The sequence below is a fragment of the Arachis hypogaea genome, chromosome 1, assembly GCF_003086295.3.
Source record: "Arachis hypogaea cultivar Tifrunner chromosome 1, arahy.Tifrunner.gnm2.J5K5, whole genome shotgun sequence".
Lineage (NCBI taxonomy): Eukaryota > Viridiplantae > Streptophyta > Magnoliopsida > Fabales > Fabaceae > Arachis > Arachis hypogaea.
Genome location: NC_092036.1, coordinates 587,171 through 657,516, shown reverse-complemented (window position 1 = coordinate 657,516; position 70,346 = coordinate 587,171). Strand labels below are relative to the sequence as shown.

Below are 70,346 nucleotides of genomic sequence, written 5' to 3'. Positions count from 1 at the left end.
CATTGGTGACATTGTAGGTAATAATTATTTGTCTCATGCATTGTAGGTAATAATATATATTGAAATTAAATTAAACAATACATATATTTATATATAAATAATATAATAACGGATTTGATGACTAAATTTTAATATGCACATAATATTTTTTCTTTGAATAATGCTCAAAAACTCTCTTAAAACAAAGAAATCCATACGATATTTTGTTATTATAAAAATAGCTTTGGCATACTTTTAATGTTTTTTAAAATAATAGTATTTAAATAATTAGTTTTAAATATGAGAAAATTTAAATAATTAATTAAACTTTTTTGCATTTGTCCCATATTTGAGTCAACATTAGTTAATTTTTTTTATATTATAAACCTTCTTTTTTTTTTTTACCAAAGATAAGAAATTTGAATCCGCGACCTCTTAAGTGAGGATAGAAAAACTATGTCATTTGAGTTATAATTTATAACTTGGTTTATAACCCTTCTCTCGGTGTATAAAAGAGTGATAAATGTATTATTTTCCCTTCTTTTTAAGCACATTTGTTATCATTATATAAGCTATTTTCCCCCAAAATATGATGCCTTGCTTTTAAGAAAAGAAAAATAAAACAATAAAATAAAAACTATTTTCAGGAGAGGAATTGGGACAACCAAATTATGCTGTCCCATTTTTGGCCCCAAATGCAACTGGGAAAGCTATACTTTACGGAGTGAATTATGCTTCAGGAGGAGGAGGAATTCTTAATGCAACTGGAAGAATATTTGTCAGTATTGGAAACTCCCTTAAATAATTTCTTAATAGTTCTATTCATTATATTTAGAAAGAAAAATGATTGTTGTATGTTTTATGCCATGTGCATAACTTTTTGCAGGTGAATAGGATAGGGCTTGATATTCAAGTAGATTACTTCAGCATAACAAGAAAGGAGATTGATAAATTGCTAGGTGAATCAAAAGCCAAAGAGTACATAATGAAGAAATCAATTTTCTCCATTACTATTGGAGCCAACGATTTCCTCAACAATTATCTTCTCCCAGTTCTCTCTATTGGGGCCAGAATTTCTCAAAGCCCAGATGGTTTCATAGATGACATGATTACTCATTTCAGGGCCCAACTTACTGTAAGCAACTTTATCAATAGGATTGGTTCAAGACCCAAAAAAAAAGGATTGGTTTGACCAGATTATCGATTTTTTTACTATTTATTCTTTTTTTAATTATATAATTATTTTGTTGATCTTTATAGTTTTGAAAATTTTTTAATTAGGTATTTATAATTTTTTTTTTCTAATGGAGTCATTGCATCAATTTTTTTAATTAGATTCTTATATTTTTTTCTTTTTATTTGAGTCTCTGTACTAATTTTTTTAATTAAGTCCCTATACAATTAAATTAGTTACTGTCAAGAGGGACTTAATTGAAAAAAAATTAGTACAAAAACCAAATTAAAAAAAAGTATAAAAACCTAATTAAAAATTTTGTAAAATTATAAAAATCACAGAATAATTAAATATTTTTTAATCGAATTACTGACAATCAATTTGTATCATAAATTAGACCAATTTAATGATTGAATTTTGGTTAAACTGATTGTATCAACTAGTTCGATCTAGTTCTTATAACCATGTTTAGAAGATATAAGTGAAACATAAATAAGGTATACTAAACGAAAATTGAGAAGCATAAATTAAAAATTAAATTTACTAAATGATAAAAAAAGTAGTAAAATATAAGTGAAGTATAAATGTACAAGAATGATGAATGTAGCTAGCAATTGACTAATCTTAACCATGTATATCATCCAGATGTAATTAGTTTCTAATCAACAGTTTAGATACTCTGAGTAATATATTATACCTTCAGTCTTCAAAGAAGTATTTATTAAAAATAAGGTGAATTTTACTTTCTTTTATCCTTAACATTTTTGAAATTCTGCAAAATTACTCATTAATATTTAATTAGAGTTAATTTTATTCCTAACATTACTTTTTTTGCAATTAATTTTCAGTCAATTTTTTTCAGTTTTATCCTACTAACCCCAAATTTCTCCGAGTCCTCACCATTGCCATCAGAAAGATATACTTTATAAAAAAAATATATGAGAAATATTAAGAATTTATCAATTTTTGTCATTTTTAGTTATTAACTTAATTTTTTTAGTCTAATCTAATAATTTAACAAAATATTTTATTCTATACTTTTAAATATTAATAATTTATTGATAGCCAAAAATAATAAATTCATATGACATCTAACATTTTTCAAAAAATATTTTACATGTGACTTATCATGAGTTAAGCCCTTATTTTTTTTTACCAAAGATAGGAGACTCAAATTCGAAATCTCTTAATTGAGTATGAAAAGACTATGCCATTTGAGTTATAATTCATTGACAGTTAAGCCTCCACTTTAATCCATAAAATTGATGAGTTGCACTGATTTGGTCTCTTATCAGTAAAGAAAACAATATTAAAGAAAGAAACTCTAAGGATTAGCATTTTTATTAAAATTTGACCAGTACTTAGTCAGCAAATAAAAAATAAATAATTTTCTACCATTAGATAAAATCTCACACTATTAAAAATACTATTAATAACTAATTAATAGTTATAAATCACAAAATCTGGTAGTTCTAGAACTCCTTTTAAAGAAAACAATATTAAACAACATTGTGTAGCTTAACCGGAGCTGTTAAAGTAAACAATATTAAAGAAAACGCGATGAAGTTCATGAAACTCAAATACTTTAATTATCTTCACAAACTTGTGTGTTTGATCTGCAGAGACTTTACGAATTGGATGCTCGGAAGTTTGTGATTGGGAACGTTGGTCCAATAGGGTGTATTCCATACCAGAAAACAATAAATCAGCTGAATGAAGATGAGTGCGTGGATTTGGCAAACAAGCTTGCGCTTCAGTACAATGCCCGATTGAAGGATTTGCTCGCTGAGCTCAACGATAACCTCCCCGGAGCCACCTTTGTCCTTGCAAATGTCTATGAGTTAGTCATGGAACTCATCAAAAATTATGACAAATATGGTAAATGATTATCCCTTCCTCTTTTTAGTCTTACTCTGTCTCCACTCTCCACACAATTAACAAGCCACAACACAGAATTTTTTTTCGAAGAGTGCTAGCAGTCAATAGTTTTTATGATTTTTTTTTTATTTTTTGGTCACTACAGCTTTTATAATTTACAGTAATCAATTAGTTATTATCTATGAAATACGGACACTTTACTAAATTGTCGTGTCTGTGTGTTGGACACATTTTGCCAAACACGCTTAAATACACCTAAATATCATCACGTGTCAGCATGTCCAGTCTTATTCTTAACATATATTTTTAAAATAAATTTAGATATAGTATATATTATTATTTATTAAAACAAAAAATATTTTAAATACTTGATATAATTAATATAAGACATTAAAAATAATTAAAAATGTTAATTTATATTTTAATATCAATAAAATATCAAAATATCATTACATTTATCATAAAATCACTCATCCCAAAAGTTTAACACCTTTTGAATCTAAAACTCTGATACCATATCATGATACCACTCATCTCAGAAGCTTATGCTGATAGAAAAAGGTAACACTAATAGTTATATCTCTAATACTCTTTAAACATCTATTATATACATTGTACAAATATTCCATTGACTCTCTATACTTTTCCATATTTTATATATATGCGTGTCCTCGCGTCATGTAAGATTTTAAAACTCGCGCGTCGGCCTATTTCATGTCTGTGTCAATATCCGTGCATCATAAGTTATTATTGGTATTTTAATAATATAAAATTACATCTAATAGTGTGAAATTCTTTTATTGATTAAATACTAATCAAATTTTAATAAAAATGCTACCTGCCTAAATTTATTTTTTCAGGATTCACAACAGCAAGCAGAGCATGTTGCGGAAACGGGGGCCAGTTTGCAGGGATAATCCCATGTGGACCCACTTCAAGTATGTGCACCGATAGGTACAAGCATGTCTTCTGGGATCCCTACCATCCAAGCGAGGCTGCAAACTTAATCCTCGCCAAGCAGCTTCTTGATGGAGACAACAGATACATTTCTCCTATCAATCTCAGGCAGCTCCGAGATCTTTGACCTTTCACTTTCTGTACCCAATATTTGTCTGCATTTTACATACAATACCATTATTAAACACCTATTTAATTTTTCTTCACTAAACTATCAAAAACATTCACAAAAGATTGAAATGCGAACGAAATTAATCGTAAATTATGGAAACTCATTTGATAATGATGTTAAATTTGTGTCCCTTTGTCAAAATTGACCAACCGTTTGACTTTTGCCCTGGTAATAAAATGGAAGATAACATGATACAAGCATCTGATAAGGTTTGGTCAATTTTTGTTGAATACACATAATCATATATAATTATCATATGAATTTCTATTTTTTATTTTTGTTTTCATCGTTCACGTTTTTATCTTTTTGCAAATATTTTTGGTAATTTAGTTTTCTGTGTTGTATTTGTTGTCTATGAAACTGTAGCCGTGAAGAAGCACCTTTTGTGGATTGGCTTCTTTTTATTAATTACTGTAAAAAATACATGTAGTTTCACGGTCGTCACTTGTTTAATTAGCAATTACATTTGTGTTTTGAGTATTAATTACATTGACATGGTGATAAATGATAAAGTAGTCCCAAGAAATTGGACCTTGCCCTTCACTGGGTACACAAAGAAAATAAAGTAGTTTTTGATTTGTACTCAACTTATAACTCATGATTCAAGCAGAAATAGTCATTCTTCCTTTAATTAAGCAGAGAGAAATAATGTTTTTACTATTTTTTATAATATTAAGATATTTTTTAATCTTTTATTCAATCATTTTTAATATTAAAACTAAAAAGTCCATTAGACCAATCTATATAAAGATAAGAAAAATTCTACTATAACTATAGATGATATGGCTATGGTAGTTATCGATTGACTAAGTAACAATGAAATGACATCAATAAATTATAACTCAAATAATATTAACTAGTTTAAGATATAAGTATGGTAAACACGCTCCTAAAAATAATGTATATAACATTTTTTTCTCGTTAAATGAGATCAGTAGATTTGTTTTATGGGTTTTGTTAAATAAACAATGATTTTTGTAAATAATATAAACAATAGACTCTAAAATTGACCAAATAAAATAAAAAATACTCCACTCTTAAATTATCTCCTAAACTTTAATATTAGAATTTACACATCTAGTCAACTGAATATACAATTATTGTTAATTGTGCATGAGTAAATCGAATAAAAAAAATAACCATTCAATTAAAAATAATGAACATAATCATCTAGATACCTATTGAATTGAACATCCGATATATCAATTATTCACCAATACTTTTCTTTGTTTTATATATGGTTACCAACAAAGAACAAATCAAAAAGAAAAGGAAAAAAAAGAAGCACAAACTAAGACTCCATTTAACTCTTTTGATATAGATTGAGTCTCACTATTCAAAATGTGTTTAATTTTTGGAATTTCTTAGTAATCCAAATGTGACTAATTATGTACGTATTATGTATATATATAATTATATTGTATTTTATGTAGTTTCGTAAATTTTATATTTATTTAATTTAAATAAAAAATCTGTAAAATCTAAAAAAAATTATTAAAAATAGGAATGGTAATATATTTTCTATTTATTTATTTGTCGAAAACACAATTTTAAGCTAAAACCCTTCCATGTCCAACAAAGAAAAAACCAGCAAAAACCCTTCCCCTCTCCACTCCAGGACCAACCATGCGCCACCTCTTCCGTTTCGCCGCCGTCGCTCGACGCGAGAACCTTGTCTTCCTCCTCCGCAGGTACAGGTCACCGAAGCCAGCCACGGCACCGTCACCGCCAACCCCTCCGAAGCCTCCAAAGAAGCCGCAGAAGTTCAGCTTCCACGGCATCACGTGGGAGGACCCATACAGCTGGATGTCGAACCTGAACGACAAGGTTGCGATGAGGCACATGGATGTTTGCATGGAGCAAGAGGAGAAGTACACCGAAGCCGTCATGTCCGACTCCGAGAAACTTCAGAACAAGCTGCAGTTCGAGATGGCTTCGCGAATTCCCTTCGACCTCTCCACTCCCCCTCTACGATGGGGCCCTTGGTTCGTAACCTAGTAACTTACATCAGTGTAAACCACCATTACCGTATTAGAAAGATTATGACTTAAATAATTTAGCTCCTAAAACAAGTAACCGAAATTTGACAAAAATAGCCCAAAATCTAAGCAGTAGAAAAGGCCATTTTGTCGAAGGTTGTTCATATTCGGATGATTATCCGTGTATTTCTTTCTTTTTGGGGACTAAATCGGTAGTTTATTCTTGTTTTGGTTTAATTTTGAGGAGTTGTTGCAGGTTGTACTATCGTCGTGTTGAGGAAGGCAAACAGTACCCTGTGCTGTGCAGAAGGTTGGCCAGCTTGAATGACGAGTTCATTTCGCATAAGTATCCTCCTGCTGGGTTTGATTTTGCCTCTGGCAAGAGAATTGAACAAAAGCTTATTGATTACAACCAAGAAGCAGAGAGATTTGGAGGTCATTTTATTATATTTAAACATACTATATGGATTTAGATAAGAAGTGCCGTAGTAATAGTGGAAACTATTTTGAATCTTTTTATACATTCGACGCATTGGAAGTATAAAATTTTTCCTTTTGGTAATCTTAGCTAGCTTTTTGGGACACTTGTTAGCGAGACCTATTTTATATGAAATGTGCTAAGGAGGACTGAATTTAGTGGAATGGGCTAGTTTCAACTGTCTCTGTTGGTGAAGTTACCATAATGCCATGCCATTCCTGTTGGAAACTAAAGAAAGATCAATGAATGAAAGGTGGCAGGGTTGTTGTAATTATAGAAAAAGAAGAAAAGAAATCATATTTCAGATAAGAGTGGGTTATGTATTAGATTATGAAAAGGGGTAGATGCTCTGTGCTAGTTAGAGAAAAGAAATGAATATATGATTCTCTTGCAACTTGCAAGTGAATAGATTTATTCTAGAATGCTTAAAATGGTTTTCCTTCTCTTTTATTATTTAGGTTTCGCTTATGAGGAATTGTCTGAAGTTTCGCCGAACCATCAGTTTATTGCTTACACCATGTATGATAAAGACAATGACTACTTTAAGTTGTCTGTGAGAAATTTGAACTCGGGTTCCTTGTGTAGTAAGCCTCAGGTAGATCGGGTTTCAAACTTGGCATGGGCCAAAGATGGTCAGGCATTGCTTTACGTTGTAACAGATCAGAAGAAAAGGCCATATCGGTGGGTGAACTGTGAATTTCTTGTTTAATTAGTGCCTTGGTTGCCTTAGTTATGCTATTTTATGGTTACGATTATTAGCTTTCGGATCCATGTATAGTATTCATTGATCCTATCTGCCTGCTTAACACCGTAGGATCTACTGCAGTCTGATTGGATCAACTGATGATGATGCTTTGCTTTTGGAAGAATCAGATGAAAATGTTCACATTAATATACGCAACACAAAAGACTTCAGATTTGTGACTGTAAATACATTCACTACCACTTCTTCAAAGGTAAAAGATCTCCTCTGTAAAACTTTGTCAAGTGAAGATCCTTCTTACTGTATGGGAATTTGTAACAATTTTTTAGGTCTTTCTGATAAATGCAGCTGATCCATTATCCGGCTTGAAACTAGTTTGGGAGTGCCCTTCTCTAGCTCATTGCATAATTGAGCATCACCAAGGTTACCTTTATTTATTTACAGATGCTCCAAGAGCTGGGCAATCAATTGATTATCATTATCTTCTCTGTAGTCCAGTGAATGATCCATCAAATCCAAGAAAATGGGAGGTAGTTTAGGACATTACCTTTTTCTCTTAATTAGTTGGTGGTTTCATGTTTATCACTGTTATGCTATTACACGATAATTTGGACGTGTTTATTTCAGACGTTGAGATATGCTATGTTTACAATAACTAGTTATGTTTTCTCATTTCACTTGCCTCTGAATATCAGACTTACCTTACATGTTATACCACTGCCTCATAAACTGCAGGAGGTATTTCTCAATGATGAAGATTTGATTGTTGAGGATGTTGATTTTAGTGACAAATACTTAGCACTGATTTTAAGGGAAGGTTGTAATTTTCGACTTTGTTCAGTTAAACTGCCATTGTCAACTGGGAAGGTAATCAAAGAGAATTTGCTATATCAGTCCCTTGATTATGAATTTTATCTTATTGAACTATTTGTACGGACAATCTTATTTTTGTCTTAGGGGGCAGTTAAACTCAGGAAGTTGGATATACGGTACTTGTCTCTTCCAAAACATGTTTGCCAAATTTCCCCTGGACCAAATTATGACTTCTACTCGTCGGTCATGCGGTTTATAATATCATCACCTGTGGTATGTAAATACAAGTACTACTAAGTTTTTGTCTTCTAGATAGTGTTGACTACATAGAACGTTTGCCGTCTTCCCTTCTCAAAAATTTCTGAAGATGTTGTCTCTTTATGTTTCTTTGATCTATTACCTTCATAACATATCTTTTCAAATGACTCTCAGTATTCATCAATCCCATTAAACATGAACTCAAGGAAAGTTTGAGAGCATGAACGGGAAACTGGTTTCGAACTAAGTTGTTTTGATTGATTTCGCTCAAGTATTCTGCAAGATATAATTGAAAATAAAACTGAGTGAATATGTGATGATGTATTTTGCCAGTGTGTCTGGTACCATTGGTTTTGGCTTTCTAATTATTTCTGAGCTACTTTCGTCCGTTCTATCTGATGCTTTGTTCCAATTTCTGGTGTGCTTGCTGTTGTTATATATGGCATGATTGCAAAATACTCCATTCATATATTACTTCCTCCGGAGAGATCATTCTTGTTCATTCTCTACTTGGAACAAAGTTCTATCCCAAAATTCCGTTAAGTTCACCAAGTTTCTTGCAGATGCCAGATGCTGTGGTTGATTATGAACTGACAACTGGTAGGTGGAACATTATTCAGCAGCAAAATATGCTTCATGAAAGAACACAAATACTTTATGGAGCAAATTCTGCAAGTGTCACCCTAGACAATGCAAATTCAAAATGTTCCGGTCCTGTGAATTCAAAGTTGGAAGATAGCCAGTCATGGAATGAATTGTCTGAATTTTACGCCTGTGAACAATTTGATGTCCCTTCAGCTGATGGGGTGAAGGTTCCTTTGACTATTGTTTTTTCTCGTAGTAATAAGCCAGAGGATAAAACACCTGGGATATTGCATGGACATGGAGCTTATGGTGAGTTACTTGATAAAAGGTGGCGCAGTGAACTAAAAAGCCTCCTAGATCGAGGTTGGGTTGTTGCATATGCTGATGTCAGGTAAGCAGTAAGCTACAAATGCTTTGGCCACTGTGTGCTCAATGCATTTTCGTATGGATACTATTCTTTTGTCGTACTCATGCGTGTAGTCTCTTATTTGTTTCCAAGTAACTGCAAATTGTTGCAATAATTTTTATCTTTTCAAGTCTCAAATCTCTGACCTATGAACATTTTGGCTGTTCTGTTTCAGAGGTGGCGGTGGTCATGGTAAAAAATGGCATCATGAAGGGAGACGTACAAAGAAACACAATTCAATCAATGATTATATTTCCTGTGCCAAGTTCCTCATTGAAACAGATATTGTGGAGGAAAATAAATTGGCAGGTTGGGGATATAGCGCCGGAGGACTCTTGGTTGCTTCTGCCATTAATCAACATCCAGATTTATTCCGTGCTGCAGTCTTAAAGGTTTCCAAGTATTTCTGAGCCTCTTTGGGATTTTACATTTTCTTGCTCTAGTTTAAAACATTAATTCAAATAATTTCTTATTCCTTGTTTGTGCTTTAGGTTCCATTTTTAGATCCTACCAACACTCTTCTGTATCCTGTCCTACCACTTATAGCGGCTGATTATGAAGAGTTTGGCTACCCTGGGGACCTTAACGATTTTCTTGCAATTCGAGACTACTCTCCATATGATAATATTCAAAAGGATGTTCTTTATCCAGCTGTGTTAGTAAACTCGTCTTTCAATACAAGGTTAGTTCTGATGCCTTTGCATCAGTTGGTATCCATGTTTCTTAATTGGTTGACTTGTGTTGAAGTGTTAAGACATAAGAGAGAAGATCCTTGTGATTAAAGTGGAACAATGAAATCAGATGTGTTTCCATGCTAGGCATTTCTCAAATGTTCCTCTCCTTGAAAAATATAATTTAAACAATGGAAGGATTCCACATATAGAACTTTTCTTGCACTGTCAAAAACTCACTGTACCCTTATTTCCTTAGATTATCTGCACATTTTTATTCTTTATTTGAATGTAGTAAAAAAGTCAGACAAACTGACCATACTAAACTAATGCACCTCTGATTTTGTGCTTCCGTGATCCAGATTTGGTGTATGGGAAGCTGCAAAATGGGTTGCACGAGTTCGTGATCATACTATATATGATCCGAAGCGGCCAATATTACTGAATTTGACCACGGATTTAGTGGAGGAAAACCGTTATTTGCAGTCTAAGGAGTCAGCATTAGAGGCTGCATTTCTTATCAAAATGATGGATTCTTAGATATGCCAACTGATATTAAAAAAGAGAAATGGCAAAATCAACCTCCAATGAGAAGTTCAGCTGGTGAAACATTTGCCTTCCAATTTCCAAATCCAATGGAGAAAGCGACTTTCATGCAACAATTTGAAAGTTTATTACCTGTAAATGTCACTGGTTTATTGTTTCATAACCAACATGTAATAATTCTTATATGTCTTGACGACAATGAATAATAGCATAGTTATCTCTTGTATCATTAATCCATGACTTTGGCCTTTTCATACTACAGATCCTATAGCTCTATGACTTGCTCGTTTTTGTTGTCTAGCTATTTACATGTCTTTTTCTTTTCTTTTTTTTTTCCGTATTGGTTATTTTCATATCTTTGATAATGATATCGGTGATTGGTGAATGGTGAATGACAATAGACATCTTTGAAAAGTTTGAAATATTAAATTATTGTAGGTCAAATACATTGCAGGGAACCTGATTTTGTCTATGGACCGCTTTCTTTCTACTACTTCAGTAGTGACACGCACAATTCTCTCTTGTGGATTATATAAGCTTAACTTTCTGTATGTATTTTGGCTTGTTGGTTCCGTTTGGTTACAACGATATGATAAAATCAGATATAAAAAATAAAAAGATAAAAATTAGTATTTTTATATTTTATTTGATAATAAATTAATTATAAGAAATAATAAATTATAAAAATTTAATTTATTTTTATTTTGTTCTATAAAAAATAAAAAAAGTATAATAATAAAAAATATACAATCTAAAAAACTACTAGAAAGATTTAATTATTAAAAATGATTAAATTTTAAAATATTTAAAGAGAAGCACCAAACTAAGTTGGGTTGGTCTAACAATTAGTCCATTAGTCCACTTAAATAAGTGTTGGGGAGTTCGAATCCCGTCTTGTGCATGCAACAATTATATAAAGAAAAAGAAATAGGTGAGGAAGTTGATATTATTCTTTTATCCTTGAGAAATGTTTTGATGATATGAATAATATAGTAAAAATAAATGGCATGTATTTTGATGATTGTGATTGACTAAGGTTTGATTTGTAGAAAATATAGAAATAGTAGCTATGAATTAATAACTAATATGTACTAACAATTGAAATGGAATTCTAACAGTCAAAAGATACGAAAAGGACATAAGTTTGAGGTAATAGAGATACAAATAAAGAGTTAGACTAAGATTACTAAAGTGAGCAGTATGAGTCTTGGTCCCTTGTTGATGCTAAGATATCTGATATCTGATGTGGCAAGATTTTAAGTATTTAAAATTGAAGATTCGGATGTTCTAGCTGGATCTGTAAGATTGAGCCAAATATAAGAGAATTATACATGATGATACAAATTGCAATAAGAAAACAATGTTGGTGAAATGTAGCATTCTGATCGACAATAAAGTCACAGCAATGTGAACTAAGAAATAAATTGCTTTTTATGAGGAAAACCTGATGTATATATAAATCATAAAAGATTTAAAGAATACCTAATGTTAAACGCATTGTTATATATTTCTAAAGACTTCAGGGTAAACAATATTCTCAATCTTGTCTGTGTTTTCATCATGAGCAATTAAAATTTTTAACCTTTTCTTATTTCTCACTCTTGAGATGGCAACATAAAGTTGGCCATGTATGAAAACAGGTTTTTTATGTAGTAATCTCACGTGTTCCAAGGACCGTCCTTGACTTTTGTTTATTGTCATTGCGTAAGAGAGCATCACAGAAAATTGTCTCTTTTGGAATCTAAATGATAACCTGACATCTAACAGTGTGAGTGTCATTCTCGGAATGAAGACCTTATCGACACAGTTGTTGGAATTTAACAATTGTGCCTCGATGACTTTATCTCCAAGTCTTGTAATTATCAACTGCATACCATCGCAAAGCCTTTATGAGTGATTAATGTTTTTAATAAGCATAACAGAACAACCAACCTTTAGCTTCAATTCATGATTTAGAAACCCTGAGCACCTAATTGTTGCTAAAAACCTTGGTGTGTGCATGGCTTCAATTGCATTGACACCTCCTTCAAAAACACATTTATTGGAACTCACATACATCTTGCATTCATTGTTATTCAATGCAGTCATGTAATCATTCAGCTCATCTACGACATAAATTGTAGGAACTAAAATCGTTCGGCCTTTCAAGTGGCTTTCATTAGCCATGTTAGCAATGTAATCAGAATATGTTGCTTGAACAATTCCTTGAATAAGATTATTATAATCAGTGATAAGAAATTCATGCGGTATTTTAATCATATTGCATCCATCAGATGTTCCTTCTGATTTTTCGTTTCCAACTTGTAGAATCCAATTAGCAAACTGTTTTAAATCTTCTACCTGAGTATCTGTAGTCATAGATTGCCATCGTATGTTTACATTGAGCCTTAATATTTCATAATGTTGCCATAGGTATGAGGAGTTTAAAGACGCATTTATGATGTCTTGTCGTTCTTTTTGGAATCACTGGCAAGATTTTCCTAAAATTCCCATCGAAGACAATTGTTTTACCTCCGAATGGAACTTGTAGGTTCTGATCATCGTTGAACCTCATCAAATCTCTCATTGTCTTATTCGATGCCTCGAAGCAAAATTTGCTCATCATAGGAGCTTCGTCCCTAATAATTAGCTTAGCCTTTACAATTAATTCTGCTAATGGACTTCCTTATTTGATGTTGCAAATAGAGAACTCATCTAGAGTTAATGGTATAGCAAAGCTAAAATGTGCAGTTTGACCTCCAGGTAACAACAGAGAGGCAATGCCGCTAGATGCAACAGTTAACACTATTTGTCCATTTGATCTTATTGCGAAAGCTAAAAATTTTCAAAGGAAAGTTTTTCCTGTACCTCCATAGCCATACAAAAAGAATACATGTCCATGTTGACTTTTTGTAGCATTGATGATCTTATCATAGACCTTCCTTTGCTCTACAGTTAATTTTGAGAGGCAGTCATTGTGTTGGCCTTCTAATACATCACGATCATAATTTAACTCATCAAAGATCATTTGTTTTGCAGTCTGAGGTAGTCGGTATCTCGTGATGGAAATAACATGGTAGGATAATCTCGCAGGTTTTTTCCATTATTGTTCAAGCTCAATATCAATCAAAGTTAGTTCCTTCAATTCTTCATCATTGAAAACCATATCTGAAATGTTGACAAAGTAAAGATATTATTTAGTATTGGAGATGAAAACATATGGTAGATAAAAGAAATAACAGGGAAACATGTTGCCAACATTTGAAACATGTCAAATTTAATTGAAAGGTTAGTCGTTACAATCTTTTTCTTACCATATAAGCCAAACATTACTCTATGATCATGCAAAATTCCATCACTTAATAGCATGGTTGTTTTTTCCCAGACAGCTTCGGGTCACACAATTGAATTAGATCACAATAGAGTCACAAACAACCTTCTCAAATAATGACCTGACCCCCAATGACTTGTTTCTTGAATGGTATCAATATATTCTCTATCGTCATCAAGCAAACCGTGTGCATACCATGCATCTCAAAATGATGAGTAGATAACGCCATTGTAAGTTCGGATATCTGCATAGCTTGTTGGTCCTTGTACAATATTAAGCAACAATCTTAAATAATATAGCTCACTGGATGATGGTGGAATGTAGATCATCCTTCCAATCACTTGATGAGTTTTCCTGGGTTGCCAAGCTCGAGGTGAGGATTTCCAAACAAGCTAGGAACGTTGACTCTTTAATAGTCACCTTTGCAACAGCTTCAACTAATGATTCATTATCTGTAAACAGAACAGGTTGTTGATCTGGAAGATGAAAGCTGATTATCACAAAGCATTACTTTCCCTTCAGAACCTATTAATCCTCTATTTGAAGGTGGTGTTAGACCATTATATAACATGAAGGGTTGGTTTTGTGGTTCACCTTAATTGAATCTTTGAAAGTGGTGTCTCAAAACTTGCTTCTTGTACATACATTCCATCCCGTGTAATATTTATTTATAACTTATGACTTAAGAAACTATTGAGAAGAATCAGGTGGTTATATAATTATGAAGCGAATGCTTTACTTGGTAATTCATAAGTTGCTATGAAACGATGATAATAAAAGAAGAAAGGTTTTGTGTGTTGCATTATGATACATCTAGTTTGTTTCTTTACTTATAAGCAAAGAAGATAATTGTTGCCATATTGAACTTAGCCCGAGATAAATATGCTTATTTGAAGAGTTCATCGTTTAACATTCATGGTTCCAAAGCCATTGTTTATTCACTCATTTGTCACTTTGATCATTTGATGCTTAACCCCTAACTAAGCTCATGAATATAATTAGCTTTTGAAGGTAATTTTGAATAAAAACATAAGCCTTTCACCGTTAAAACTAACTAATATATACTGTTAGAGTTTATCCCCTTATAAAAGGAGTCTACTAACTATTAGACTAATGGTATAGTGTTACAAAAGATGGAGGGAGATTAGTCAAGCTATATTAGAAGTGATAAACTCATGGGTGAAAGTCTATACAGACAAAGGGAACATTAGAACTATTAGTCAACATCCTATGATATTACACTCTGGTCATATTTGTCATACATGTATAATGTCTTATACATGCTTGTGCATATTTATCATATCAGCTTCTGCAATTGAAGGTTAGTAAATATTACACTCTGGTCATTATTACTAACTAGAATGAGACCCGTGCAATGTGCGGGACGGTAAATTAATGATAGTATATAATAAATATTAAAAATTGTTATGTTTTGTAGAAATAAATTAAATATGTGTAAATTAAAAGGTGTTTTATTTTAAATAATTTGTAGTACAAAAGATTTGGATGTTGGAGTTATACAAAGTAACATTTTTATTTGGTGGTTTGATTTTTACATTTGTTTTAGTTGATGGACTTAGTCATCTTATGTGGCGCTCGTCCTCCTTTTTTTGTTGGTTGTTAGAGTTGCTGCTTTCTTCTTTTTGTCGTAGGTTTTTGTGAAGACATGTTTTTTATGAATTATTGAGTTTGATGCACTTTCTATTGTGTTATTTGGTTTCATCTTTGTATGTATGTTCTTCTTTCGAAGATGTATCTTGAATTTATATGATTTTCTTTCTCCTTAATCTCTTGATAGGGTGGTCCTTCAATATCGTTATTTTTATGAAATGTCATTAGATTTGAAGCAGTTGTGCCCAAAAAGTTTTTTGCGTCGCCATCAAATAGTACAAAAATTATTGTAACACCTTGATCTGAAACCTTTAATTGAATTCTGAACCTAAAATAAGTATTGGGTTAGCAACTAATAATTTGATAGATGAGATTATGAAAAATATATAGAGTTACCTTATTGTTGGATATTGTGGTGTTTGATTACATGTGCCACAAATGTAGTTGTTTCTTTTTCTTATATGATTTCTTCTGGCACTTTTTACATTTAACATGGTTTCATCCTAATTTGTCATCAATTTCGTTTATAGTTACTAAAATTGTGAAGATCTTTTCCTATTCTAATATTCAATTTATGTTATCATTAGGTATATGATATTTGAGTAAGTATGAATGTATGATACATGTTGTGATTTTTTTTATGTCATACATGATCATCAGATTCTCATTGCATGACCATTAGATCTTGGATAGTTATTCGATTTCTAATTGTTCTGCTTTGAAAGAATGATGCTCTATTGAGTAAGTTTGAAATGTACAATTCGAAAATAAATTTTTTTGCTAAATTTGATATTATGTGAAGGAATAGTGATTTTTTGTCATACCTGATCATCAGATTCTCATTGCATGACCATTAGATCTTGGATAGTTATTCGATTTCTAATTGTTCTGCCCTGAAAGAATGATACTCTATTGAGTAAGTTTGAAATGTGCAATTCGAAAATAAATTTTTTGTGCTAAATTTAATGTTATGTGAAGGAATAGTGATAAGAGACTTATATATGTAGTTTAAATGGTATGGAATTTAAATACTTATAACGTAAAATTTATTATGATTAATAATATTATTATGACATTTATAATATGGATATTTATTACCTTTAGTGAGTTATTTATAAAATTAATAAATTAATTGTTGCGGTTATAAATTTATTGTATTGTTTATAATGGTAAGATATAATAAATATAGGAATATGAATTCAATGTATTTGTAGGTTACAAATTTATTGGATTCTATTTTTTAGTTTTTTATTTGTATATTTTATTTTTTTTTGTTGATTTGGAAATAATAGTTGATTTGGCAAGAATTGAGTGGTTGATTCTAAAGTTGTGCCAAGTAAGTAATATTGCTGACATGACATTAGTAAGAGGAAAGAAATGTCTCAAAAGTAATGTGATGTATGCTTATGTATCTATTTTTATATATTAAGAATAAATGGGATAAATAAAATCTTCTTTAATAGTTTCATATTTTACCATCATTAAAATTTTAACAATATCACTTGAGATTTTTAGTCTGATTTTGCTTAAATAATTAGTCTTAAGGGAAGGGTCAGGTTTGGATAAGATTGTATGATATGCTATTTTTTTCTCTGTAGGAGTTGATAGCATAGCATGCTGTGCTGATTCAAACTATAAAGTCCATTGACCAACCTAGATTACAAAACAGATTATACTTTCTTACATTATCCAAATTCACAGTTATTTTGAAACCAAAGGAGTAACATTTACCAGATCCAATGTCAAAGATTCATTTATAAGAGAAGGGGAGTATAAGCAAATACAGAATTCTATGAGAGATCATCAATAGTAGATTACCAATTCATTGACATAACTGGATCCAAAACAACAAAAACAGTAGAAAATAATCAGAATAACAAAATACCATGTGAGGGATGACCTGAAAGAACTTGGAGAAGCGCAAGGGAGATGGCTAAGGAGGTTGCTTTGCTGCTCCATTAAAAGCAAGGTTCTGAAAACCGGTTTGGACCGGCCGATCGAACCGGTAGAACCGTGAACCGTTGCTAAAAACGAATCGATTAGATGTTAAAACCGCTGATTTTAAAAACCATGATTAAACCGTCGAACCAGTAAGGAACCGGTCGGTTGAACCGAACCGTGACTCGACCGGTTTTTTAAATTAGGAAGCAAATGCCGTCGTTTGCAACCTCCAACCCTAACCTAACTCCACTACTCCAGCCCTAACCCAACCCCAAACTCCAGAACCCTCGCTCTGCCTCTCTCACACTCAGTCCATAGCTCTTCTCATCGAGGTCCTGGTCCTCCGTCACTTCCTTCCAGCCACCGCCTGCTAATGCCGCCGTCGGAACTTCCAACTTCAAACAGCCACCACCTTCTCCCTCACTTCCCCTCTATCACGCAGCGGCCATCGCAACCTTCCTAACCCTCCATCACGCTACTCCCTTGCGAACGTGGAAGCCTCCATCGCGCAACCACGGTCCCGCCGGCGCCAGCTCTGTTCCACTGTAGCCACTGTCCCGTTCCAAAGCCTGTTCGAAGTTGCTCCTTGTCTCGGTCTCTCCCTCTTGCATACTCTGTTTAAGGCTTCTAGCTTCTAGGTATTTTTTTTAAACTATAATTGAATAATTTTTTATAATTATTGTTAGTTAAGTTCTGTTCAAGCCAGTTCGAAGGTTGCTGTGAACTATGATTTTTCTGTGAATTGAACTGTGAACTTTGTTGAATAATTGTTGAATAATCATTGTTAGTTAAGCTATGAACTTTGTTGTTGTTACTTGTTGCTGGGTTAAAAAAAGTACTTCGAAAAATTGAGGGAAAAAAGCTTTTTTTGCATCAAACCCTCCCCTAAATTTGGTTTTTTATGCTCTGTTCAAAAATTATTGAATGATTATTGAATATTTTGTGTTTTTGTTGAATGATTATTTGATTCTTGATTAGCACCGAATGCTCTGCTGTGTTTGAGTACTATTTTTGAATGAAAATTTCTGTACTGTGTGATTTTTTTGGGTAATCAACATGTTAGAAATAAACTTGCTGTTTAATAATATTTCTTCCATTGTAAATCTCGGTAGTTTCAATAGGAAGCAGATATAAAAAGCAGACCTTTCAAGTTTGTGCGAGTTGCTGTCCATGTCCTGGTAAATCGATTGCAAGTTAATGTTATATTGTTATTTCCTTTAGTTTTAATGCTGGATTTTGAAACTAACCCTAATTTCTTGCTTCTCAGGAACCAAAAATAAAAAATCAAAGAAATAAAAAAGAAGCAGGTATTATCAATTAAATTCAATTCTGAGTATTATTGGTTGGACAATTATGAGAATATTATTACTGTTTGTGAGTTGAAAACTTTAGATTTAATTGATTTTTTTTGTGTTTGTGTATGCACTTTTTGTATCTTTTTCTTCACAGTTTTTCTTTTTTTAGTTTGGTTTAGTTTGTTGGATCAACATGTATTTGGTTTCATACTTTCATTAATAAGTTCTTAATATGTATTTTTATTTTTGGTCAGCAGTTTTGTTATTACTTTTTTTGTTATTCTGTATGGTAGGTAGATCATATTTTCAACTAAAATTACTACCAGGGTTATGTCCATGGGAAAGAAGTTACTTACTTCATATCAAGCATGGATTCAAGCCATTGGTTTAAGACAATCTTTCGATTAAGAAAATCAAAACAAAGCAGATCAAAGAAATCAAAGGTACAGCACACTTTCTTTGTGTCAATTTTACCTTCATTAATAACTCATTATAGTCCAGGATTTCATTGTATGAGAGTCAAAATGATTATGTAAAACTATGTAGTACCACTATGTAGAGAGATTTGAAGTTCATGTATGTCTTACTACCAAAAAGGCCGATACAAATGTAGTACCACTATGTAGTATCACTTTATTTATTTATATTTTATTTATTATTTTATTATAAAACAGTTTTTACAGTTCAACCACGATTCAACCGGTTGAACCTATAAACCAATAAACCAGTAGTTAGAGCAGTTTGATGACCAGTTTAATTTTCAGAACCTTGATTAAAAGCATTGGTTACCATTGTCACAATCTCTCAAGTTCAAACCCTAAACCAATTTCCAAACGGTTGGCTGCCATTGCCATTGTCATTCTTACAAGCCATTGTTGTCAATCACTCTTCATTATTATCATGATAATTTTCTTTTTTATTAACATGAACAATTTTTTTCAAATTCTTTTCATATTATGTTCTTGATAATTAATTTTTTTAAGATGAATTCTATGGTGTCTTTTATTGTGGTGTCTAAATTGACTAATTTACTTTTATAAGTATAAAATAAAATGTATAAAATAAAAATAAAATATTTAAAATTTATTAAATATTATTTCTTTACCTTTTTTAGTAAGTTAAGCACCATGTCTTAAACACTATAACATTCACCTTTTTCTAATTATAACCGACATTCAAACCAATTACTAATCTTAAAACCTTTAATTGTACAATGAATTATTACACAAATTGAGGTCAACTTTAAATAACCCAACCAAATATATGTGCATTACAATAAATAATAAATTATTTCTAACTAAACACACATTACCATGTACAATATCATGATAAATTGATAATCATAGAGCGGAAACTATAGTTAAATACGAATTATTTTCAAATAATCAAAACCTTCGAAATTCTAATGTCTCGCAACTATCATCCAATGAGTTAGGAGTGTACATGATCCGGACCGGTCCAAAAATCCAGCCCAATCTCAAATATTTTAGGGGCTAATTTAGTGTGATTTTATCGGGTTTAAGGTCGGGTAAGGGTCTCAAAAATAGACTCTATCATTATTTCGGGTCGGGTCCGAGCCATAACTCGGACCATTCGAACTCAACCCGGTGATCCGGTCATCATACACAATTAATATTTTGTGTTATTAGTAATGGATAATGGCTATTCTTATGTGAAATTTAAATATTGTAAATCTTAATATTTTGTGTTATTAGTCATTATAAGATTATAAGTTAATGTTTTATGTTTAAAATGCATAAGACTTTAGACTAATGCATAATATTGTGTTATTTGTATTGATTTAAATATTTGGTGTTATTAGACAATATTAGTATTAATTATAGTTATGCTTTAATTTTAGAGAATGGTTGGTTCTTGTTAAATTTTTTTAAGTGAATTTTACTATACGAATTGTAAAATAATGGTTAGAGATTAAGTGATTTTTACATGCTAAAGTCTCGGTTTTCACCCGATCCAAAGATGTGTAGGTTTTATCGAGTTTAAAATCGTATTAAGGTCTAAAAATTAGGCTCAATCTATATTTCGTATCGAGTCTAGATTAAGTCAAACTCGATGCGACCCGGCCATGTACACCCTACAACGAGTGAAAATTGAATTTTACTGTAACGACAAAAGTGGAAATTTTGATAACACGACCATTGTTGGAGAGTGGAACACTCGAGTGATGATGCCAAAGGCCTTTCTTTTTCTCCACGTTCCTTCCTTTTATTTTTTTTTCACACGTCACGTCACGTCTCATGAGTTGGCTTCGCTGTCCAATGCAATGCATGCCAAACCCAACAATTTGTTCATTCCAATTGAAGAGTAGGCTCAATGATTTGTCAATTGCTGGTTGGAAAGACAGCATAAATGCATAATGTAATCTTTGACAATAGTCCTTTATCTGTTTGTTTATTTATCGTTTTTGGTGTTGACAATTGGCCTTTATGAAACAATACTTAGTAGGTGAGGCCCAACCATGATGATAACTTTCACTCATAAGAAATAAAAAATGTTCAACAAAATATACATACTATTTTGGCAATGATACATAAACTACACAAAAAGCAGATAAAAACACACATTATGAGAGAACCTATATATATATATATATATATATATATGTGTGTGTATGGTTTTCGTTATAATAGTTACGTAGAAACGTATAGACGTATAGTTATATCGTATTTTTTTTAAAAGTACATCAATTACAGAAAAAGCCAAAAGATGCAGTCTTGAAGCTTCGGTTACTCACGTTGGTTGAGCGTTGAGGTGCCCAATTAAATTAATTACAAACTTACATAGTGCCAATAATTTTAAGAAAACAATAAAATAAATAAACTAACTGTTACTCAGAAAAGAAATCATTTGAACTTATGATACATGATACGGATACAGAACACAACGACACACGAATTTTAAAATCTTACATGACACGGAAACACGCATATATATAAAATATAAAGTATCTTTTAGATAAATTGTAATGATATTTTGATATTTTATTGATATTAAAATATAAATTAAAATTTTTAATTATTTTTAATATCTTATTTTAATTATATCAAGTATTTAAAATATTTTTTATTTTAATAAATAATAATATATACAATATCTAAATTTATTTTAAGAATATATGTTAAGAATAAGACTGGATACGCGGACACGTGATGGTATTTAGGTGTGTACAGGCGTGTCCGGAGAAGAATTTTTTATTTTTTATCAAGACACAGTTAAACACAGCAGACACGATAACTCAGCGAAGTGTCCGTGCTTCATAGGTTTGAACCAATTATCCAAAAGTTATACATCGTCAATAATACTAAATAATTCCAATCATTTGAACCAATTATCCAACAGTTATAAATCCAATAATATATTAATTAATTATCTGATTGAGAAAGACATAAGAGAGACATGCAATTAGGCATTATATATGACTTAACTATTGACTTTTTATTATTCCATAAAAAGCATATTAGAATATTTGAATTTTGAAGGATCCAAAATGAGACTAGACTTAATTTCCTACCATTACACTAGCATTTCCTACCCGCAACAAACTAGCATTTTCCACCATTATACTAGCATTTCCTACCCGCAACAAACTAGCATTTTCCACCATTATACTGAAGGATTAAAGAATTGATTTCCAATATTACCAAACAGTTGGACAATGTCTACCAACAATCAGCAGCCACAATAAGCTCATTCTGGATCTAATTCTATAATATAACCTATCAGTCAAATTCAATGTTTCAATTCTTATACTTAGCACAAATATAAGCCCAACAAAGAAAGCACCAAAATGGATGATCCGAAACAATAGCATAAAATGTACAATACCCTTTTTATAAAAGTTGAGTATGCAATAGATTAGCACAAATAATGAAATATACGACCAACAAAGAAAGCACCAAAATTGATGATCTGTAACTATAGCATAAAATTAACACTACCCTTTTTACAAAAGTTGAGTATGCAACAGAAGAAAAGTTTTTAAACAATAGAGATTCTACCCATAAAATATTGCTTCAAACAACACCATGGCTCCCCAATATGTAACAAATCTGATAAGGCCAACTCTACAAGAAGATAAAAAAACGGGGACAGAAAAATGAAAAATCTAAGCAACATGAAACATAAATCAAGAAATCCACCTGCTTGCCTCGTCTGACTTTGACGCAGAGATGAATATCTGTCCATTTTGACAGATCATACAAATGATCACATTCATTCTTCCAGCTGCCGCTCCCGGTTAGGATCTTCAAATAAATGATGTTTCAGGTCCAGTTTCAGTTTCCAGAATCTGATAAAGTCACTGCCAACTTATGTCTCATACCCTTCTTCAACAGTTGGAAGACTATCTTCCCTGATAAATGCCGGGTTAAGAAACTTAGCCACAAAAGCCCACAATTTATACACATCTTCAAAGTTGGTTAAAAAGCCCAGTGAAGCTGTCACAACTTCAAGCCTTACAAAGCTGCCTTTTCCATCCCGCCGACCATTCTCCATCGGCCTGCAAAGAGATGTATCTTCAAGATTCAGGGATACCCGCTGCTGTCTTGAGCCATCAAGGATCCTTATATGACTGAGAAAACCAATACCAAGAGAGATCCCTTCATTCTCAGCAAGCTTTTGGACAATCTCTGGATTGATCAGCCCCTTGCTTCTGTCTCTGACATTGAAAGCCACAGCTGCGCCCCTCTCATATTTTATTTTAGGGCCATAGATGTGGACAAGATTCACTTTTTCATCCCCATCAGAAACAGGTAACTTCAGCTGCAATAAGGAGGTCACAAGCCAATTTATCAAAAACCTAAGCCTGGATGTAGTTTTGTTGAGACCAAGCATATTTACATGATCTATATGCCGGCATACTATCTCTGGTTCCCTCCTGCCCCAACCCTCCTCATCACCATATTCTCCATCACTTGTGACAGCCTCTTCATCATCTATGCTAGCTGCAGATATGTCCCCTGGCTCTAGGGTCTGGTTTAGGTACTCTTTACGATTATCCTCCATGCTAAATGACACTCTTCTTCCCCTGCTGGTGTGTTCATTCTCTTCCAAACCAAAAAACCTGCCACCACCATATCGATTCCCTTCCCTCCTACCCAATAACCTGAATTCACCTTCAGTTTCCCTTCTTATGGCACTTTCTTTAACATCACAACATATTTCAGAGGTAGAGCTGTTCTCTAAGCTTTGATGTTGATTGAGCCAGGATCCTTTCAAAGCAACAGATCCATTTTGCGCTGCTTCACTGGTTCCAGGTTCTTCCAATATTCCATTGGCTTCTAAATGATCTGATGAATTACCATTTCTAGAATAGTGATTAGACTCATCCTGCTCTTCTTCCGGAACTTCTTTGACCCGGTCTAGCTCTTGTGACATTAGGACAGCAGCATCAAATGACAATACATGGCGATCATCATGAAGACCTAGATTTACATCTCTGTCATCATACATAGGACTTCCATATTTCTTGGATGTTGGTTTTGGAGAATGTTGCTTCTGGGCCTTCCTCCCATTAAACCACATGGATGGTAAGGGAGAAGACATCCTCGGTTTATTTAAATGACCAACACCATCAGACCCGACTGGACTCTGACCCAAATCAATCCAAAATGAATTTTCCGATGACTCATCCTCACTGAAGACAGGACTCTTCATCACCTCCCCAACAGATATGCTTTCAGTCTCTTCAAATATAGTGCTAGTTCCATCTCTTTCTGAGCTGTCTTGATCCATTTCATTCTCAAATACATCTCTGACCTGAGCAGACGTAAACGCACCAGAAAAGGCAGGTAATTGAGAGCCCTGACGAGTTTCAGAAGTCTTATCACCAGCAGCAATGACTTCCTCATCCTCAATACCAGCCAATCCATCCAATCCATCAACTGAATCACCCAAATATATTGGAAATTCAGGAGTAATCTTAACCATTCCAGAGCCAGTACTCCCAGACTGATTCTGGAGGCTTGCCATAACTGATTTCTTGATCAGAAGACATCCAAAACCTGTTGGATCATACCCAAACACCCTGTAAAATGATGTAACTATAAAATCTGGCCGGAATAGGGACAACCCAAGTGAATCCATGTCCTTAGGCCCCAATGATCCAGCATCAAGCAAGACATGCCAGTTGTTCTGCTGTGCCAAGGCCATCCACTGGTACGAATACTTAGCACCAGTTACTCTGGACTGAACTGGGAACACAAACAGACCGGTAGCTGAATCCTTCTTCCTCTTCTTTTTGCTGGAAATCTGTTTTCTCAAATCGGTGGAGCAGAGTTTGAGGGTTGGCCATTTAAACCATGCACTACATACTTTGGCACCTTTCTCCCTGGCACACTGAGCCATCCAAGCAACCGACTGGCTCTCATGGTCGAACATGGTCAACAATTTCTTGTTTGTATGGAAAGGGTATGATTCAGCCAGCAATTTAAAAGCTGACCCTCTACTAACAGTAAAAACAAGGCCATATTCATTCTCAGGAATATTCAGATAATCCATGATTCTAACCTTTATATCATGTTCAACTGTTCCTTTGTCAGCACCACCATAAAGTGCATGGTTACTCAAATTTGCAGTTATCTCAGACAAGCTAAATGTAGAAGAGTCCCAGTAGTGAATAGTCTGTACAAAAGAGAACAGACCAAAGCCACAGTAATCAAGGCACACCTTAGGTGCCAAATGTGAATACTCATCAGACCTCAACTGATCAACTTTCTCTGATGACGAGTACTTCGGGTACATAGTGAGGAACTTCGAAAATGCCTCTTGTAAGGTGGGAATTTCCTCCTCGGACTCATAAGTGCGATCAGTGGCAAGGGCAGTGGCACGAAGGAACTCCCGCTGGGCGTGCAGCCTGGCAAGGGAACGGGATCTCCCAAAGCTTTCATCCTGGTTGGCAACAGTCTCTGGCTCTATGTCTTGAGATTTGAAGAGTGAACCATCTTCACAAGCTTCTTCAAGAGCTTCCCTAAGCTTGTTCTCTTGCAGCTTCCGAAGCATTGATGGGTTCCTCCTTATCTCGACCACGGAATCATCATCTTTCCTCCTGCTCTTCTTGTCCAAGAGCAGAGAAGCACAGTGGGAAATGGGCTTCCATAGTGAGAGATGCATGATACCTTCCACTGCTCTCAAAAATCAATTTCAGATGAGAGAACCAGGAAGCTTGAATTGAGTCACTTGAACGAACACAACACAGACAAGAAGTAAAGTTTCAGCCCATCAACCTGTAACAAATTGAGCTAAAACTCCCTAATTCCACGAAGACCACAACCCTGCATTTCCCCAACGATCGAAATCCTGAAAGGTGTGATTTTTGAGAGAATGAACAAACAACTCAGCTCACCATTTCCGGTGAAAAAACACCAATCACCAAGAAGAAGAAAAATGAAAAAAAAAAAAAGAAAAAAAGGGGGAAAAAGGAAAGTAATAAAGAAAAAAACAGTTCATTTTACCTGGAGTAGGTTTCAATACCCAACTTCTTACAAAAGGAAAGTGTGATGCCGAAGATGGAGAGAGAAAAAGTCAAAAGCTCATAACCCTCAAACCCTAGAAATCCAGATCCCAAACCTTTGCAGAGCAACTCTCACATATACAAGAGAAGAAACTCTCCCCAACCAAAAAATAATGAGAAATGGGTTTGAAGAAGAATCCTAGGACAAGTAACAGTAACTATGGAGCTTCAATTAGGAGGGAGAGGCACTCCACAAGGAACTCTCTCTCTCTCTCTCTCTCTCTCTCTCTCTCAGTAATTTCAGCGCAGCATAATTAAAGCAAAGCGCCTAAAAACATGAAATGCTCTTTTACTAAAGAGAAGTAAATACAAAACATAGCGGTATGATAATTGATAAGTAGGTTCGTATCTTCCACAGTTGGATTTTCTTCTCTAAATTGAAATTGAAATCCAAAAGGCGAACGAAACAGCAAAGAAAATAAATAATAAAAAAGAAAAAAGATGACAAAAGTAAGAAGGAAAAAAAGAATAGAAATTTCAATTAAAGCATAAACCCCGTTCTGTGCTCTCTCTCTCTCTCTCTCTCTCTCTCTCTCTCTCCCTTTGATCGAAAACACTGCCTCCACTATGTTTCAACCGTTGCTTAACAACAAAGGAGAAGGGGACATTGACTCTCGCAAACGCCAAATGGTCTCAGTGATATTAAAATCAATTTCTGATTTTGCCTCTGTTATTAATTAATTAATTAATTAATTAATAATAATAATAATTGAGGTTCTCTTTATCTATGTTGGGTGGTGGGGCTCACGGGCTGAAGTCATGGCAAAAAGTCAAACAATCAGCTATCTTGTAAAAGCTGTTATGTGTTATGTGTTGAATGGGGCAAAAACCACACAGCTCAAAGTCCAAACCCTCTCCAATCCCAAAGTCCAATGGAGTAAATATCTACTATTTAAAATAGGATTTTAGGTCATTATGCGTTAAAAAAAATGTTAGAATTATTATGAATAAAAATATTTAAAGTTTTATTCTAATAAATATATTGAAATTTTGGATTTTATTTAGTCTTAAATAATTTTTTCAACTAAATCTTAAAAGTACTTTTAGTTAAATTCTTTTAAATATTTCAGTTGCTATTAATATACAACTCATGTTATATATATAATTAAAGTCAACTATTATATATATATTTTGGTTTACTCAAACGGTATTTTTCAATCGGACAGGTTAAGGATTAATCTGTTGCGGATCTGAGTTCCATTTAAGGGTCTGCCGCTGGCCAATAGATTTTTGCATGCACAAGGCGGAGTTCGAACTTCCAATACTTGTTTAAGTGAACGAGTGAGCTGACCACTCAACCAACCCAAGTTGGTTATATATATATATATATATATATATATATATATATATATATATATATATATATATATATATATATATATATATTCTGTACGTATGGTTTCTTCTTATAAAATATTTATATTATTATAAAAAAATTTTGTTTTTATAGTTTGTCAAAATTTTTATAGTTTGTTAAAAAATTTTAAAAGAGTAAAATGGTAATTAAATTCTCGAAGATTTTAATCTAAAATTAATTAGTTTTTAAAAAAAAGTATCAATTAAATCTTTTACAATAATAAACAGTAAACATGTATCTTTTCATCAATAGATTGTGCGAAACAAAATAGAGTTACCAATGTATTTTATTATCTATAATAGTACGTATTTCGTTGCTATCACATAAGTATGGAAACAATGTAGTTTTAAATAATGAAACATTCATTATACTTTAAGTTTTCATATAACATTTATCAACTTCTCTCTATTTATAATGAATCCTAAAATAGATGAACTTTTGCTCCAAAAATTGTTATCTATATAACAATCTTTCATAAATAAATACGTCATAATAATTAACTATACATATATTCTGTTTGTTTAGTATATAGACACAGACACATAAACTATATAGATATAGACACAAAATATATATAAGTTATATATTTGGCAAAATAACATGCATAAAACATATAAAATTTTAAAAAGTCAAAAATATCTTCATCTACTTTCACCACCATTACTATTATCTATATTTTTTCATCAACAATTATAGTAATTCTTTTTTTCCATCTCCATTCATAATTAAAAAATTATCCAGATAATAAAATTTTTAATAATTTCAACAACAAATTTAATACATATTTTTTTAACGAAACAGCAACTAATTAATTTGTATGCTTCACATTCTGAATTTTTTGTGTTAATTTTAAATTGTTGAAGTTACGATGAATGAACCGGAATATAGTAATTTTATAACTGAAAAAATAAAAAATTATTTGGAGAATGAAATATTTTAAAGCATATATTTAGACTATAATTTAAAAAAAAGCATAGATTGATAATAAAAAATGAAAAAAACAGAACTTTATTTTAGAAAAAAAAAGAAAATTCAAGAAAAGGCAAACAAAAAGATAAACAGAAAAGACAATGGAGGTACAGTGGGTCGATGGTGGAGACTCAATTGCGACATGATAGAAACGCAAGTCGCAGATCTGGAGATTTGTAAAAAGACAAAAATAGGACGAAGAGGAAGCGGCAAAACAAATTAAAGAGAGGTTGAGGAGGAAGAAAAAGAGGAATATGACGATGGAGGTGAATGTGGAGAAGCAACGTCAGAATCAGAAAGTGACATATTAACAAAGACACTTCAGCGTCTCTAACGACGGAAGAGTTTGGTTGGTGATGGAGAGAGAAGGGATAGAAGTTGGAGACAGGAGGAAAAGGTAGGAGAGGAGGTCTAGAGATGGAAGAGAAGAAGATGAGAGGTCAAAAGTAAAAAAATATAAAAATAGAGTAAGAATAAAATTGTAAAAAAAAAGTGTTTTAGTACCTATTTTTGTGTCTCAACTTATTAGAGATATACAGAATATAGTGTTAGTCTGTGTATCAGTGTATCCTTCAAAATTTTGTGTTTCAACAATCAAACAGAAAATGTGTATCACCGTGTCTCTGTCTTATATAGATACACCCACTAACCGAACACTACATATAAACACCAACTTTAAGTTTTACATGATAAATTGATAGAAAGACATAATATGTCCATCATTTGCTATAGTGGAGGACTAAATTAGTACTTTTTTTTCTTTGGGAACTTAATTGTCACTTTACTCATTTTAAAAATATCCATAAATTTTGTTTTGTTTCAATTTTATTCCGTAAGTTTTTTATTTAACATCAAATATACCCCTGACAACTAAATTTTCAAAAAATTTAAGACTAATTCAACAATAATACATGATAATTATGTCTTATTTGTTTGTGTTAAAAGTTGTTCTTGTGAAATAATTGTTGCTGAATTAGTACTAAATTTTTTAAAAAATTAGTTATCAAAGATATTTTTTATACAAATAAAAAATTTTTAGGATAAAATTGAAACAAAAATAAATTTACGAATAATTTTAAAATTTTTAACAAACTTTGAAAATAAAAAATATACTTTATCCATTATTAGATTATATTATATCATGTTTAATTATTTTAATAATTAATTGTTTTATTAAAATAAATAAAATAATATGTATATTATATCTAAATAGTAATTTTTTATTTGTTTATGGAGTATTTTTACTAACCTATGTATAATTAGTTATATAAGAATATTAATTTTTAAAGGAACAAAAAGAACATCTATGAATTATTATCTCTATTTTTAGGATATTTAGCCAAACTAGACCCCACTAATTAGAATTTTAGTAATTAACATGGGTTAGATCGAGTAGTTAGTTTATTTGTCTGTTTAAATAAGTATTAGAAGTTTGAATATTGTTTTATGTATGCAGTAATTTATTGATTAGTGATAAATTTTTAAATTGAGTTTAGATCCACGATAAATTAGTCTTTAGCCTGCCGACTAAGTTATTTTGATAACTAAATTCGTTCAATAACTTATTGACACAATAAAAATTAATTTTAAAAATAAGAATATACATAAAAAAAGAAAGACCGAATTGAATTTAAATACAAAAATAATTTGTTTATTGGACATTTCCCTTTTAAATAATACCAATTTAAGTTAATTCAGTAATTCTATTAATTTTCTTTTTTGATGTGTTACTATCAAATATTACATAATATATTAAATGAAAAGAATTTGGATCCTCTAAATTTTGAACTTTTATTTTAGAGAGTAAAATGTAATCTTTCATTTATTGATGGTTTTTCTCTCGTATTTACTTTTGATCCCACCTATAAAATAAATAGTAAAAGATCACACTTTACTCTCTAAGGTGAAATTCAAAATTTAGAAGATCCAAATCTAAATAAAAATATTTGAGAATTATAATTTAGGAACCGAAAAGGGCTATAACTTTTTTCTTTTGGCTTTTTTTTATGCTTCGTTTTTTATTTTATATTTCTTAATTATTATTAAAATAAATAAATAATTTTATATATAATTATAAATATTAAATTAAATAAAATAATTTTATATTATTATTTTTTCTAACATTACTCATATTAAAAAAGCGACTATTGATCATTTTTACCATGCCCAATGTACATCAGTATTAATAGTAATATATTAACAATAAATTAATGGAACGACCAACTCGACGAATGTTAATGTCTTTCAAAAGTAAATAAATTTATGCATGATTCCTAAAACATTATTTTGAAGATTAACCCTTTGAAAGAAACAACATTAATAAACTTTTGTAAGACTTTACACAATTATAGCCATTTTCCTTGTCTGATTGTGTCAGTATCTTTGTGCTTGAGGATTTTGTTTACAGGGAGAAATCAATAATTTCGATTTCTTTTGATTGGATGAGACAAACGAGCAAAATAAAATATAAAGTTGATTGTATTGTAGGCTTATAGCTCTATAGTAATATTAATATTATATGATTCTTTTTTAATTGAAGGAACAATCTGAGTGCATTGCATTCGTAACTGATATTTGGGTCAACATTAGCAAGGGGATGGTGATAACTGGGAACAATAAAACTACAAATTTTGAAAATAAGACATGCCTGCCTATGCCTAGTTCACAATCAATCAGTAATAGGTTTGTTTTGTTTATGAGTTGTGACGTTTCTTTGATGTTAACCACAAAGTTTATTGATTAATTAATTGTTATTGTTATCGATGTAACAAACCAGATAAGTCATAACTTCTGAATTTTCCATATTCACCCACGTTTTTTGTGATATACATAACATTAGTGTATTAAGCACGGTAACGGCAAATCCACGTTAATGTTTTTTGGATGTACAAAATGTTTAAAGCCAGCTAAATTTACCTTAGATTTCCCTTCAGGGACAAACTAGTAAATCAAAAATATTATTCATATAATAAAATTAGTCACTAAAATCACTCATTAATATATTTGTATATAAATATATTTCGGTGCTTGCCACAGTGGGAAGTCAGTTGGGTGCCACGTCGAGAGCAATGGGTTAAAAGAGGGAGGTATCTGAATTTGGGTGTGAACTCTACGAGGAGTGGTGTTGTCCCGATCATCAGTGGGTCGGCGAGTGAGCTATCTGTAAGGATACTCCAATGCTAAAGTAAGCGTTCATACGATGAAGCAACTAATTAAGGTAAAACTAACATATCTTTAGGGAGGAGTAAGTCCCTCTCCATTTATATCTTGTACTCGGGTAGGTCCTCTGACTTGGCCTCGTCCCTTTAGAAACTTCTGCCAATTGTCCAGGTCTTCCTTGAGAGAAGGAGTGACACGCGGGTCACTTAGCGTGTACAGGTCAAGGACCTGTCGGGTTGGTTGTCCGCAAAATAATGGACCCCCGACCCTTATTGGGTTGGGCCGGAACAGTGTCCCCAACTGCAAATCCTGAGGTTCGCGATTAGCACATCAAATTACTCGTGTCTCCACGTGCGATGGTCCTCTTATACTCGTGACTTCGTTGACAAGATCTACATCTTTGGTACATGTGAGCTACCCATAAGCATTCCTTGGGACATTGTTTTGATTTTCGTGCCAAGAGCATTAAAGTTCTTTATGACTGATTTGAAAGCGAGGGAAAAAGCCTATTTTACCCTTGCCTTTTTGCGCTCCCCTTGACGGTTATCATTCAGCACTCATTTTTTGTTTTTCATAACTCCCTCATTTCGCATTCTTCTTCTTTTTTTTTTTCGCCTGCACTACTTCACAATCAACAATCCACCCCCTGCATACTATGAGTTTCACCACATTGCCTCTCATTATTCATCACTTCCATCTACTTCCGCTACTGGTAAGTGACTCTTCCGTGCATGTTTTGCCCATTTTAATACCTCTTTTGTGGTTGCTTGTTGCATTTGCTTCTGTCATTGCTATTGTTGTGTTTGTTGTGTTTGAATATGACTCGCCATTATTAGCTAGTTCTTAGGAGGGGTATCATATGTGTTTCTTTCCTGGATTTAGACTTGGAATAGTGTAGAATAGCATAGTGTACAATATAGCGTAGTTCAGTTTTAACATTCTCCGAGTTTCTGACTTCTCATTTTGACTGAAGTAGTGCCCCCGTTGTAGGTATGGCACAGTAACCCCAAGTCCAAAACCCCATTAATCGTTATGCCTCACTACCAAGGTGACGAGCACAACCTCCAAGATAACTGAGGAACTACAAAAACTCCGTAATTCTGGGATGTTGTGTAGGGGTGGCCCGTAGAAGGCAAACTACAATGTGTTTGTTCCGGGAGCCTATAAGTGGGTCTTCTAAATTTATCATCCCATGGGTTCCCGACTGGATGTGGGTGTACAAGCCCATGTTCACCAAGTTGGATGTTTGCCTCCCTTTCTCTCCCTTTATCATGGCCTTTCTGAATTGCTGTGATGTCGCCCTTTCACAACTCCACCCCAACAGCTGGGCAGTCATCCATTGTTTTGAGATGGTATGTGAATATTTGGAGCTCTCGACCTCTGTCAATTTCTTCATCTACTTCTTTCTACTCACGAACCCCTCCCGAGAAGGAAAGCACAAAAAGAAGTATCTTTCCTTTCAAGTTGTAAAAACTCGACGAATCTTCGGCCTCTTTGAAGATTCATTTCATGGTTTCAAAGAGACCTTGTTTAAGGTGAGGCCGGCTCAGTGCTGCCACTCTTTCTGGCTTACCCTTGAAGGAGAGAGACATATACCAACCTATTGAAGCTTTGGTGCCAACACTAACTACTTAATAAAAAAGACCTATGATGCATTAGGTCGAGAGAACCAACAGATTGCCGATGTCTTACTGGCGATTTTTGGTTTTAAAAATCTTAATCCTTATATATTAATGGGCGACTGAGAATCTGGTTGCGAGATTCTGTTTTTGTCAATTTCTCGTTCTTCCAACTTGCTTGTTACTTGCTTTGCTTCCGACTTGATGTGTCGTTATCTTTTGGTTTTCTAACTTGGCCTTTATTTTGCCTTTTTGCTTGCCTCTTATAGTCGGAATGGATGCTGGGAACACGACCTTGACCTACTTGATGACTCATCTCTTTCTGGGAGATGACAGCTACGACAATAGCTCGACAACCCCTACTGTCGAGTCCGAGGCCCATGTTGTCAGCGAGGGTGAGGCTCAATCTCGGCCCTCAACCGAAGTACCCCTCGAGAACCCCATTGAGAACCCTGCTACAGACGGAGTCAACCAGGGTAAAAGGATATTGATTGAGACCGAACCCGAGGTGATTGTTATCACCAATCCGAAGAAAAGAAAAGTAAACTCTAGTTCAGAGAAAGTTCTCTCCATTATAGAAAAGAATTTTGATGCTGGATTCTTTATTGACTCTTAACTCCTCCTCGGCATCGAGGAGTTCTTCCAGAAAGAGGACCTGGCTGCCTAGGCAAGGTGGACATACCAGAGCCTTCTTCAAGCAGCTGCTATTGCCAGAAAGGTCGAACCCGTGCTAGCAAATGGTCAAATTTTGGAGGAAAAACTCAGGGCTGCCCAAAGAGACATTGCCAACCCCAAGACCGATGAGGCGGCTTGACGAGGAAGAGAAGAAATCCAAAGAGAGCACCAATGAAATCAACCATCTCACGGATCGGGATCTCTCACTTTCTCATTAGCTCAATGCTCCCCTGGGATGGGCTGAGGCGTTGGAGGCCAAAGTGAATGATTTGGAGGAGAAGCTAGCTGAAGCTATAAAGTCGGTGGACACCGCCCGCCAGGAGGCCCTGACTATGAAGAAGAAAAACAAGAAAATCCTTAAGGATGCCCGGGAAGCGATCACGGCTACCGAGGAGGCGATTGAGGCTCAGGTCTCCCTCCTTGCTCCCGACTTCGACACTTCAACAATTGGGGACTTTAAGATGATACAGCATGGGAAGGTGGTTGACATCCTAAGGAAGTGAGGCGCTTCGTAACTTGTAATTTTTGTGTTCTTTTGAACTTTGCACTTGTTTATTGTTGGGTCGACATGATGCACCGTTCTGTAACTTTGAACAATTTTTCATTTTGGTTATTACTAGGCTGACGTGGTGCCCTTTGTACGATTTAAACATTATTGTTTTGTTATCGGGCCGACATGGTACCTTTTAAGCTACCGTTTTAACGTTTTCGACTCGTAATTAGAATCTTTACATTTCGGTTGCTTTAATTGTTGTTTTCTCCTCGTTTGACTGTCAAGTCAATGTGTAATGGATATTTGTTGAACGTGGTGTTGTGGTACTCGAGGTGATCAGTTCTTGCTGTAACTTGGTAACAAGGATAGAATAAATCAAAGAAATAAATTTAAATCAGAATGCAATTATTTTTTAATAATGGGCATTATTAAAACCTCTTGTCGTCGTCTCGTTCTGAGAGTAAGGGGAAAGAGTACCCCCTATTTAATAATGAAACAAATATCCTTGGAACAAGGTGAATTTTAAAGAAGAAACGATCAAAGTAGGTGACAAAGTAAGTGAAAATGAATAAACAAAAGTAAAAGATAATGGTTTAATCGATAGGTCGTCGGTCCTTCAAGAGTAAAGCCTCTTAAGGTTTGTCACATTCTATGTCCTCGGGACCTCTCTTCCGTCTAACTGTTCCAACTTGCAAGCAAATTTTTCCAAGCACTTCTCTTACCATATAAAGTCCTTTCAAATTAGGCGCGAGCTTGCCTTCTCCAGGAGCCAGTAGGCCAATGTCATTACGTCGAACTCATGAACCTTATGTAAGGCTGCAGCTCTCTTGCCATGCGGAACTCCTTTGGTGGTTCGGCGACATGCGGGTCCATGATACACCTGCGCGGGTCAACAACGGTTCCAAGCACGAACTGACCAATTTTTAACGGGTTTGACCACCGTTGACTGGGTCAATCATAGTTATTAGAATTGGACCGGACCGGCCAGTTCGATCGAAAAACTGATAAATTGGTGATTTAGTTGGTTCGGTTTAACAATTAGACCACTTTTGCAATTAATCCGATCAGTAGTGGTTAAACCCGTTGAAAACCAAACAATTCAACGTGAATCGATGCACAAGTTCACATGAGTAATGTTCCAAACTTGCAACCTTACATTAGTTCATATTTTATTAGAATAAATTTAACCTCATATGTTTATTCATGTAATTCAATTTATATATGTTTATTTCTCTTTTAAAATTTTAGTTGTTTCTTATTTTTTTTCAACAAATTATTTTTACTTTTAATTTTATCTATATGTAACTTTTTTTTATTTTTTTTTCAGATTAGACCTATTAAATTAAAGGCTAATAATTTATATAAATTATATATATGACATTAAAGCAATGAGCAAATGAAAGTTATATATAATTTATTTAAGTTTAAATAATATGAAATATTAAACACTAATTTTTATTTTTTTAATAAATATTATATTATAATTTTATATATTTATTTAATTATTATTGGATCAAATGGTTCGACCACGAGTTATAAAAAAGATAGTTTGACTGACTCATTGGTTGAATCACCAACTCAGTAACCTAGTAATTTTACCGGATCTCGACTTTAATAGCTATAGGATCAATTATAAGTCCGGTCTAAATCATCAACTAACCGACCAAATTATCGGTTCATTGGTTTTCTGATCAAACCGACCTGTCTGGTCCGGTTCTGATAACTATGTTTACAACAACTACCTTCTAGTCTGACCGGTCCATACATAAGGCATCAAGGCAATAGCAATTCTGAGTTCTGAGAATGTTTCCGGCGGGGGAACTCTCATGGCTTTGCCGCCTAGTCGTCGAGACTCTCAACCCCTACACAGTCCGTTTCACTATTCTCAGATCCAACCCTCAACTCCATCTTTTAATTTTTTGTTCTATTTTCAAATTCTCACCATGCTGACTAAACCAAGCTCTCTTTTCGTGTGGATCAGGAACCAGACGCCTTCTCTTCAATTTGCAAACAGAAGGAGAAGGAGCTTCTACTCGCTTCTTCTCAGGTTTTCCATTTTTTTTTCTCTCAGTTTCTATATACTGCTCAATATCCGTTTTATTATTTATTTATTTTCTTTTAGTTTCGCCATTTCTCATTTTTAGGTCGTGAGAAAAATTCAGCTGCGGATTCGAGAGTTCGATTCTCATATAGAGAGCACAGCGACGAAACCTGTTCCAAACGACGACGGTTTATTCTGTTCGGACCACCATTTTTCGGCTCATCAATGTCTCTCTGCAATTGTAACCAAAATGGTAACATTCTTGCAAGTTGATGAAGCCTTTTTTTATGTGGTGGTGGTGTTGGTGATTTTCCATTTCAGGTTTTGGTACTGAGTCTCCGATGATTTTTTTTTCCACGTGACAGATGACTTTGCTAACTATCAAGGATGAATTTGTTCGGCATGTGGCTGTCAATGCACTTGTCTTAACTTCACAGTTTGTGCTCAAGTCGGTATGAAGTGATAGTTTACTTGATAACCATTGTTATGTTTATATGGTTCAGTATTAATGTTACCCTGGCCTGTGATCATTTGTAGGGTAACAAATGGGATGAGTTTATAAAGTTATGGTGTCGGTTATTAGAGATGTCGATTACTAAAATGCTGCTGCCTTTGTCTACACATTATATCGGATCCGAAAAATGTGGTTTTGATTCATCAGATGTCAATTTTCTGATGCAATTTGGATTGAAGAATTGTGATTGGTCTACTGTTGCTGGCATCACTCAAGTGTTGCGTGTTATATGCAAGGGTTTGAAGGAGGAAGATTATGATGATGAGCTTTTGAAAGTGTACTATGACTCTGTCAATTCTTGTTTCTCAAAGGTTCCTTGGGATTTATTGGATGAATATTGGAGTAGGGATATTGATGGTAGTAATGAAAGCTCTGATTCCGGCGCTTTAGAGCCTCGTATCAAGTTTCTTGGGGCTTTTCTTCAGTTACTATGCTCTTTAATTGACCGCAATGACTTTTGGGAAACTGATTGTGAATCTGCTTATGCTAATAAACATCCACTTATTGGCAAAATCTGTAATCTTATACCTAGACTTGTTACTTGGTGTCTTGTGAAGCAAGAAGATAGAGCTGACACATGCATTGTTCATTACTTGAAACACAAGTTGCTGGTAAGGTTCTTCACGTTGTTCAATTGAATTATTCATCGCGTGTATGCTTGACAGCAAATACTAGGCATTGTTGCCACTTTATATATTTTGGAGAAGTATGTTATGTTTTATGAATATCAAGTATTCAAGTTATGATAACTTGATACATTTTGTTTGTACTTTTTTAGTGTTATTAGGCTAGATTTGTGTTGTTTGTATTACACTTGTTATCAACCTAGATTGTTATTTATTAGTGTAAATAGGAGACACGGTTAGTGTACTATTTTGTCTAAAAGTTAATCAGAATATCATTTTTTAATCTCTAAAGTTCCTGCAGTCTAGTCACATAGTTCTTAGCTGTATACCGTTGGCAGAATGCATAGCTACAAGGTTCCCCAAGACATAAAAGACATGTTGCACCAATCAAAACCTCAATGTGCAATCAGAACAAAGTTGTAGAAGTAATTGACATTGCTGTTCTAGTACCATCTCTGACATGCGTTTGCTTATGTTTGCCGAAATCAGTGTCTAATGCCTTGTTCACAAAGCTTATATTGACAATTAAATGTTCTTCCTTATAATATTTCAGCCAATTAGGAAGGATTTCTAACTCCATGTTCCCCTGTGCATTATTCAACCTGATGATTTTATTTATGCCTTGGGGTACTTAGAATTACGCATGCAAACTTTTATTGCAAAACTTATTCAACTTTTATTGCATGCATGCTTTTATTGCAAAATTCTTGTCATTTCCTACGAAGTATTGATATTGACATTGACATGGATACTAAGCAATGTTATATGTATTACTCTTGTGTACACATTTTGTGTACACCTTCCATTTTTAAATTTGAAAGTGAAAGTTAAGAAGAGAGATAATGCAGAAAAATTGCTTTAAGGTGTTCGCTTAAGGTGTACAATAAAATAGTGCAAGTATCATTTCTCATTCTCTGCCATTGTTGTTACTTGCTATGTCATGACTAATGAGTACACTCTTCGAAAAATATGTAATGTTGGTTTGGCATTAGGTATTTGGTTGAAATTCTAAATACTGGAGTTGATCTATCAAAATAAATTATCAAAACAATGTGCCCTTGAATTTGATCTGTGTCCCTCTTTTGTCCACGGCAGAAAGTTATACTTTTAATTGGATACATATGAAGGTGTGTCCGATACAAATCATAAGAATTTCATTTAGTGGAAGCACTTAAATAGGTTATTGTATGTGCTTCACCAGGGAGGAAAATGATCATAAATTGCTCTTTAAAGTTGCTTTATTTATTTATTTTTATTTTTATTTTCTCATGATTTTAACTTTGAAAAAGTTGGAGGAAAGAAAGAAGAATTAATTTAAATTCACAATTTGTTAAAGAACTTATCTGGTTTTTAATGCTTAGAATTGAAGCAGGTCTAGGAGAACAACTTCTAAGGAAACTCCTTTTTTCACCTGTTATGTTATGCTATGATTTCTTATATTGAGATTTAACAATTTTCATCATTGCCTATGTGTGCAATCTGAATGAAATATTGAAATCCTCTAGGAGTCTCACTCTTCAAACTAAAGACCTTGTTCACTGCAGACCCTGATGATCAGACTTGGCTCACTGATATCTCCAGATGGTTCAGTCTGTCTTTCTTGGTTGGATCTCCTTCATAACTTCTTTCAAGAGCTTCTGAAAAAGCCATTAAATCAATTTCAGTCTGAGCAAGATGATTGCCTGGAAGGCTCTCCATTTTTATTGAGTTTGTCCAATGGCGAATCATGCTGGATGCATTCCAGCCACTTACAAAGACAAGCTGTTTTCCTCTTATTGCATTGTTCTTTCAGTTTTATCCGTCAAAGAGGAGTAAATGCAGGCCACCGCAATTGTCCAACTTCATGCTCGTGTTTTAAGGAAAATCAAGATTCAGAGCTAGATTCATTCTATAAAAGAAAAGGATCACTAGAGCTTTACAAGTGGGTTCAAGCACATCTTCCTACTGAGATCTCTATCAACCATGAAATGTACTTGGCGATATGTATGAATTTCATGTCATCTTTCTTGCAGCTATATCTTCGTGAGGTTTGTCTGCTCAACCTTTTTTTGCTTCTTATGCATAATAGTTTATGATTGTGAAGCCTGTTTGATGCAGTCATTGTCTTTAAAACAACTTTCAGTTATGGCCATTGAGTCCTTGTTTGCTACATCATATTGGATAAAGCTAGACTGTACAAGACTTGATAGTGATAAGTTTGAAATTGGTAGCTCAATTACAAGTTTTCAAACGAGAATTTCATGTAACAAGATTAACTTTTGGCCTCTATATGGTTTGTTCTTGTAAAAAGGACCACATATTTTCTCGTATCATTCTTTACCACATCCCAATAGTATTCTTTTATCCCAAAAAAAAGAAAAAAAAATCATGTATATATACAAATGTAACAAAAAATTATCAACTTATACAATGTAACAAATAGGACCTGAGGGTTTTATTTACTTTGGGGTCCAAATTGAGTGTCGGATGTGGTAATGATCATCAGTTTGGTTGTTAACTACGATCAGGGATTTGATTAAGTGTCTGATGAATTATGAATAGGAAGGTTTGAAAACTATGAAGCATGTAAACCTTATAAAGACAATGCTGCTGTTACAACCCTTCACATTCCAATGGATCATTTGTATTCTTTTGTTCTGTACTTTTATGTTGGAAATATGTTTGCATAACAGAGGAGTATAGGATCTTGCATGTTTTAATCTTAGCACAATAGTTGAGAATTTCGACAATATCAGTTTTACTGGTGGTGTTATTGCTGGAATGACAGGATGATCTATTGTTTGAAGTCATGTTGCAATTGCTTAGCATATCATCTTGTCTCCAGCAACAGTAAGCAATTGTATTGTCTTTTCCTTTTGTTATTAACTTATTCAGCAAGGATCCACTGTCATAAACTTGGATTGATGTAGGTTTGACATAAAGGAAGCATTGTATCAGGATGTAAAGAAAGAATTTCTTTTTGATCTGTTGGACATTTTTAATCCCGTGCACCTTTTCCACCTGTTTCTTTCAGAGGCAAGTGTTAATGTAGCCATAGCATGCTGATAGGTTCCCCAATTCTATCCATTTTATTAATGAGTTAGAATGAAGTAAAAGATCTTATCTATTGATTATGTTGTCCTTAACTTGTTGATCTGCAGATACATTATGATCACCAAGTGCTTCTTGATTATCTAATTTCAAAGGATACTGGAATAAGCTGTGCTAAATATCTTTTGAGGTATTTTAAATTTTGTCGTCAATCACATTACTTTCTCTTACTTGGTTTTAAATAAAATAGTTGGAAAAGGTTTGTTGTTGTTGTAATTATTAATAATCAGGCAAAGATTTAATCAAATCTTGTTGTGATGACTGGTCTCCATGATTTTTCATGTCTTATTTTGTTTGTATGATTTTGGGGCTATGTTTTGATTTGTTATCTTGCATTCTATGATTCACTAAAGGGAAAACCTTGGTTCAGCCTAACATTTCATAGATTCCTATCACATATCCCAATTTTTATTTATTTATTTCTGGTTGATAAGTTCAGGGTTCTAAATCCATTTTCTATTGCTTGTTTCATCCAAGGTTCATGAATGATGATTACTAATAAATTATGAGCAATGCTACATGGCCAGTAAAATCTATTGTTTTTGGCCAGCAGTTAGCCAGCAATATGTAAAAGTGTTGACTAAAAGAATGGTGAGAGATTGTTGAGCTAAAGGTGTTGGACTACTGGTTAAAAGTGCTAGTCAATATAAATTAAAATTGGTGGTCCTTGAGCTTTTCTCATAAAGTATATGTAAAAGAATGTCTTGGTTGGGCTCTTAACTTGGACTTATTGCTATATCGAAGTTGGGATTTATTCTTTCCTTGTTTCCGTGTTTGTCAGTAGGTGCTTGTGTTTGATATGCGACTCATGGGATTTATTTGTGGAATCTCCATTAGTTGGAGAATATTACAGTAAATCATCTTGCAAGAGAAGAAAACTTTCAGGTGATGGTATTGATTTTGTGGCAGATGAAATTCCAACATCAGTTGACAACTATCGAAGCACCACCTTGCATAGCAAGAATTATGAGAAAGACATTGAATATTGCTTCAAGCATTATGATATTAAGCCGTTCAAGAATGCTGCAGAATGTTTACTGTCATTGTACAATTCTATTGAGAGTCTTCATCAAAAGGATTTATTTCCATATAATCCTGAAGTACTTCTGAAACGGTGGGTTGCTGTATTTTTTCAACAAACATGTCTGTCTTTTAGAATAAGGATTCAGTACACCATGGAAAACAAAACTCTTAATGATCGTTATTTCTTGTAGTCTCAGAAAATTTCAAGAGTTCTGCTGGCAGGAGCAGAGGTTTCATGGAGAGAGAACTGAAAAATGATTCAAACATTGTGTGGATGTTGTCTGATCCATGAAGCTTGGTTATGTTCGCTAGCACATTTCTTTACAGTGTCCATGTCAACTGTGAATCATTTCTTCCGCTTCCTGCTGTAAATCTTCAGGTGCTGCCTCTCTCTTCTTCAGACGCATGGTTATCTTTTAAGAGTCGGTCATCTCTTTCAACATCAGACGCTTCATGGGTCTTGGGATCTCTGTGCATCGAATCCCCGGCATATTCAGATTCAGCTTTGATCCCTCCATGCAACCCTGCCTTGGCATAGTTAGATCGAAATTGAAAATTAGGTTAATGTTTGATCTGTTTGTGCCATTTGACCGGCTACTACCACCGAATTCGAAAGAACTTATTGTTGCATATTGAAAAGGACGAAAAACTCCAACATTGGAACTTCCGTGAGGCTGCATCCCTGGAGCTTTGATAAAGCAAAGACCTTGGTGTAGCAATGTTTGTTCTATTGGGCTGCTTCTTAGACTTGAGAGAGGTAATGTCCTGTTTGGTCTTGAAATTTTCTAACATTTCTCAAAACACTTCTTGACTTTCGAAAATGACCAAATTGATCAATGAATTTACAATTTATAAATTTTTATTTGTCTTTAATTCAACTGTTGTTAATAATAAAGTGCTGATATAGAGAATAAGGCTAAGATTTCAATAGGATCAAATAGATGTCCTAATTCCTAAATTGGTTTAGTGAATTCATTTTAGTCTCTATATTATTATAAAACCAATTAATCAAAATAAGTCTAATTAACCAATTTAAGACACCTATTTAATCAAACTAAAACTTTAGCCATGTTACCTTATCATTGGAGATGTCACCCCAGTACTTTAATGCTTTATGTTAGCATTGTGTTAACAACGGTTGAATTAGGAATAACTGGAAATTCATAATTTGTAAGTTCATAGATCAATTTGGTTATTTCTAAAAGTCAAATTTGTGAATTTTAGAGACCAAACTAGACATTATACACACACACACTAAAAGTATAATCATTTGAAAAAAAAGGAAAAAAAAAACCTTTTTTAAAAATATAATTTTCATATTCTAAAAAAATTCTTATTATTGTATTCAAAAATATATTTAAAAAATAAATTTATATTTAAATATATAATAATTTTTAGTTTTCAAAAAAAATATTAGGTGATTAATATTTTTTGTTGCATTGTTCTGTATTTAAGGCATCACATGCTAAATTCTTATAATTTTTTTACTAAAAATATTAGTTCATAACCTTTTTTCAAAATATTTTTTTAAAAAAATTTATTTAAAATAATTCATATTGGAAAATTCATCCGAACAAGCTCTCGATTTCTTTTGTAACAAAATAAATAAATAAGTACTAGTTTAGGTTTCAATTTCAACGTGAATTCAATTCTCATCTACAAGTCTAAACGCAAGTCGCAAGCCATACCAAAAGTCATCAGATTTTGAATTCTTAAAAGTTCTTACATCAATATTATAGAATTTAGATTCTCTAAATTTTGAATTTTCACTTTAGAGGATAAAGCATGATCATTCACTTTTGAATGGTTTCTTTTTCATATTTTCTCTTGGTTTCACCTATGAAATAAATGGTAAAAAATCACACTTTACCTGTAGAGTGAAATTCAAAATTTAGAAAATCCAAATCCAATATTATAATATCCTTAAACTAACCCTATCGTATCTAAAATATTTCTTTCTATCCATTTTGTATGTAAAGAAGTGTGACTATCATTATCCTGTGACCTGTGTTGTGCACCTTTCTACCGTATCTCCTCTCTGTGCTGCCACGTTTCCTCCATCTGCTTCACGCCTCTTTCCCCACTGGCAATTGTGAGTTTTGTTTTTCGATTTCAGCTCTTGATCTTCTGCATTCTGCTGTTGTATTACATTTCTGTTTTTTTGTTACTGGTTTCTTGTGTTATCTGCTGCTACTTATCCATTATTTTTTTTTTCTTTTTTCAATTTCTTTTTTTTATTATTTTTTTAAATGACACTGGAGTAGTGGGCATGAATGAGTGTAAAGTGTGTCATTGTTCTTTCCTTTCGTGTAGATGGATAATGAGTGTAGCACATTATCAACAAAAACACAACCAACCCCTTTCTCCAAAACATTACCATCAATATCAGTGTCTTAAATTGAGTTCTTTTTCAAGTTTTTTTTTTTTTTAAATATATTAATATAATAAAAAGAGTTTAATTTTGATGGATTAAGCTCTAAAAATTTTAGTGATTATCTAATTAGATTCATGTGTTTGAAAATTAGTTAGACAGTACACGAAAATTATTTTAAATTATTAATTAATTGGGTGATGCAAATTTGACAACTGGAAGTGAGTCCGTAATTAATATTTACAAAGGAAAAGTTTAAATTATTCTCGTCATTCTCTTTTTCCTTTGTAGTTATTATTTGTTGCCTTCTTTCTAATGATCAAATTAGTATTACACGTTAATCGTACGACGGTTCTATGAGGTCTTCTTTATAAGAGCATTTGACATTTCCAATTAGTTTACTAAACATAACCTATGTATGCAAAAAATTGTTCTAATGAATAATGACCTTTAACTTGTTTTGATTTTTCTTTTTTCTATTCTAAAATTGGAATCCCATTTGTTATTTATTTATTTCTGGCTAAAATTAATTAGTATGCTGTTGGTATGATTGTAGTCCTCACTTATAATACTTATCTATAATTCTTTCTTTTTTGCTATGATATATTTTGCATAAAAATATACCAACTACTTAAGAGATCTAGACACAACTTACAAGAGGATCAGAAAATCTTAGAAGGATGGAGAGACATTTCGTGTTAGTTCATGGAGTTATGCATGGAGCATGGTGTTGGTACAAGGTCGCCACTTTGCTTCAGTCAGTGGGCCATAAGGTGACATCTCTAGACATGGCTGCTTCTGGGATCCATCCCAAGCAAGCCAGTGAGGTCAACTCTTACCGAGAATACGTTGAGCCATTAACACAGTTCATGAAGGCTCTTCCCTCGCACGAGAGCGTGATCCTTGTCGGTCACAGCGCAGGTGGGGGCTGCATCTCTGTTGCAATGGAGCAATTCCCTGAAAAGGTCTCTGTTGCTGTTTTCGTTGCTGCACTCATGCCAGGTCCAAATATCACCTTTGCTGCTCTAACTAAAGAGGTACAATTACTACTAAATTCATTTACATTTCATTAATTTTTGGAAAGGGTTGATTGTTTTAGTATATTATCACAAAGTGTATTCCCTGAAAAATAAAAGTCCAAAGCCGTTACACTTTTTAATTAGTCAAAAGGGTGAGCAAGTTGAGTGAAAGGACCTTCATTCTACTGACTCTGACACTATCAAAAGATAGGAAAAATTTCAGATGTTCCTGGTGTTCCAGGAACATTTGAAATCCTTCCTTTTAATGCTTTGTGAGAAAAGATGTTTAGGATTTAGATAACTTTAGTTTCTGAGGAAATTGATTGTTGCATTATGGATATTCTGTTCTCTGAGATCAAAGAACGGGTAGCATAGAAACAGGGAAAAAAAAACGTCATTGAAAGGAAAAAATGAGCATACATACAACTATGGTTCAAAAGGATGCATAATGTGCAAATGATGGTTTTAGCTGTTTCGAGTGTTTGTGGTTATGAGCTTTGGTCAAGGCCATATATGATAATGTGATTATATTGAATGATCGATTTGGTGTTTTTTTTATTAATACGCTAAAAAGGTGTATTCGGGTTTATTCATGGGTGTTATCAAAAGTGATTTCTTGATTATTTTGGGAGCTGAAACTAAGATGAATTTTCATATCATTTACATTTTCTGTCATCTTGATGGCAATGTTGAAAGGGCCAAAGTTGTTATATGAGGATGTTAAGAGGCGCTTGATCTTGACCGCAAGAGGTTAGAGATATTCCTCCAGCTATGTGGCACGTTTGAGGTGCCGATAAATTGAATAAGAAAACGGATAGTTCAAGGAGCTGATGCATTTGTTAAAAGCTTGATTATATATATATATATATATATATATATATATATATATATATATATATATATATATATATATATATATGACGATTTTGATGGTTGACTTTGCATAAATTTGATTATTTATCTATTATAAATTTATAATTGTATTAAATAATTCATGTTAAAGTGAAAGTTTGATTAATTTGTTGAAGAATTTTGATTATTGTGCAATTAGTGCTTTTCAATAAAAAGTTTGATTATTTTATTATTCACTAATTCAATAAAAAGTTTGATTATTCAATACATGACAGAGCACAATGGCGTCGTTTGATTCATGTAGCCGACCCCACTTAGTGGGACAAGGCTTTGTTGTTGTTGTTGTTGTTGTACTAAAAAAATACGTCAGGCATGTATAAATAATATATGTGATGTTTGATTTATGGTGTTGGTAGAGATTTTTGTTTATTATATTACGTTCAACATATTAGTTTTAATTTCATGAAGGAATATGAGGGAATAAGTGTATGTTATTTTGAAAAACAAGTTTTAGTAGTCAAACTTTTGTATATCCACGGGTTTGGTATTTGGTATTGTTACTAATATATTTATATACCTTTCTAATTAAACGAAAATCTTGCTCACAAGTTTATTCAACAACTGGGGAAAGCGCCTAGCAATGAAAGACCAGATAAAAAGTTGTCAAGCACAGAAGCTGCCACATGGCATGACCTATCGGGACCATACAATCAGCTCTCTCCACCAGAGGTACAAACATTTGCTAGTTCTAAAATTCTAATAACTCATCATTTATTTTTGTTGATACTTGACACAAGCCTAAAATTTGATCCCATGAGACTGGTAACATACTCCTCTAAATCAATGGTTTAGACTTGTTTATCAAAATTTATCAATCATAAAGCTTCCACAAGTTGAAGATGGTAGAAACTCTCATGTAATTGTCTTCATATAAAGTTGATAGTTAAGAACTATTAGATGACAGTTTTGTCAACATATCAAATTATCTAACGATTCTCAACCATCAACTTCACATAAAGATAGCTGTATGCAAATTTTCACCTTTGAGGATTCTTACCTTAACCAAGCCTTATTGAAATTTGAAGTACTATTTCCCTAATTCATCAAGAAGACATTTCAACACATTCAATCAACAATAACACATTCAGTTCTTCACTATCATCAATCAAACAGTTTATATCCATCATCTAAACACCAATAATTTCGGATCTACTACTAAGAACCAAATTGAATCACATATATAGTCCTGAACTCCTGATGGCAAAATTTATTATGGAGAGAGAAGAGAAATTTTCTCACCTTTGGTTGACTAACTTGGTTATTTATTTCAGCTTTTGTGTGACTTGTCTTTTTTAGACGAAGCAGCTAGCTACTCACTATTTTTTCTCTTTCCGTACCTTCGTAATTTTTAATGTTGTATATAGACAAAAGATTATGGTGGTGATATTCTTCATCTCACAACATCATGCAGGATGTAATGCTTTCGAAATCATCGATGAGACCCAGCCCCAGTTTCAATGACTATGAATTGTTTGATAAACAAACCACATTCACGAAAGAGAATTTTGGGAAAGTGAGAAGAGTTTATATAATGGGCGACCAAGATATGCTGATGAAGGAAGATTTTCAGAAGTGGATGATTGAACTGCATCCTCCAAATGAGTTTAAGAAGATAGATGGTTCTGATCACTTTTTGATGTTTTCCACACCAATACAACTATTTTCATGCCTCCAAGATATATCGCACAAGTATTATTAAATGATTATGCTATTTGTATACAAAAATTCAGTTATCAAATTAACTATTATTATAAAAGTATGTTGAATTATAAAATATACATTAAAAATAAATTAAATATTATATTTATTTATATACAAATATATAATAATTGATTTAATAGTTGATTTTTAGTATATATAGTATTTTTTATTATTAATTATACAATTATATTAAATACATATATAAAATCAACTATTAAATTAGTCATTCAGATAAAATATATGTTATAATATAAAATATACATTAAAAATGAGTTAAACAATATATAATAACTAATGTAGTTGTTGATGTTTGTATGTACATCAAATATAATCTGGGACTTTTTATTGTTGAATAAGACATCATTAATTAGTTGCTAGCTTCTTTGTTTCCTATTTTACAAATATTGATGTTGTAACGTCCCTTAATTATTCTAATCTTGCTGTGGAAAACAGAGTTGGGTAGTCTTAAGATAAACATCTTATTAATCAATAATATAATTACACTAGACTTATATTTTTTATTATTAAAATACAAATAAAAATTTTTTTAGCGAATAGTTGTTAATTTTCTGAATTTATTATTATTTAAGTTAATTATTTTTGGAGTTAATTAGTGTTAATTCTTGTTAATTATATGAGTTAATTTTAACTTGTTAATTTTTTAAATTAATTATTGACTTATTATTGATTGTTGTTAATTTTTAAAGTTTATTATTATCTGAGTTAATTATTTTTTAAATTAATTTTGTTGGGTTAATTGTTGTTAATTTTATTGTTGTTAATTCTTTGATTATATTGATAGTTTACAATTGAAGGTATACTGCTATTTTAGAAAATGTGTCAGACAGTAAGTTTATGATACAAAACTTTCTAACTTAATTTGTAGGGATAAGTATTGTTTTGTCCCTAACATTGAGGGTCATAATCAAAATCGTTCCTGGTATAATTTTGGATTTAAAATCATCTTTAATGTTGCATTTCATTCTAAAATCGTCCTTTTTAATAATTTTTTTTAAAATGACAAAAATACCTTTTTTTTCACCATTTCATTCTTCTTCTTCCAGGAGAAGAAATTCTCTTCTTTTTCTAGAAGAACAAATTCTTCTTCCATTAGCAAATTCTTGTTGCCATTAACACATTCAAGAATCAGCCATTCAACCTTCCTCCTCTTAGTATCTCACTTCATTAATTCATTTTGTTTCAATCACACTCAGAGTTATTCTTGGTATCTCACTTTTACTTTACAATCTGTATGTTCTAAATTAAAAGACCTATAATTCAGAAATAAAAAACAACAACAAAACCAAAAACAATAAAAATCAATAGCAATTCAGAAATCAAAACGACAACAAAACCAACAATAAAAGTTAGGAAATTAGAGATTATGATGAACAAATTCATTATTCAAATCCAAATTCAACAAATCAAAATCAGATTCAACAAATCAATACACAATAATGATAAAATCAGAAGATGCAGACCCAGAAGCAGAAGATGCAGAAGCAGAAGCAAAAAGTAGAAGACGAAACAGAAGATGCAAAAGCAGAAACACTCAAGCAGACCCAGAAGAAGCAGAAAATGAAGTAGAAACAGAAATCGAAGCAAGAAGCAGAAGTGGCGAGGTGGCGAGAAGCAGCGGCGAGGCGGCGAGAAACAGTGGCGAGAACACAACGATGAGGAGCAGCGGTGCAGAAGCCGAGGCTCTCTCCCTGGCTCGCGACAGCGACGGCGACGGCAGCTCCAAGCTTCGCCGACGCCGTCCCCCTCCCCCTTCTCCTTCCCCCTCTCCCTTTACCCTTTTCCTTTCTTCCCCACCCTCCCCCGTCCTTTCCCCTTTCCCCCTCGTGTCTTCCCTCTTTCCTCGTGTCTTTTCTTTTCTTTTCTTTTAATTTTATATATTTTTTATTTAAAAAAACTATTTATAAAAAAAGTAGTTTTGTCATTTATAAAAAAATTTATTAAAAAGGACGATTTTAAAATGAAATATAACATTAAAGATGATTTTAAATCCAAAATTACACTAGAGACGGTTTCGATTCTGACCCTTAACGTTAGGGACCAAAACAATATTTATTCCTAATTTGCAAGTTGTTGAAATTGTATAAGCTTAAATAAAATCTTTGAGAGACATACATATGCATGTTAGTAGATTTATTGGAATCTTAAATAGATATACCATTTGTATAATTAATTTTTCTTTTCAACATTTTATTGTGTAGAGAACTGTTATGCAATTTACTTAGTCACTATGAGATATCTTGTTTTTCATATGGAACCTTATGTAATTTTATCTTTTCTGGATTTAGAGTATATGTTTATAGTGCTATCTTTTTCCACACACGAATAATTATTATTTTTCTTTTTTATTCTTAAACTTTGATGTATGAACTTTTAATGAAAAATTATAGATAAATTATTATGAAAAATTGTAAAATTTTAAATTTTGTTAGTTTAAAATGATTGAATTTAAACATTTAAAAACTTTTTTGAATTTTTAAACATTTAAGATTACCGTCGAATTTACCGGAAGATAAATTCGACGGTAACAAGCTCTAAAAATTCGCCAATTAAAAGTTAATATCCACCACTAAATTCGCTGGTAATTAGCGGTGGATGAAAAAATCTGTTGATAAACAATTACCAGCAAGATTTATACCGTCAGATTTATTCTAATGGTAATTCCGACAATAAATATATTATTGGTGGATGTTTTTGATAAATCCGTCGATAAATCCGACGGTATCCGACGAATTTTTCGTAATGATCAGTTTAGTCCTTGAACTTACACATGAGTATTAATTTAGTCCCAAAATTTTGCAAACACCACGAATATTAGTTTCTAAGACAATTTTTGGCAGACAAACGTTAATAGAAGTTGCAACCTATAAAATAATATAATTTTGATTTTCACATTCAAATAGACCAAAAATAATGTTGTATCATTTGCTTTAAAATGAAAAATTTTAATAAACACCACTTATAATGTTATTTTAGGCTGAATACCAACATTAAAACGACATCGTTTTACAGAATCCAGCACCATTTATAATGCTATTTTAGATTGAATGCCAAAATTAAATTAATATTATTTTACAAATTCCAACATAATATCTAACGATCCACATTAACATTTTATTAATATCTGTGTCAAAAATTATTTCAAAAACTACCATAAATAAGCTTTGCAAAATTTAGGAAATAAAGACAATTATTAAAATCTTAAAATTTCAATTGTGGCTGGCATGTAAGTTTCAAGACCAAATTAAATAAATATATTATCTTATGATCAAAACTTTATAATCATCGTAACTAATATAATCATAAACACCGTAGAATTAACCATATGTTAATCATCTTGATTCTTAAATTAGTTATGGCTGGTGGCCTGGTAGTCTGGTACTTGGAAAAAAATGGCAATCATGCATATTGTACCTTTCTATGTAAAATATTAAATGGCCATAACGAATAAAGGCCTTGCCTTTTTGTTATTTTTTATTTTCGTTTTTTGCGCAAATTTTGTCTTTAATTTTGAAGAAAAATTTCATAAGTCCATCTTTAAAAAAAAAAAATCTTGCATTCAATTAAATTATTAGCAATACTACATAATTAATAAAGTTTATTATTTTTAATTAATATTTTAAATTTTAAATTCTAAATCATAATAGTATAAAAATAAAGTATATGTTGACTAAATATTGACTAATATTAATAAAAAATATTAATTACTAACATTTCTCTAAAATTCTTTTAAAATGAAAAATTTATGTACTAATTTTTTTTTTCTTCACCTTAAACAACTCTATTTCAGGCGGTTTAAAACAGATCTAGAGGTAAATATTCCAGTTTAGTTCAATATTGTAGAATTCGCATAATAAATTTGAGTTATTCGATCAATCAAAAGATATATCCCTGAAAATAAAGTTGTCCTCCTCCTCCATGCATGAATCCAGCAAATCCCTCTTATTAGGTATACAAAGAGACCGACATAATTAGATAATGGACTTAATTCCAATATACCAATATATAATAATTAATAAAATTTTTATCTCACCTTAATTATAACCTTAATCAATAATAATCAAAAGTCAGAAACTAGAAGAAAATAATAATAATTTAACTTTGGTAAATATTCTCTCTTAGTTTTTTCTTAAACGTCATCACCTCAATTTCTAAGCTTGAACAAACTTGTTCAGAACTTAATTTGTTACACGACTGAGATAAAAACAAAAGAGAAAGAAAAATACAAGCTCTCTTCTTTATGTCATCTATATTGAATACAAAATAATATATTATTTCACATTATTTTAGTTTTTACAAAGAATCTAAGTTAAGTTTTCCTTATAATATAGAAAAATGATTGTTGCATTATTTTTTGTATGTGCCTTTTTTAATTTTTTATTTTATAAAATTTTATCCTTTCTTACCTTTTATACATCAGTCACTTTTTATACAAAAATAGTGTATATTTAAAAACGTAAAAAAAATAATGCATATATAATTTTTCATAAAAATTTATTCAAAAAATAAAAAACCTAAACAGTTTCGTTTCATGCGTCTATACCGAATAAGTAAATAAATAAACCACTTCATTCAATTTTGTTACTTCAAAGATGATGAATTTCTTCACTGGAAAATCATAATTTATTTTTGGTGGAAACACAGGTAGTCGATTTTACGTGAATAATAATAAGGACAACATATCACACTGAAGTAGTAAGTGTGAATAGAAACAGTTCGGATAAGAATCATAGTATCTGAACCCAAATACCATGGCTTGGGACTTCTTGGTGGACCACGAATAATAAATAGAAACCGGGTGGTGCAAGAACGGCTGAACCGGGCATGGTCACATCAACTTCGTAACTCAATTTCCCAACATCTCTAACGTCACTTGGTTCCAACACCAACAACCTCTGGTTCATGGAGAATGAGTGAGTGTTAAAAGGTGGCGCAACCATTGTAACCGCCACGGAATTCCGAACCAATGCCGCTGTGACCCCAAACCTCAACGTTAGCTTCTGACCGTACTTGACCTGAAGAGCAGGAGCTATGATTTTGGGACGAACATCTTCAAAGCTGGGATCCAAATAAGAAGGAGAAAAGGCTTCCAATCTCAACTCCGTTGGGAAGGTCACATTGTTGAAACTGTAACCCCCGTGAGGGTTGCTTCCAGCCACCAAGACTCTACCATCGCGAAGCAAAATCGCGGTGGAGTGATAAACCCTAGGAATGTTTGATGGATTCTGTACCTCGAACCTCGAACCGGCCCGGCCATAAGTCTTGTAAAGAAACGGATTGAGAACCGGTTCGCGGCCGAACTCCCACCCGGCAGTTCCAAGAGCTGCACCGTTGATGAGCAAAACGTTGCCGTTTGGGAGAATCACCATGTCGTTCATGACCCTTCCACTAGGCATGGTTTCCATCTCCCACTTCGGGTTCGAGTCTGTTATCGTGATCCTTCCACAGGTGTTCAATGCTGGAATGAAGTTTCCTGTTTTAGCTTTCTCGAAAGAACCTCTGGGGGCTCCGCCGCAGACCAAGACCTCAGCCTCCAGATTCGGCTTGCTCAAGTTCCTGAGAGGGAGTAACACGGCGGAGCCGGTGCTGGGATAGCTTCTCGGCTCTCCACCGGGAATGGTAGGGTAGGTTCTTTCGATAGTGGATTTCTGGTAATTGAATAGAATAGCGCGGTTGTTTGCGAAGATGAAAAGGTTACCGTCAACGTTGAGGAAGACGAAAGGGTACAAGTTGTTCTCAACAAGTGGATCATTTGTTTGTTGGAGGAAGGGTAAGGTGTATGTGTTACTATCCATGGCATCTTTCTTGGGATAGAATTCATAGTTGAATTGACTTGTCCCTCCGATTATTATCAGCCGTCCATCTGGCAAGATGTGATTGGTCGCGTACCATCTTCTAACTAACAGTCCGTTTTCATTTTCCCGCCAGTCGCAGTTAGGGCACGGGGTGAAGGTCCTGACAGCACGCTCGCCGTCGTTGAAACCGCCGGTTTGGACTAATGTGCCGTCCGGCGTCACCGCACCGGAGGAGCACCACGTGTCGGTTTCCACAAACAGGGCGCGGTAGCTGTTGGCAGCGACGTCGTATTCGACGGAGTGTGCCGTGCAGTCGTTTTTAACGACCATCTCTCGCGGGTTTCTACGGCATCTGGCGTTGGGTAATGAGAGGTTGGATAATCCAAAGTTGGTGCGGTCGAAGATTACGACATGGTCGTTGTGGAGAAGCTGCATGTGCATGGCCACAATGCCAATGCTTTTCTGTAGGAGCTGCCACTCTCCGCCCCCATCAGCTGCTTCAACAGGCGGCAGTTGCAAGAACGTGGCGGTTGCAGCCGTGAAGAGAATAACAAGAAAGTAATGGAGAAAAGGAAGTTGGAAATGCGTAGTATAAGTCATTGGACGTACGTGAGACTGGTGAGAATGATGAAAAGTGTATTGTGGTGATTGGAATGGAATTGAAAGATGTGTGATATAAATAGCAGAGAAGGGATGTGAGGTTTGAGGATTGAAGAGTGTAACCGTGTGGGTCAGGGTTAAGGGTTAAGGTATGATTGTATGAATCGGAAATTGGAACGACAAGTTATTTAATTTATTTTCTGGTGACTAGGGAATAGTTATTATTTTATAAACTAATACGACTATTATCTTCTATTAAACTAACTATTATTTTAAATCTCAATAAATTCAACGAGGATTGGATCGGATTAGATTGGACCAAAATTTTAATTCGATCCGCGTTAAAATTATTGAATTGGATCTAATATTGGGAATTTTTAAGTTTAGATTTTATATATCTAATTTTATCTGCATATTTGTAGATCAGATCGAATGTCAAATATATTTGTAAAATATAAAAATATTTTTAAAATTTTATTTTTATTAAAAAAATTATTAATACAATTCATTTTTTTATTCTTTTAAATATGTTTACTCTTAAAAAAATATTAAACATATATTTCTTAAATAATAAATTAAAATGACATAACAATATAACATATATGATAATTATTAGTTGAAATAAAATATAAAAAGAATATTTATTTATTTATTTTTTTATTTTTGCGAATACACGAATATGCAGATCGGATATATGGATACCTGCACAAAATCAGCAATCCGATTCTATTAGTGTACGGATTGAATCCATATCCGCATTTTTCGAATCAGATTCGGATAAATAATGTGGATATGTGGATCAAATTCGATCCATGAACACTCTTATTTTTTAACATAGAATGATTTAACTTTTCAAGACAAATTGAAATTTAATGAAGTTTGAATATTTAAACTTGTTGCATGTATACACTACAATAATATAAAAATTCTCTCTTTTTTCTATCTCGCCATGGATTTAAGTTATAATATATATAATATTAATAAATATATAAAATACTTCTATTATAGTAAGATGATAGTATTAATGAATATTAATACTAGAATCTTTTATTTATATTTTTATTTTATATTTATTTATTTATTTATTTATTTTACAACAACAACAAAAATATTTTTTTCTCTTTTCTTATATAAGTATACTACAATAATATATAAGCTACAACATATATAATATTAATAAATATATATAAATCATTTCTATTATAGTGAGATAATAATATTAATGAACATTAATATTAGAGTCTTTTATTTATATTTTTTATTTTATATTTATTTTTTTTATTTATTTATTTTACACCATACACCGCCGATTCTTTCTAGTTTTATTGAAATTTTATACTTGATATCTAAGAGTGAAATTCTATGAAAATTAGATTACTTTAATTTTTTATTTCTCTTAAAAAGGATACGATAATCTTATCATGAATTTGAGCATAACTTTTTTATTATAAGAGTTACTTAATATTTAAAATATTTTTTTAAAATATTTTTTAATAATTAAATTTTAATATATGTAATCAATTAAATTATATTATTGCTATTATAATTAGATTAGACAAATCGATTTGGCTAAAAAATTGATGAATCAAATTTTTAATTTATCTAAATTAATATTTTTTATAAAAAATAACTATAATATTCCTATTACAAAAAATGACTAAAATACTCATTATAATTTTGGATTCTCAAAATTAACAGATCCCTAAAAACAGGACAATATTAAACTAATTTTAAAACGTTAAAAACTTAAATAAGATGATTTAAATATTAAGAACCCAAACATTGAGTCAAAAATAATACTTTAAAACTCACAATAAATAAAAAAAATTCGCAAGAGTTAAAACTATAACAAAACAACTAAAATTATACACATGATTCGGATTGAATCGAATTTGACTAAAATATTGATTCGATCTGTAACTAAAAGAATCGAATGAAATTGAATTGAATATATATGTTTTTTTATTTTCATATATTTACATCGAGTTGGATTGATATGTGAATGGAAGGTACTTCAAAATTCTTTTTGAAAAAAATAAACTTTATTTTTCAATTTTTTTCATCAAATATATTAATTTTTCAATTTTTTTCATCAAATATATTAATCTCTCTACTTTAAAAATTAAATTCTAATATAATTTTTTTAAAGTATAATTAGAAGATTAAAACACTTTTATTTTTTATTAAAATCAAAATTCACTATATTTATTGCATATATTTTTAAATAATTATTTAATTATTTTTTGTAAAATTTAAAAAAATTTTAAATAAATAAAATAAATTCATCATTTTCACATCTATGTATTTTTAAGTTAATTACATTGTGCATTTCATTACTTATTTTGTTTACATATAATTTATACTACAAATAAAATAAATAATATAGTTTTGTTACATATAATTTATACTACATTGTGCATTTCATTACTTATTTCATTAATTATTTTTACAAAAAAGGTTTGCAATATAAACGATATTGATCTCATTTGCGAACAATTTTTTTGTAACATAAACGAAATAAGTAATAGAATAAAAAAATATAATTAATTTTAAAATATATATGTAAAAATAATAAATTTATTTTATTTATTTAAAAAATTCGAAATTTGTATCTATAAGTGGCTTCCCGCATATAAAATTGTTGCTTTTGTTGCAATTTTTTGTAGTTAATAAACGACCTTCGGAAGTAATACTGATTTTGACGCCTTAAAATTAGTTTGATGAATCAATTTGTTCCGTAACACTTTAAAATTGTATATTAATAAGTACCCCACATTTGGAAAATGCGACTTTTATTAGTCCCTGGTCAAATTTCTCTCACATCTGTCAATAATATAAGATTTTTTTAATTTTAATCAATATAATATTCAAAATTGATGGAGATTAATTACATAAACCAATTTCAAATATGATATTGACCACAATTAAAAAGATACAATGGCAACTAGTTATTATAGCTCGCATTAGCATGGCATTCATATTAGTACCTCGTTAATAGTTATAAGACGAAGTACTTCAGGAACTAATAAATAAAAGACACTTTTTTGAAAATAGAAGACTTAGTTTTGTCATTTTGAAAACTTAAAAAGTCATATTGACTCAGATATCAAAGATAAAAAATAGACATTACCTTTTCTAATTTAAGTAAGTGGTAAAATTCGCCATTGAAATATTATTTATTTTTCAAACTAATCATTGAAAAATATAAATAAATGATATGTTAAGTGACATTACAAATTCACAATACATATTTAATAATTTTAATTGATTATTAATATAATATATTTATAAAATTAGATTAAATTAATTTTAAATTAAAAAATTTTAATGTTTCAAGATCTCTCTCAATTTAAAATTAATTTAATCTATTTATATAAATTTATCATATTAACGATTAATTAGGATTGTTAAGTAGTACTATAGACAGTATGATATAACTTAACGTGTCAAATTAATAAATGTTAATATTGTTAGTAACAAAAATGATAAAAGCATTAATATAATTAATTTAAAATATTTGAAAAATAAATTTAATTAATTTTTTTTAAAATTAATTTAAAAAATGAGTACTTTTTTAAAAACGAAATTGACCATTTACTATTTTTGATTTTGTAAGGGCAATATAAGACCAAAGAAACAGAAAAGGTTTCTACGCAAAATGTATTGTATTGATAACAACATTTAAATTGAAATTGTTAAGACCAAATAAATAAAAATATATTTAAAAAAAATAATCTGGTAATAAAACAATTTTATTGATATGTATGTGTCTTTCAGCCTTTTCAGGCTCTCTTGTTTCAATATATAATCAATTGGAGCCCTTTCTAAAAGTGTTGGGCGGTTTAATGTAATAATCCAATTCTCAGTATGTCATATACTGGAAACTAAGTGTTATTAATTTTTTTAAATTAATTAAATATTTATTATTGAGCCTGTAACCATATTAGCACACAAACGAATTTCTGAAATTTTTTTTTAAAAAAAGAAATAGTTAAATAAGTACGACAAAATAACATAAATATCAGAAATAGAAATAACATACATCATATATATATATATATATATATATATATATATATATATATATATATATATATATATATATATATATATATAGGTCATAAGTTAACGTACAACTCTTCACATCTTGTTACTATATACATAATCAACATTCCAAACCCTGGGCCATATAGGAAGGTCCTAGACTGACGCTCGAAAACTAACCTAGTCAACTATATACATTCTACTCTCTCAAATCTAGTCAAAAGTGAGAGACTAACTAAACACAAAAGTTAGACTAACACAAAAAAAACTCTTAGAAGTCACATCTTCAACTCCCAAACATCAACTATCGTTGTTAGAAGAAATCTTAATCACATCCGAACACTTTTCAGGATCCTCGTCCTCATCATCAAAACTTTTAAAAGGACGATTTTAATTCGAAATGCAACGTTAACAATCATGTTGAATTGAAAAAACAAAGGTTAAAGGCGATTTTCATTGACTCCAAACCTTAACGACCAAATCAATATTTATCTCCAAATTAGTGATTCCTCAAGTTAGTTACACTGAAACTACCATGTCTCCCCCAAATAACCTGTACTACGTTGTCTAAGGTGCCAAGTGAGAAGGATTTTGTTTTCGGCAAACAACCTTCCAATAAGACTCTTTAGAACAAGCATCCATTCTTTTAGAAATATCCTTCTACAAACAAATTAATCCTTCATCCTCCTCATTCTCCAAAATATGATGATGAGATTCCCCTACTCTATCTCCATGGTGTCACTAAGTTAAGACCAGGAGAGGCTAAAGAAAAATCGTTGATAACAGTAGATGCTGAAAAAGGGTTCGAAATTTAGTAGCCCTAGTTAGAGCATTGAAAACCCTAGTAGAACACTAGAAATCCTAACAGCTCACTTGATTTAAACCCTATTTTAAATCATACGCTTTTAGAGGGAATGGATCCTATCAAGATTCATCATATATACCGAATTATACCGGCTAGACGATTGTTATCAATGTTATACAATGTCATAAATGACGCATGGTGAGAAACACACTTAAATTAATGACTAAACCTTATACATCATGTAAGGAATTTTTTTTATGCCTAATAAAAACAAAGATTAAGAAGAGATTAGCATATCAACTATGTAAATCCACGAAGCCTTCCCTTGACAAGTTGATATCCATTATTATTAACAGGTATTCGTAAAACACAACCTTTTTCATAAAGAGAAAGAACTAAAGTTAAATATATAAACGTTCAAAGATATATTTGATATATTGAAACTAAATGAAAACAAAAAAATCCTTTTATACCACCATATGTACCCGTAGAGTTGACGAAACCTCCTCGAACTTCTGATGGATAAATAGCTCACTAATTTCTTTTATATCTAAATACATTGAACTAATACATTGAACTCTTACATAGTAGTTTATCCATTATCCAAACGAAGAATTATATGATGCATGAGCTGCTGATTACAATACTAGAAATTCAATATTCATCTAATAGTCTAAAACAAACTAAAAATTATATAATATCCGTCTAATAACATCACGCAACCATGCTACAAAATAAATAATAAATATCATTCGAATTATTATTACAAGAATGGTAACAGTTATTTAAAAGAAAAGAAAGAACTCAAATGAAACAAGGCCAAAGTTGTCTAATATTCTCCATTTCTTTCAAGTGTTGAGAGATCTTATAAACTAACGATAATTAAGGCAAAAGTTGATTAATCCGCATAGCATTGTACACCTCAAAAAGTTGACATCTATCATGTAAAAGGTTTAAAATTGAAAAGAGCAAATTATAACTCATCATTTGTAATGTTGAGATACCTCCCAAACTAGTTTATCCATGAAATGGCATTTCTTGTCGAACCCCCATCCTGGATTGCTCTGCATCATCATGTTCCAATCCAAACATTAACATAAACATGCTACATAGAAAGCAAGAGAATCAAGCATGCTACATATGGTGGTGCATCATTTATGTAATTTCCCCACCACAGGCATACATATGATTTGCAGTCTTGTATTATTATGCATTAACAAAGACATACGTCATATACATACTGCACATATATAATTCAAACGCATGCAAAATCATGTATGGATTAACATTAACATATCATTCAAAGTCCAAGGAAAACTTCTATTCCTTGTCCTTTTTTCATTTAATCAAAACTCTGGCTTATGTCAGTATCTTACATAGTAGGTTCCAAAGCCACATAAAAGAGGAGGTTACCTAAAACTCTGTTGAAACTCAATGACATAGATCAAACACGGAATTGTGCTAAGGTTTGGTTGTTGCCCAAGAGCAACATGCTAGAAACTTGTGAAGAATAGAAATGGAATAGGTATTCCTGTTGATAAGCATTTGAAGACTGATGTGATAAGAGGTTAAACGGATGGGTGATCAAATCATCGCAACTAAAATGATGATTAATGGGGAGGCCTTTCATGTGATTAGTGCACATGTATCACAAGTCAGTTTGGAAAAACAACACAGGCAAAGTTTTTGGAAGATCTACAAGATCTAATTCAAAACATGCCATTGGTAGACAAGATTTCCTTGGAAGACTCAAATCGACATGTGGGGGAAGGATGAGTGCAGATATGAAGGGATCCACAAGGTAAATGGTTTTGAGATAATCAACACATAAGGCAAAATAATTTTAGGATTTTTTTTCAACCTTCGCGTTTCCTAACAAACACCAATTTTAAGAAACGAGACAAACATCTTCTGACATATAAAGTGGGTAAGTCGATTTTTTCTTGGACTAACTGCAAAATAATCAATTTCTTTTGTCAATGTGGTTGAAAATGCTGGTAAGAAGAATCACAGTAACCCTACTGTATCAAAAAACAAAACAAAAAAATAGTGTGCTCTTCGACTCCAGCAAAAAGTGACAAGAAGTCATCAATAAAGGAACCCAATGATTAGGTGGTGGCTAATGAAAGGTGAGAAATAAAGAGATTTCCAAAAACAGGTAGAAGAAAAAGGAAGATAAGATGAGATGGCATACGTGATGAAGTGATCAGAAAAGTAGCAAAAGAAACCTTCGGAGAAACGAGGTGCTGGAACAAGATATAAAGAATCACGATGGTTGGACAGAAGTATGCAAGAGAAGATGAATGTAAAAGGAAATTTCAAAGATTGTTCTCTATGACGGAATACAAAAAATAGAGAAAACTGAAAAAGTATAAGATGACTAAGGCGATAAAAGTGGTGGTAACAAAACAAGAAACAGATCTTTTGGGAGTCTATTGGTCTGAGGGCATGAGTGAGAAAGTTGGTGTGATGCCTATTGTTGAAAAGATGATTTATTCACATATTATGTGGTTTAACATGTTGGGATAAGACCAGTAAAGTATCGGGACAGGAGGTTATATCAAATAAGAAATACATCAGCGGCTAAGGGTTAAGAAATAAGATGGTTGAGAGAGATGTAAATACAAATAGACTTCAGGCAAATGACATGACACAATGACGTCATTTAATTCATGCTGCCAACCCCATTTATTGGAATAAGACTTGTTTTTTCCCACTTTACATTTCAGAAAAGTATGGTATTTTGGTCTTTGTATATCAACCATGTATACCATCTCTATGGTGATATTTCATACTTTAGGACTTAGAAGTCTTCAAAGTGTGACAAAAAAAAAAAACCCTCATTGTTTGAACCATTCTGCAGTACACTACAAAAATGCTGAGAAATGATTCCATTACTGCATTCGACTTTGGATAAGATATACTATCGAATTGCTTTTCTACTATATTTGTAGCTAATAGAATGTTTTTGGTTGTACTGCAAATCTACAATTAGAACCATTTATTATTATTTGCTAATTACTTTCTTTATAAATACTTATGATGAATTCCATAATATGAACTTATGAGACTACCAACGTAAGACTGTAAGAGACAAACTCAATAGGATCTACAGTTCAATGCCTAAAACAAAAAGTAACTTGCCATCCAGTAGTTACAGTTTCCAAACCTGTAGAGAGATGACAGCACGGTTAGTAAATTGCTTCACCGAAGATGGTGCACTTTTAGGAAGAGTGCTAGCAACTCTTTCTAATTCTTCATTTTGCTTCTTTGCAGTTACCCTATCTGGTCCACTGTAGTGATCAACGATCTTTTTCAGCAAAGGAACTCTCGCCATTGTCTCTTCCATTATTTCCTAGTAGGATATGAATATCAGAGAAGCAAAAAACAAGTGTGAATAAATACAGAAACATAAAGCAGACAATTACTTCAAAGGAAAAGAAGTAATACAGCAGTTATCTAAATGTACATATTAATCAAGGGGAAAAAAGTGAGTTATTAGAAATTTGGAAACCAAACTAATTGTCAAAACTCAAAACTTTGGCACGTTACGTAATTTCTAGTAGCCCTCAATCATAGATAAGATTACTAATACAGCATACCTCCCACTCTTCTTGACTTTGAATCCCTTCATATGCCATCAAGAAGGGCTTCATCTTCTCGAGTGCATCCCGAAGTGGAATAGGTTCTTTCTCATCAATATCTGGGTTCTGATCAAACTCACCCATCAAATATTCTGGCTCAAATTCAATCTGCCATAAAAAAAATAAAACAACAGAGAACAGTCAAATACTGTAATATGCAGACTAAACATGGAACAGAGGGTTAGCATAAAATTTTTCCCTAAGAAAGCCATTGTTCTTAATTTCTTCTGAGATAGTTGAATCAAGGCCAACGAGTTTCCTAATAACAATTCAATTAACTCAATCCACTTCTTTATGCCCTTCCAATAAATCCAGCTAAGCTGGAAAGTTTCACCTTGATTCATTGAACTACTTTTGATCATTTCTCAACAAATTCAGAATGACAGTGGTAGCTAACCACTTACAGCACAATTGGTGTCAAATGCTTCCAAATACTCATCCTCCAATGGTGAGGGGAAAACACTATTAGCCATCTCCTCAAAACCTGCAGTCAATTGATTCATGATGTCAGGCCCAACCCGCTGGGCAAACCTCTCGCCGTCTGCATCATCTCCAAGAAACATCTCTGAGGCGGAATCCTCTTCATCCTTATCCCGATCACCCCTTTCCTCCAAGTCACCCACTCTAAATCCTCCTCTCCCCCGACCTCCACCCCTGCCTCGACCAAAGCCACCTCTTCCTCTTCCAGCAACATCTGCATTATCCCGTTGCAACAGAATCCTCCGTGCAACATTCACTGCATCATCAACACTTTGCATTGGCTGTCTCTTAGGCACAGAATCAGATGGTGCAGCAGCAGCAGCAGGAGCACGACGATCACTAACACCACTGCCTGGAGCTCGCTGAGCACGGATATGCCTATTCTCTTGGGAAACTTGAGTCCTTTGATTGGGCTGCTGCTGGGGCTTCCCACGTCCACTTCCAGACAACACGCCTACTATGCCTCCAGGAAGGTTCTTTTGATCACTCTCACCATCACTACTGCTAAAAATTGGTGCTTTTGGTGTCAAAACATCTGAAGAAGCACCAGCACCAGCACCAACATAATCATCATCTTCCTCTCTTTTGAAGAAAACGGGTTTCTTTGGCTCAGAATCAGGCTGCTTCTGGGAATTTTGTTGGATATGGGATGGTAACGGACCACCACGACCACGACCAGCAGATGGCTGTTTTATGTAGGACATGAATGACGAGAAAGAAGGCATGCCTGACGGAGGGGCTGGCCTACCATGACCGTGTCCGCGACCAGAAACCGGAGATGGGGGAGAAGGCAACTCTGGTGCTTCAGATTTAGGATCACCAGAATTGGGCTTTCCTGGAGAGCTCTCATTGAATCCAAATGGTCCTCCCAAACCAGAGCCTCCACGACCTCGACCACTACCGCTGCCGCTGCCACCACCAAAACCAGAAGAGGTGGAAAAATGTGCTAGAGTGTTCCTAGTGGCATTAGAGATGGTGGGGGTTTGGAGCCTTACTCCAATGATTCCTCTCATTGGCAATTTGATACAAAATCCTTTCTTCGCAATTTTTCAACATGAAATACCTGAAACAATAAAAAATACTTTATTAATTTGTTATGGTGATCGAATTAATAAAAAAATAAACTGAGTGTGACTTTTAAGTATGGGAAACTAAATCAATCTGAATATGTTGCAATATATATTTTTGGTGTCAGAAAACAAAAGGAAAGAAAAAGAAACGGAAAAAAAAAAGAACAAGCACAGCCTAAATGGCAATAACTACATCACAACGCAGCAGAGGAATGTTATCTGTAATATATAATATAATGCTACTGAATATTTTTGAAGTAAGAAATTTATAAGCACATGCAAACAAAGTGTTCCAATCTTCCAATACTGCACCTCATGAAGGAAACCATAAATTTATACAATCTCATCAACTATCCAGCATACATAACAATTCCATCCATCAACAATAACATAAGCCTCAATGAGAACATAAATCTAACGTAAAAAGCCTCAATAAAATCATAAATCCAATGACATAGAACATAACATAGTCTCAATTAAAACATTACATAGTCATTCATAACATTGTTGACCTTTCAAAATTTTCTGCTTTTAACTTCTAAAGACACTGAAATTAAATTAAACAAAGGACAAAAAAATATAAATTAATAACCGCCTCAAGAAAGAAATTTCAACAGTGATATCAGAGCTTACAGGGACAACAAGAAAAAACAAAGAATATAGAAGCAGAAAATGGTACACGAAGGGGACGGCTGGAGAAGAGGACAGCGAAACCACAGAGCCCGGAGAAGACACGGCTGGTCGGCCACGACGCTGTCCAGACGAAGGCGGCGATGCTCGAGACGGAGAGACGACTGAGCTTGAGGCGCAGTGAATCGTTAACGGCGGAGCTCCAGTCGCAGTTAATCGCGGACGGCGGAGCTCCAGGCGCAGTTAATCGCGGACGGCGGAGCAGGAGCTTGAGGCGTTGTGAATGGTGGACATTGCGTGAGATTTTGAGTGTGTGGGAGAAAAAAAGTGATGAGTGATTAGTGATGAGCGATGAAAATGGAGAATCGAGAACGGAGGCGCTGTGAATGAGAGCTTGCTTGGAAACCGAATTAGAATTATCTAAAAAAAAATTTCTTTGTTTTGGAACAAATAAAAAAAATAACTTGAATTTTTTTTAGAATTTCAATTTTTATTTTTTATTTAAAAATAATTTTCACACCAGATAAATTTAATACGTCAAATATTTAAAAAATTATATAAAAATTGTTCCAAACTAAAAAATTAAATTTCATTCTATTAATATAATAAAATTATTTTAAAATTCAAACTATAACTGTTAAAAGTTAAAACTGAACCAATTATCAAACCGAACAAATTACTGATTCATTAATTTACTAAGTCAATCAATAAATTACTAATTAAACCGACAAAACTGATCTTATGTAAATAAAAAATATAATATAATAAAAAATTTAAAATTAAAATTTAAAATACAAATCTTCTTTATACATTTTGCATACTTATACATTATCAATGATTCTTCCACATGCCATAACTATTCAAATTCATTATAGGCATTGGATTGTTTTGATTTAAGTTCATCAATAATGCTAATAAACAGTATCATTTTTGAACTTTTGAGGCATTTGATTTTGGCTACACTTGTTTACTAAATCCTATTTTGATATATGTTCTGAAAATCAGCGAGAAATCTTGCTTTTTCACATCAGAGTTCATGCTCATGCTTTGAAGAAACACTTATGAATTCATATTGATGCAGAATTGGATAGGTAGCATCTTCATGGGTGAAGATCTCTGTTTTAATATATTATTGTTGAGAAATCGTATCATGGTTTTACTAATTTAGATGAAGACCTTGTCTTACATTATATGTATTTTTGCAGAGAATCGAGGTAGCTAAGACATTGAACATGTTATTGCTACAAGAAAACTTTATTAATGTAGCTAATTTCATCATCTAATAGGTTGTTAATGGATGATCAACCTTTGCTTGAAGAATTATTTCTCTGCAGAGGAGATTCTTTTGGGAGAAAGATGACGGACAACCTGGCACAGCTTTTGTAAAGTGGGAGATGATCCAGATACCAAAGAAATTAGGAGGGTTAGGAGTGGGTGATGTAGTGATTCGTAATACTGCTTTACTGTTTAAATGGTGGTGGCGTTTCTCAAAAGAAGATTGTCCACTGTGAAAGAAAATTGTGTGTTTTTGCAATATATTGAACCCAAATCAGTTGTTATCTACTCAGACTTTACCAGTGAGAGAGGGTCCATGGAGAGACATATATCAACTACAAATAAATGAGCAACAAGTAAGGCAGAAGATGATTAATGGCCTCACTATTGAGGTAGGGGATGGCAGGACTACCAGATTTTGGGAGGATACATGGCTCCAAATAGGAAAGATGAAAGACTCTTATCCGAAACTCTTATTGATTTCAAGCCAAAAAGGATCACCAATTGGGGATTGTGGGTTTTGAGATGGGATAGGGTGGGTATGGCATTTTCAGTGGAGGCGAAAGCTCCGCCAGTGGGAATCAGAAACTTTAGATCAGTTGCTGCATGCCTTGCAATCTGTTAGACTGATAGCAGAAGTGCAAGATAGAGTGGTGTAAAAATTTGAAAAGGAAGGTGTTTATACGACTAACTCATTTGTGCAGGTTTTGCAGGAAGTGACTCTGGATGAGGAGATTCTGAGTTACAGATTCACAAAAGAAATTTGGAGAGGATTAGTTCCACCTAGAGTTGAGTTGTTCACTTGGTTTGCTCTGATTGGCCGGGTCAACACAAAGGACTGGCTTAGTAGGTTGGGTATTTTGTGACCACATGATAATTTGTGCGTGTTGTGTAAGAAAGCAGTTGAAAGTGTTCATCACCTGTTGGTTGCTTGTGAGTTTTTTTAGCAGGTGTGGTGTGTATGGATCACGGAATTTGGTCAGGTGTGGACAGCCCCCGGCACCTTGAAAGATCACTTTGAGAGTTGGAGATCCATGCCTATGAGATAGGAGGTCTGCAAGTACTGGTTAGTTGGGTTCTTTTCAGTTATATGGAACGTTTGGCTATGGAAAAATGATGTAACTGCCAGAACAAGACAGCAGGCGTTGTAGAGTGTGCGACACAATCGTTTCTTTGTGCTACGGAATGGTGTGGTAACTAACACATATTGTTGATGGCTATGCCAGGGATGACATAAGAGTTAGTTAATCTTTTATTTTACCTCTGTCCTTGTATGCTCCACTTTGAGTGTTGAGCTCTTTCTTTCAAAAAAAAACTTTCTGGCTATAACAGGACACAAGAAAGTGCAATGGCAAAAAACAGTTAGATTTGGAGGAATTGATTGGCATCTTCCGTGAGTTACACGGCCAGGGTGGTTGTTAATACAAGCAACATCATTAATCATTAATCAATTACTCATTCCATCAAATTATAACTCAATAGCTGAATAACTAAAAAAATAAATAAAAAAACATACCTGATGCACTTAGTTGCAGAATGCGACAGAGAAAAGAGAAAAAGAGCAGATACGAGCCACAGAGACGACGACGACGAGAGAAGCACAGAGCCATGGAGATGCGACGATGCAGGGCAGACAACCCACAAACGGAGCCGACGACACGAGGTAGAGTTGCCGGCGGTCGTGTGTGTGTGAGGCTAGGACTTAGGGCTGGGAGGGTTCTTCACCATTCACGTCTTCGAAGGTTAGGCTAGTTTGGTTAGGGATTTCTTTTTAAAAAAAACATTAAAACGGCACTGTTTTTGGAGCGGTTTTTTTTTTAAATCGAACCGGCCACTCCAAACCGGTGTTTATTGATTCTTTGTTTTCACGGTCAAATGGTTCAATCAGACCGGTATTATATTCGGTTCATCGGTTTTTCAGTCCGACTGGCCAATGCAGTCCAATTCTTACAACTATGTTTCAAACCATGAAATTAAATTTTAAAGAAAAATGAATTCTATTCTTAAGAAAAATAGAAATTTTTTTCTCAAATTCAAATAGTTTTCAAACAAGTTCAAAGTGATTTAGGTTTTTTCTTTTTTAGGGCTAGTCCCCCCGAGCCCCAGAATTCTATCAACGAACCTGCCCGGATAATCTTTAGACGGAACAGATCGAGAGAGAAAAAAGAGCAAATCCCCTCACCACTAGAAGGTCAACGATGGTGATGGAGCTCGATGACGACAGAACAGCTCCCACCTTAATCATGATGCGATGGTGGCACTTTTTTCCACTGTCATATCTCTTTCACGATGTGACGGCGGCCGCCACACTCTTTTTCGCCGTCACCTACCTCTTCTCCCTTTCCTTTTCTTTCTTCTCCCTCTCTGTGTCTTTCTTTTCTCGTTCTCTCTCTTATCTCCTCGTCTTGTCTTTCTCTACCGTCACGACGCGACGGCAGTGGCCGCACTCTTCCCCATCGTCACCTCCCTCTTTTTCCTTTCTTTTTCATTTTTCTCCCTCTCTGTTTCTCTCTTCTTTTGTTCCCTGTGTCTTTTGTTTTCTCTCACTTTTTGTTTTTCTGTTTTAGGTGGGGATGGGGTGGGGTAAGGGGTGGGGTGGGATGATGGTAGTAATAACAGAGAAGAGATATTTATGCCATTTAAAAGATTATGTTTAAAAGGACGATTTTAATACTAAATTTAACGTTTAGGATCATTTTAAATAAAAAAAGACGTCGTGGACGATTTTGATTTTAACCCAAGACGTTAGGGACAAAAAAAGTATTTAACTCGAATTTTAAAATCTTACCTCTTGTGAAGCTGATATCATCTGTATTAAGGACTTGCTGAAAATGGAACTCATGACATCTCTTATGATTTTTTATAACAATTTAAGCGCTATAATATTAACAGTAAATTCAGTTCCTCAAAATAAAACAAAATATTTTCAACTGGTTATTGAATTTGTGAGAGACAAACTAAATAAGAATTTACTATAAGTGGTGTATATCCCTAAAAATGAGCAAGTAACTGGCATATTGACAAAGCAAATATATAGTATTGTAATAAAGGAGACAAAATTTGATACAGTATAGTTATGATTCTGTTAGAAGCAATTTCGGTTGTTATAAGCTAATTTAGTTAGTTCAGCTAGTGTAGGGACTTAGTGCTAGCAGTTTAGGCTTGTATATATAGAGAGTAAGTATATTAATGAGAAGACTTGTATTCCATTTTCAAAAATCAATATTGAAGCATTTTTCAGATTTCTCTCTAGCCTCATCAATTACTTTCTTGGTATTCATCAACTCTTTTCTTTTTTCTTTCATTTTTCTTTCTTGCAACTCAAGAATCTGAATTGCTTTCAATTAGAGCTACTTTTTGGTCATTTGTGTAATATATAGATTTCAAGGTCATTTGTATAAAAGCAAATGCTATGAGAGTATCTCCACTTTTTTCTTTTTCCCCTTATGGGAGAAAGAAGGGATTTTTAATATTTAAAAAATGTCTCGCTATTTCTATTTTTATTGAGTAATAATAGCCACCATATATATTGACTTGACTAATAATCTTACAATTTCTTAATCTATGTAATGATTGAGTATCGAGTAATTATAAAAGTTCACTTTACATTGAAATAATCCAATCATCATCCTAAATCAAATTGAATAAACTAGATCATAGTAGTAGCTAGGTATCTAGTACCGACATGATTCATTTTATGTGTCACAAAATAAAGTCAACTCATTCTATGTATCACAAAATCAACTCATCAACTAAAATAATACATGTACATAATATAATGTGAATAGTAATAAGTAATAAACTAAGCAGAAATATAGCTTAAATTGAATTAAAAATATCGTAACAATATAAGCAACATAGTCAAACTTTCATGTTATCAAAGACTTACCAATGATATGCCCATTCGTACATGATCATAAAATATTTTAGACAACAAATCTAAATATGGAATGCACTAAATACAAATCTAAATATTAACAAATATATATAAATAATACAATTTAATGATTTTATTAATGTGTTATTTAACATTTGTTTAAGATATGGAATGCACTAGGAAATTTTTCGCATAGTCTATTCAGACATGTGACAAGGACCATTTTGATTTTCAATTCAACGATAATAAAGA

The 70,346-nt window shown here is 32.8% G+C and overlaps 8 protein-coding genes, 1 long non-coding RNA gene and 1 pseudogene across 28 annotated transcripts in view; 5 read left to right on the top strand and 5 right to left on the bottom strand.

The window, feature by feature from the left end:
* LOC112787637 (GDSL esterase/lipase At2g23540) overlaps positions 1–4,725 on the top strand; it is a 4,994-nt gene extending 269 nt beyond the window's left edge. Inside the window, exons 1-5 of the mRNA XM_025830385.3 lie at positions 1–17; positions 627–757; positions 866–1,114; positions 2,776–3,031; positions 3,892–4,725. The exon at positions 1–17 is cut by the window's left edge and continues 269 nt beyond it. Coding sequence (XP_025686170.1) covers positions 1–17; positions 627–757; positions 866–1,114; positions 2,776–3,031; positions 3,892–4,115 — 877 coding nt within the window. The 3' untranslated portion in view covers positions 4,116–4,725. The remainder of the gene's footprint in view (positions 18–626; positions 758–865; positions 1,115–2,775; positions 3,032–3,891) is intronic.
* A 960-nt stretch (positions 4,726–5,685) lies between these two features.
* On the top strand, positions 5,686–10,875 carry LOC112787372 (uncharacterized). Of its 2 annotated transcripts, none has more exons than XM_025830365.2 (11): positions 5,686–6,145; positions 6,396–6,574; positions 7,076–7,298; positions 7,432–7,573; positions 7,650–7,850; positions 8,056–8,187; positions 8,278–8,406; positions 8,955–9,367; positions 9,558–9,774; positions 9,874–10,064; positions 10,416–10,875. In XM_025830365.2, the coding sequence occupies exons 1-11, from the start codon at positions 5,787–5,789 to the stop codon at positions 10,591–10,593; spliced, it is 2,364 nt and encodes a 787-aa protein (XP_025686150.1). In that variant the 5' UTR covers positions 5,686–5,786; the 3' UTR covers positions 10,594–10,875. The 2 variants fall into 2 exon arrangements, with proteins under 2 accessions (XP_025686150.1, XP_025686159.1); XM_025830374.2 differs by having other exon boundaries at positions 5,706–6,145; positions 7,444–7,573.
* Positions 10,876–11,886: 1,011 nt separating this feature from the next.
* LOC140175374 (uncharacterized) lies at positions 11,887–13,165 on the bottom strand. The gene is made up of 4 exons (XM_072203489.1): positions 13,111–13,165; positions 12,532–12,947; positions 12,353–12,465; positions 11,887–11,896 (listed from the first exon to the last, which is right to left on the bottom strand). The coding sequence occupies exons 1-4, from the start codon at positions 13,163–13,165 to the stop codon at positions 11,887–11,889; spliced, it is 594 nt and encodes a 197-aa protein (XP_072059590.1).
* Positions 13,166–17,080: 3,915 nt separating this feature from the next.
* LOC112787213 (uncharacterized) lies at positions 17,081–19,427 on the top strand. 2 transcript variants are annotated; one of them, XR_003194738.2, is made up of 4 exons: positions 17,081–18,099; positions 18,574–18,639; positions 18,729–18,768; positions 19,083–19,427. It is a non-coding gene; the product is annotated as an uncharacterized lncRNA (long non-coding RNA). The 2 variants fall into 2 exon arrangements; XR_003194687.2 differs by having other exon boundaries at positions 19,050–19,427.
* A 3,155-nt stretch (positions 19,428–22,582) lies between these two features.
* On the bottom strand, positions 22,583–26,982 carry LOC112787055 (uncharacterized). Its single transcript, XM_025830342.3, has 2 exons — positions 26,229–26,982; positions 22,583–26,073 (listed from the first exon to the last, which is right to left on the bottom strand). Exon 2 carries the CDS (start codon positions 25,885–25,887, stop codon positions 23,086–23,088), a length of 2,802 nt encoding a protein of 933 aa, XP_025686127.1. The 5' UTR covers positions 25,888–26,073; positions 26,229–26,982; the 3' UTR covers positions 22,583–23,085.
* Positions 26,983–36,291: 9,309 nt separating this feature from the next.
* On the top strand, positions 36,292–47,946 carry LOC112786130 (uncharacterized). 18 transcript variants are annotated; one of them, XM_072234471.1, is made up of 15 exons: positions 36,292–36,428; positions 36,541–36,606; positions 36,704–36,853; positions 36,966–37,052; positions 37,138–37,725; positions 39,285–39,767; positions 40,508–40,569; positions 40,650–40,755; positions 40,881–40,960; positions 41,615–41,944; positions 42,045–42,413; positions 43,836–43,945; positions 44,861–45,261; positions 46,705–46,824; positions 47,567–47,946. In XM_072234471.1, the coding sequence occupies exons 1-11, from the start codon at positions 36,363–36,365 to the stop codon at positions 42,109–42,111; spliced, it is 2,085 nt and encodes a 694-aa protein (XP_072090572.1). In that variant the 5' UTR covers positions 36,292–36,362; the 3' UTR covers positions 42,112–42,413; positions 43,836–43,945; positions 44,861–45,261; positions 46,705–46,824; positions 47,567–47,946. The 18 variants fall into 18 exon arrangements, with proteins under 18 accessions (XP_072090572.1, XP_072090585.1, XP_072090570.1 ...); XM_072234484.1 differs by having other exon boundaries at positions 43,833–43,945; positions 44,869–45,261; XM_072234469.1 differs by having other exon boundaries at positions 43,833–43,945.
* LOC112710835 (methyl jasmonate esterase 1-like) lies at positions 44,905–47,854 on the top strand. The gene is made up of 2 exons (XM_025763262.1): positions 44,905–45,261; positions 47,567–47,854. The coding sequence occupies exons 1-2, from the start codon at positions 44,905–44,907 to the stop codon at positions 47,852–47,854; spliced, it is 645 nt and encodes a 214-aa protein (XP_025619047.1).
* Positions 47,947–52,450: 4,504 nt separating the features above from the next.
* On the bottom strand, positions 52,451–54,149 carry LOC112786043 (aldehyde oxidase GLOX1-like). The gene has a single exon (XM_025829492.3). It carries the CDS (start codon positions 54,108–54,110, stop codon positions 52,602–52,604), a length of 1,509 nt encoding a protein of 502 aa, XP_025685277.1. The 5' UTR covers positions 54,111–54,149; the 3' UTR covers positions 52,451–52,601.
* Positions 54,150–59,843: 5,694 nt separating this feature from the next.
* LOC112785965 (uncharacterized) lies at positions 59,844–65,408 on the bottom strand. The gene is made up of 5 exons (XM_025829413.3): positions 64,992–65,408; positions 63,167–64,305; positions 62,721–62,870; positions 62,288–62,473; positions 59,844–60,182 (listed from the first exon to the last, which is right to left on the bottom strand). Exons 2-5 carry the CDS (start codon positions 64,253–64,255, stop codon positions 60,102–60,104), a joined length of 1,506 nt encoding a protein of 501 aa, XP_025685198.1. The 5' UTR covers positions 64,256–64,305; positions 64,992–65,408; the 3' UTR covers positions 59,844–60,101.
* Positions 65,409–70,278: 4,870 nt separating this feature from the next.
* LOC112785882 (salicylic acid-binding protein 2-like) overlaps positions 70,279–70,346 on the bottom strand; it is a 3,856-nt pseudogene continuing 3,788 nt past the window's right edge.

What these genes read in the sequence shown, in the direction of transcription:
- LOC112787372 (XM_025830365.2), top strand. Translation starts at nt 5,787, where the DNA reads ATGCGCCACCTCTTCCGTTTCGCCGCCGTCGCTCGACGCGAGAACCTT. An exon ending in CAGAAGAAAAGGCCATATCG is followed by an intron (nt 7,299 to 7,431) that starts GTGGGTGAACTG and finishes TTAACACCGTAG; the next exon opens with GATCTACTGCAGTCTGATTG. An exon ending in GTTGCATATGCTGATGTCAG is followed by an intron (nt 9,368 to 9,557) that starts GTAAGCAGTAAG and finishes GTTCTGTTTCAG; the next exon opens with AGGTGGCGGTGGTCATGGTA.
- LOC140175374 (XM_072203489.1), bottom strand. Translation starts at nt 13,165, where the DNA reads ATGAGAGATTTGATGAGGTTCAACGATGATCAGAACCTACAAGTTCCA. An exon ending in CCTACAAGTTCCATTCGGAG is followed by an intron (nt 12,948 to 13,110) that starts GTAAAACAATTG and finishes CTATGACTACAG; the next exon opens with ATACTCAGGTAGAAGATTTA. An exon ending in ATCATGAATTGAAGCTAAAG is followed by an intron (nt 12,466 to 12,531) that starts GTTGGTTGTTCT and finishes GATGGTATGCAG; the next exon opens with TTGATAATTACAAGACTTGG.
- LOC112787055 (XM_025830342.3), bottom strand. Translation starts at nt 25,887, where the DNA reads ATGCATCTCTCACTATGGAAGCCCATTTCCCACTGTGCTTCTCTGCTC.
- LOC112786130 (XM_025829841.2), top strand. Translation starts at nt 36,363, where the DNA reads ATGTTTCCGGCGGGGGAACTCTCATGGCTTTGCCGCCTAGTCGTCGAG. An exon ending in ACTTGAAACACAAGTTGCTG is followed by an intron (nt 37,726 to 39,284) that starts GTAAGGTTCTTC and finishes TGTTCACTGCAG; the next exon opens with ACCCTGATGATCAGACTTGG. An exon ending in TCATCTTGTCTCCAGCAACA is followed by an intron (nt 40,570 to 40,649) that starts GTAAGCAATTGT and finishes GGATTGATGTAG; the next exon opens with GTTTGACATAAAGGAAGCAT.
- LOC112710835 (XM_025763262.1), top strand. Translation starts at nt 44,905, where the DNA reads ATGGAGAGACATTTCGTGTTAGTTCATGGAGTTATGCATGGAGCATGG. An exon ending in TTGCTGCTCTAACTAAAGAG is followed by an intron (nt 45,262 to 47,566) that starts GTACAATTACTA and finishes AACATCATGCAG; the next exon opens with GATGTAATGCTTTCGAAATC.
- LOC112786043 (XM_025829492.3), bottom strand. Translation starts at nt 54,110, where the DNA reads ATGCACATGCAGCTTCTCCACAACGACCATGTCGTAATCTTCGACCGC.
- LOC112785965 (XM_025829413.3), bottom strand. Translation starts at nt 64,255, where the DNA reads ATGAGAGGAATCATTGGAGTAAGGCTCCAAACCCCCACCATCTCTAAT. An exon ending in CATTTGACACCAATTGTGCT is followed by an intron (nt 62,871 to 63,166) that starts GTAAGTGGTTAG and finishes TTTTTATGGCAG; the next exon opens with ATTGAATTTGAGCCAGAATA. An exon ending in GTGCTGTCATCTCTCTACAG is followed by an intron (nt 60,183 to 62,287) that starts GTTTGGAAACTG and finishes ATGATGATGCAG; the next exon opens with AGCAATCCAGGATGGGGGTT.